Source organism: Bombus affinis, unplaced genomic scaffold (assembly GCF_024516045.1).
Source record: "Bombus affinis isolate iyBomAffi1 unplaced genomic scaffold, iyBomAffi1.2 ctg00000059.1, whole genome shotgun sequence".
Taxonomy (NCBI): domain Eukaryota; kingdom Metazoa; phylum Arthropoda; class Insecta; order Hymenoptera; family Apidae; genus Bombus; species Bombus affinis.
In genome coordinates, this window is record NW_026108820.1 from 23366 (window position 1) to 95454 (window position 72089).

The 72089-nt window shown below is 38.6% G+C and overlaps 2 protein-coding genes across 2 annotated transcripts; both read right to left on the reverse strand.

The window, feature by feature from the left end:
- Positions 1 to 30120: 30120 nt before the first annotated feature.
- On the reverse strand, positions 30121 to 34319 carry LOC126926777 (CREB-binding protein-like). The gene is made up of 7 exons (XM_050743116.1): positions 34140 to 34319; positions 33942 to 34061; positions 33559 to 33860; positions 32858 to 33268; positions 32458 to 32770; positions 31953 to 32367; positions 30121 to 31859 (listed from the first exon to the last, which is right to left on the reverse strand). Exons 1-7 carry the CDS (start codon positions 34302 to 34304, stop codon positions 31384 to 31386), a joined length of 2202 nt encoding a protein of 733 aa, XP_050599073.1. The 5' UTR covers positions 34305 to 34319; the 3' UTR covers positions 30121 to 31383.
- A 212-nt stretch (positions 34320 to 34531) lies between these two features.
- LOC126926823 (uncharacterized) lies at positions 34532 to 41082 on the reverse strand. The gene is made up of 3 exons (XM_050743212.1): positions 40080 to 41082; positions 34805 to 35053; positions 34532 to 34732 (listed from the first exon to the last, which is right to left on the reverse strand). Exons 1-3 carry the CDS (start codon positions 40206 to 40208, stop codon positions 34661 to 34663), a joined length of 450 nt encoding a protein of 149 aa, XP_050599169.1. The 5' UTR covers positions 40209 to 41082; the 3' UTR covers positions 34532 to 34660.
- Between the last annotated feature and the right edge of the window lie 31007 nt (positions 41083 to 72089).

Below are 72089 nucleotides of genomic sequence, written 5' to 3' on the forward strand. Positions count from 1 at the left end.
GAATATCACGTTCGACTCGACGACCGATTAATTATCGTATTTTACTTTTACCGATGGTGCATCATTTTCATGGAAAACGTTTAAATTTCCACGTGGTGCCACGTGGTGGAAAAAATGGCCACCGGTTGCTGCACGACGCTCCTTCGTCGCGTTTATTCCACCTCTTCGGCGAAACGTTCCATCCGGAACGTCGCGATCGACACGAGATCGAAATTAATTATATTCTACTTTCTCCGATGGTGGATCGTTCTTGCGCGAAAGAAAATTAAATTCATACGGCACGTGGTGAATAAATTGGCCACCAGTTGCTGCACGACGCTCCTTCGTCGCGTCTACTCCACTTTTTCGTCGAAACCTTCTGTCCGGGGGTATCGCGATCGACCCGAGATCCGATCGATCGTCTTATCCTTCCGTCCTTTTCGCGAAAGTCGTTCGAATTTCTGTGACGCGCGCGTGGAAAATACTGGCGCGAATCTTCGAGTTGGTGAGAATCTTTGGCTCGAATTTGATGATTCGTTCGTGTGGGAATCGCACGGCGAGGCGTGCGATTGTCGCGATCGCTCTTATCGCTCGCTCCACTTACGTTCCGCTTCGTTCTACCGACTACTAGTTTGCTGCATTCCCGGTTACTTTACTGGTGGTGAATCGTTAATCGACGCGAGTTACCGCCCACGAGTTGGTTACGATACGCAAGTACAGTGGAAAAAGGAGTTTAGCGAAACAGTTTCGTAAAGCTAAACGATTGGACGAATCGAAAGGAATTGGAAGTCGTTCTAAGAATTCTGTTCGAAGACAGCTTTGAGAAGGCGAACGGCGATTGAAAAAAGAAGAAATTGAAAGACGTCGAAGGAAATCGACGAACGTTCGAATTCAACGAGGCAGTTTCGAACGCCTAGAGACGATGATCGAAGGAAATTGAGAAAGATTCGTCTGTATTTTAAGATTCTGTATCAATTTGGTATAAATAGGTCGAGCAAATATTCACGGTTAATCTTTTCGATAAAGCACTACCTACAAAACCACTGCATTCTATGATTTCATTTCATCTCTGGTGTACCGTAGAATCGTTCCTTTCTCCATTATACGATCGATTAAACAACACCCTGTGTATTAAAACCAACGATTCACCTTCGTATTACTTCCGCGCGAGCTACGTGATAAAGCGCGAGACATTGAAAATGTTAGAACGCGAGAGTATCGTCGCATCCGCGTCTATATGACACGGCGTTTCGAAAGCGTTACGAACCGGCGAAATGAAATGAGAATATCGGGTCTGCGAATTAGCTGCTTTCATCGCGATAACTACGTCTGCGAGTGAACGAGCATGCCTGGCGAGTTCTGGGTAGCCAGAAAATCCTATTGAAATTTCGATCAAAGCGCGCGAGACATGACGCGATCGAAACTTCCCAGTTTTCTCCTCGCCACGTGGCTGCTCGGCACGATCGCTACTAAGTCGCGAATGAGCGACTTTCTGCAAAGCTTGCAGGAGTACGAGATCGTTTACCCTCGAGTGATCCCGAATGAGAGCGCGCGGAACAGAAGATCGACCCACGAAGACCGAGAAACTTGGCGCGAGTATCTCCACTAAGAGCCGGTGTTCCTCGAGATCAGCAACTGGACCTTAAGGACCATGGCCAACGATCGATTGATACTGTCGTCGAATTTCACCGTGAATTGGGTGCGTCAGGGTAAAACCAAGTCCGAGCGACGTAACGCCAAGGCGAACTGCGATCTTCGACAAGGCAGCTTGGAAGGAGACGCGAGTTCCTTCGTCGTCGTGACGATATGCGAAGAAGAAGTGTACGCCTTGATGTTGATCGGGCAGAGATCGTTCTTCGTTCAGCCGCTGACGAATGGCCAGCATGTGATGTTTCAGCCGAAAAACGAAAAGTGGTGGTCGATCAGGAATAATTCGAGCTTCGTGTCTGTGAATCCGGAAAATCCTGCAGGTGAGAAGGATCGTTATCGCGATGGCTTTTCATCTTTCGTTAGACGGTTGGATGTAGGTGATTGGTTGATCGATTTACCGACTTCCTTGCCAATTATGTTATAAGCTTCTTACTTTGCGATCCGCCGTTAATTGCTTCTTCTATTCTAAAATTGACTCTGATCGTGATACTGTAAGAACTGATAGCGTCGATATTATAATACCATACATAGAGTATGAGAGTAATCGTAGTACAAACGAATATATATATATATATATATATATATATATATATATATATTCGGTTTAATAAATTTAATTTAATAAATTTAAACCGTCAAACAGGGAGGGCTTAATCTGCAGGCAAAAAGGAGAAAAAGAAATAATCATTTACAAAGCGAACGACCATTAGCTAATTCCAATTTAAAAATATAGCTAAAGTCAAAGTCATTTTGAACAAATGTTTCCTGTACGCGTTACCGTTTGGCATGGACGAACGTCTCGGACGTTGATGTCCGTACATTTATATATATATATATATATGCAGTTCTGATAATCATTTTCAACTCGCACAGGGAAGAAACATCACTGAGGCTACCTCGAATTAAATTCGCGTATCAAGTAACAGGATAGATACGATTCATACGAAGCTTTGCGTCGTTATTCGAGGTAGGAAAAGCTTTAGCAGTGATATCGAGAAAAGCGAAACTACGAAATCATCGCTGTCGTCGAGACAGAAATTGCTGCGAATATCGCGGAAAGCAGAGCGACGGTAAAGAGTATTACAGGAAAAAGTTGTTCGGAATATTAGCCTTGGCAAACATATTTCAAAGCCGTTGAATATGGCGAGATTGTCCGCTTTGTAAATATTTACCGAAAAACATGTCGTACGAAGCTGGGCAATAAACGCGTTTTTCCACAGTTACAAACAAGTATCGTACGTATGAAACAAGTAACGACGAATTTTCCATTCCACGGCACGCGACAATTGACCGTATTATCAGCGTTTCGTCAGAGTTTCAAGAACTGCGCTTTCTTTTCTGTATTTATGGTTTCGCAACTGTAAAACGGAAGGTTTATTCTGGAGATGCGAGTTCGCGTGAACAACTAGCGCAACGAGTAAAAACACGCGGTTTTTGCAACTCGATCGAATTGTTAGCAACTGTGTGTACGAGATCGTATTACTCCCATCGTTGATCGATGTCAGGCTTCTATCCGAGCACGCGGACAACGTTCTCCAACGACCAATCAAACATACCAGATAATAATTTTTCATTGTATCATTATTGTAGCTATTAACGACACGGGCTTGTTGTCGCATGATGAAAAGCATGCAACTGCGCTGACACGATAATACAGCGAACTTTTGCACGCTGCGATGGAAAACGCGTCGTTACCTGTTTCGTACGAACGATACTCGTTTGTAATTCTGTAAAGAAACGTCCGTTGACGAACATTATATAAAGTTCTTCCTTCTTCTTCTTCTTGTCTGTAAATCAACTACTTACAATTTGACGGTTTAAATTTGGCACACCCCGTATATACAGGATGCAACGGAACAATGTCTGAAAGCGAGAACAACGCGAATCCTTGTGGAAAAATGAAGAAAAAGTATAGGATAAAACGTTCTCATTTTCGACTTGGAGAATCGAGTCTGAAAATTTATCAAGTATACTCGAACTGTATCTGAATATCGGTTCGAATAATAAATTTATTTAATTATATAATTAATTTATTACAAAGGAAATACAATCTGGATGTGAATGTTAAATGGAAACAAATTTTGCTAAGTTGAAAATCGATCGTATCGTAATTACCACGACTCGTTGTTTACAGATTAAAAATCTGTTTTACGAATACGAGGAGCTATATATCTACTATTATTAATCAATTTTTATGAAAAATTTCGTACGATGCGCGGATAAATTCTAATTTGATAAATTGTTGGAAACGTGGAAAATTGAATGCAATAAAATTACGTGGCACGGTTTACACGGTTGCAACTTTATGACCCACTCAGGTCAAGTAGCAATGAAATTTATTGCATATATCGGAAATTCAAGGCACGTAATTGGCAGTTTATAAACAAATTATTTGTTCTCTTAATTAAATTTCCCGCGTCGAAAGCTGTGAAACGTTTTTGTATCGAAATCGAAGAATCCAACATCGCGATCCTATGAATCGAAGAATGCGACGTAAATGTTCGAAGTATGGTTGAGAAACGATAGAAAATTCCAAGTGTTACGCTGTATTTCTCGTTCGATTTAAATCGAAATTTTAATGAGGAACAGCGCCGATTGATATTTAAAAGTGAAACGGTTAAGAGCAACGATACAGGTTTTGTTAAAAGCAATTGGTCTACTTACCTCGCTGTTTAAACGGGTTTGTTTGACGTTACTTTGATCAATTTCCATTGACACTTTTATAGATAGCATTCTTTTTTACGGATGGAAAGCCGTCTGATGGAAATTTGTCTGAAATGTCCGTCGTAAAATTGCATTTTCGCGGGCAACAGAAAACAATGGAATTTTGTACAAAAGCGCAATACTTTAATTAGCGCAAAATTCCATTTTCCCCGCTGGGAAATTGAATTTTCTATTAAAGCGTGATACGTTTAATCAGCGGTGGCGTAATTTCAACAAACTAACAACTGGAATATTGACTTGTCACAATTTTGTGACACCGTATATGTCGTTGATACGTTCCAGTCTGGTCGTATTTACAATTTCAGAAATTTTGCAACTATTTTTTCATTTTATCCGTAACGAGAATAGCGAAGATAAGACAGGCAAACGTGGTAAAACGTTGATAATTCGGTTACAGGGAAATCGAATAAATTTGAAGTTGAAGAAAGTAAGAGAAAGTCGAAACGAAGCAAACGCGATTCCTTAAGCCACGATGTTCAGGGATTTTATAATCTTTCCGGTGACGTCTTCGACGTGGAATACCCAGAAGCTGAGAAATTGATTCTGTACGATGAAAAAGACGATGTCTCCACAGAATACAACGATACAATAGTGGAAGAATTATCGATCGACGTAAATCCTGTTGAGAAATGCTCAGTTGGTATGACCGCTAGTTACTAAAAGGTTACTAGGGTTATGTTGGTACGACTCCTAACGACGCTCTTTTGCCATAGGAGTCGACCACGCCTTAATTGCTAAGACGCATTGGGAGAGTTTAGACGTTTGCTGTGTGATTTGGTGTTTTGTATAAGAGAGAAAATAAAAGGTGTGATAACCAATCCGAGTGGATCCGAGATTGATTATCAACCCCAACCTATATAAAATAACAAATCCCGAGGAAATTGGATACTTCTCTGGTCCTAAATGGCAAAGGAACAGATTATCAAGTAAGTCAAATATTTTTCCAAATGCCATTCTTGTACAATCGTTGCTTTTCTACTTACCACGTACAATATAGCGGTTAATAAATTAACGAATCATCGAATATTACTGAAAGAAAGAAATTGTACTGATATTCCAATCTATCGTGTACAAAAGTAATAATAACAGCATGTAATATAAGAATAGCTTATCTTCAGCCTTAAAAGGAACTCGGTTTACAATTATTCTCCCTATTGCGTTCCACTCTCGCTTGATCTTCTACACGTTCATCTATATTTCGCTGTTTTTAATTTATTTTATTATTCCCTGTCTATTACACATATGTATATTGTCCATTGCACGAATCTTTATCTATCTTGCCTAATTTAATGTAAAAAAATAGAAAAATAGAAAAATTTGCTGGAGGAATACGTTTACCAAAATTTGTCAAGAATTTTAAAGAAATTTGCAGGATGAAATTCACGGTGATACCGAATTGATATTTTTGAAATTATACTTTTGAAATAATTATTTATATCATAATAATTATTCCACGAATACTTGCTCGTAGATATTAATTTATGCTTTTAATAATCATGCGTTTAAGCTATCAAGTCGAGTCGAGTAGACTTTCTAATTTCGTGGAAGATAAGTCGATTTCTAAGATAAGTCATTTCATAGAGAAAAGACCAGCTGCTAAGGATTCGCCGCCACGATGGCTAGAGCTTGGAATAGCTGCTGATTACTCCGTTTTCATGGAATTCGAGTACAGCAATATATCTTGGCTCTTTTAAACATCGTAAGTAATACCAAACGAAATTCTGTTATTATACTTAGATATAGAATACCTCCTCCTACATATGTACGCAAGCAACCGGGAAACATAGGGCAGAGTTATGCGTATCTCTGTATTTTCAAGGTACGCTACTTGCTTTCAAACATCTCGATCGTATATTCGGACGGAAGCTCTGTATTTTCTGTTTACACTGTTCAAAGCTTGCACGTATCTTTTAAAAAGTTCAGCGAATAATTTATCCGTAATGGAATTTTGTAATCGATTAATTTCAGCCATTCGGTAATTGGTTTTCCAATGCTGTTGAGATTAATAACGTACATTTCCTAAGATAAATATAACGAATAAAATTAATTTTTTAGGAAAATTATATAAGATACGATGTATTTACGAGAGTTTTGAATAATAATTTATTTGTAAGGCTGTAATACTGTTTTAACGCCTGTTACATTTTCGTACGTATTTTAATCCTAGGTCAGTGCAATTTACATGGACCCATCGCTCGAATCCAACATGATTCTAGTGATCGTACGAATGATTTTATACGCGGAAAAACGAGACGTTATGGTAAGCGATTTCCATTAAATTAAATCATTTAACTAAAGTAGTAACTATCTGAGATACGCCTATGCGAGTGTCAATTATTTTATTTTCTACTTATCTGTACAGTGTATGGTATATAAATTATATAGGTCAAAATATCTGCGCATGACGTTTTAGATCGATAAAATGCAACGAGTTCCATTTTGTTAAATTGGACAACCGTGAACGATCCCTTGGAAACAAATTTCCAAACAAACAATTTTCACGGATCATTGACAAACCTCGCATTTATCGTGTATCCGAAATATCTGTATAATCGACTATTAAACCTTTTTCATCTCTTAGGAATCTTAATTTAATGTTATAGACCTATGATAATATCATTGATATACGACACTTGCGATTCCTTTTACTTTTCTTTTTCTGCTATTCTTCTCTGCTGTCGAATCAACATTTCAACATTTTTCAGGAAGATTAAAATACTAATAGCGTTACAAGTTACATTTGATTACAATCAACAACACGATTACTTGCACATATATTTATTATCATTGACGAATATTTATATATAGTATATAATGCATGATGTAATAATAAATATAATATATTCGTAATATTAGCTAGCTTTTATTAAGAAAATATTAAACGTTGTCGTAGGTCCGCCGTGGCGATGCCAGACGATCTCTCGAGAACGTGAACAAATGGAACAGAAAGATGCTGTCCTCGAAGGGCGTAAATCTCGATGTTGCTGTATGGTTGACGCGGTTAGATATAGGAGGTCCTTCCGGTTACGCACCTGTGTCAGGAGTATGCGATCCCGCGAGATCGTGCGCGTTAAATCGAGACGAAGGCTTGACCAGCGCCTTTATCATCGCTCACGAAGTAGCACACATGTGAGTGTCCCACATGTTGAGATATCGTTGGCAAACTGAAATATTTATAACTGGCCTGGGTATTTACGCAGAGACCGTGTGTTATTTATTTATGCAAACACGTACCTGTACGAGAATAATTTGAAAAATGAAATCTCCATAGGAGAACTTATTATCTTTACCGAATATCACAACGAGTACTGTACTTTGAATCTGCCATAGATTTTTGCGTATTATGTGCGTTCTTGCATTCCTCCTTTCACCTACGATGGCTCTTAAACAAGAAACGATATCGTAACGAGCAATACAACTTAGCTGAGCGTCCACTTTGGTTCCACTAGTGTTGTCCCATACGACTTTGTGTTTGACCTCGCTATTAGGGGACTTTTTACCCAACGTTTCCTTCACCGCCTTCACTACCTTCGATTTATCGAACTTGAGACTTAAACTGGCCGTTACTAAATCTTCCGGCTTCTTCGACATCGGTTGGTGTCTCTTCGTGAACCAATTCGACGGTGCCATAAAGGTCGAAATAGCGGCTTTCGAGGATCCGCTAAGCTTACTTTTAGCTCCGTGCAATGTCGACACGTCGAAGCTATTGGAACGGAAGCTCTTCGATCGTCTTCCTTTCTGTTCGGTCGTTTTTCCGGGCCAGTTTGATTTGCTATCGTCCCGGGAACTCGGCGCTTCCTCGCCGCATCGGTTGATTTCCGTCGCGGAAGACGCTAACGAGCTTAGGATCGATATCAGATCCGTATTAGAGCAGACAATGCCCGCAGCACCGGAAACGGATGCACTCGCGGCTCTTGGCAGTTCCGAGACGCGCTTTCGGAGAGAAGACGTCGGCGAAACCGACGGAGTAGGCATTTCAGAGAATCGTTGTTTCGGCTGTTGAGTGTAACGTTGAGCGGAACTGTTACCCTCCAGCGGCTGTATTTCGTACACTTGCTCCGTCGACGTCCTGTACATCCTTAAGCGCACCTGGCAAACGGATTGCTTTTATTCGAAAGACAGTTTCTTTTTTATCATAATTCGTGCGTTATGATACATGTTTCGATGATTGAGCCGTTAAGCGTGACAAAGCGATGGAATTGTTTTGCACAGAAATTCTGGTTACAAAATTATGTTAGGGATTCTAGGGCGTAATAACATCTTGGAACGCAAAGTTATCGATGTGTCGATGAAAGTTAAGCGAGCTTTATCGAAGCACACGTTCGAGTCTTTGGGCGATTGCTAGGAATACGCGTAATGTTCTTTTCTGTGAGCTGAAAAGTTGAACGACTATAAAAGGCGTTTGTAGAGGATTTCAAAGCGGAAGAAGAAGCGATACAAATGTTTAGAATCAGAAATTATCTGTTTATATAGAGATCTGTTTGATGCAAGATCTAAAATCAATCAAATCGGATTGTATGGATTGTGTATTTGACTGTGTTAATCCTTTGACGTCGATAGCAACGATGTATATAGCGAATGGCGGTTATCAGCCAAGATTATGAGTACGTAGGGAAGAACAGAACTGAACGCTTGCTGTTCCAATAATGACGATCCATAAAAGTCTGAACTCTAATAAAAAAAAACGCATGATAACGAATACAGCGCGTATTCTTTCGTATGTCTTCAATGAATATGTATAAGTTTCCTCGTAACAGAGTTGAAAAATGCCTGTAGCGTTCCAAGTTTGAACAACGTTTGTGTCGCGCGAAAATTGAACAATATCTGAACCGCTTGAACGTTAACAAGTATCTTTTTCTGTGTTCGAGGTGTGAATGCCGCGAGTGTCATGACCAACCTTTCACGTGCTCTTGGCGCGCCTTCTACTGGCAAAGATGGGACGCTACTTGAACTAACACGAGATGTTAGTTTTCCGAGAAGATCACGATATCTGTGCGGGTGAGGAAGTTCGGCAACTTGTACCGCTGTAATATAATTCCAAATTACCCTGCGGAGATACCTAGTTTACGACACGTCCCTGGCGATTGAGCGCGGGATGAAGCAAATTTCTATGTTATTGCTTAATAATTTATGATTCCAATTGAAAAATAAGCTTCTTCGCGACCATGCTATAAGCTTCACCGACGAAGACGTGCTTCCTTAGCGAGGCTCCTGACGAACAAGGAATGAAAACCATAGCGACTCGATTCGTCCGTAATTTTAACTGTTAATTCTCGCCTAATTAATAATTGTTCTAACTCCACCTAAAAAAGAAGAAAAAAAAGTAATTGATGAATCCACGTATGCGTACATTGTTATAAAGAACGATATGATGTGTAAATAATTATAAGTTACAAAGAATAAAATAATAAATAATACGATGAAAATTGTATACCTGGAGAGCAACGAATATTTGGTTCTTTCAAATCTTAACTTCGCACGATCGTATAGAAGTTCGTCAACTTTAAACTCGGTTCTTCTTAGTCTGCAAACTAGCGGAGATAGAGCGGCTAAAATTGTTGAGGTTATTCAGTATATAAAGAGAGAAAAACGCGTGGATAAAGTGTAAGATACAAAGTATATATTTGACTTAATAATGAAATACAGGAATACAATTTGAGCTGGTCCAGATCCGCACGCTAGCAGTGTTACTTTATGACTGAGAACCCCGAAGCCAACGTCGCCTGTCTACAGTTTATGGTCTGCCTCCCTGCTATTCTTTTGTCTATGTGCTGTCGATGGCTTCAGCGCTTGAGAAAGCTAAAAAGACCAAATGTGGAGTTTTCCTAGAAGTGGTGACCACTTCAACACCCTCCCTAAAACTCTACATCCCAACAAACAATTATATCTGAATATTTTCTAACTCTCGTCGTAAATATCTGAACCTTGATTTTGTCAATGTCTTCACAAATACATTTGCCAACTGCCTTTCTCTTTTCCATTCAAATTAATTTATTACTAAAAAAACTACGAGAAGACTAAACAGATCATGTAGAGTTTTTTTTTTTATATTAGAAGTGATAGTCACTTCGACACCCTCCCTAAAAACTCTACATCTCTATAAGCAATTACCTCTTAACATCTTTTTTATTTTTCAAACCTAACTTTTGTCTTAAATATTCAAATCTTGGTTTTGGCAACGCTTTTGTACATATATCTGCCAGTTGCTCTTCGCTTGTTACATATGTTACATCAATTTCGCCTCTATTGTATAAATCTCGCAAAAAGTGGTATCTTATATCAATATGCTTACTTCTTTGATGGAATTCAGGATTCTTAATTAATTTTACGACACTAGTATTATCTACACATAGCGTATACTTAAATATCTCTATTTTGCATTCGAGAAATATTTTCTTTAGCCACATAATTTCTTTCTTTTCGGATCTCATCGTTTCGTTAAAATCCACTGGTAATTTTTTCGCTACGTACGTTACTGGGTTACCATAAAAATCGGTTCGCTTGATCTTATCTCTATCTCTCAATTGTCTCACATTCTCGCTAGTTATAAAAGGTTGTTTTTCAGTTTCACTCTCTGCACTTTCATACGTACATACTCTCAGTTGACCGTAATCCTCCGAGCAGGTCGGACCTCTCGGCCCTAAGGGATAAACAGGCGTAGGCCCTAACAGTGAGCGCGGCAAGCTATACAGTGCACAGTAGACAGTGAGAGAGCAAAAAAAAAAAAAGAAAAACAAAAAGAGTGCTAAACAGTGAAAAAATAATGATAACATCAACCTCTCTACAAACAATTTAAAAATAGAAGAAGAAAGGAATGAAATCGAAACCAAGGAGGCAGAACCCGCCATAAGCTCGTCAAAAAAAGGAATCAAAAGAAAAATAGAAAAACAACAAATAATTAAAGATAGCAGCATAAGAACTGCTACACAAAAGACGCGGAAACTCAATCCGCCCCCAAACCTGGTAACCAGGAACAAAATAAACACAAAACAAGAAAATTTAAAAGGAGAAGAAAGCGACTCACAAGAAGAGCACGACGATAAAAACGAAAATATGAAACAAAAAAGAAGCCCACAACCTCAACCAATGGCAATCACATTAAAAAACAGATTCGAAGCCCTCCAAGCCCAAGACCCCTGCACACCGCAACCGCATGAAACCATTATCGAAAACATTAAAAAAAAAACGACGTATTAAGGGAAAAGGCAACCAGACAGCCCACTCCCCCGGACACGTCACCAATAACCACAAGCAAAAGCTATACCGTCCGGACAAGCACCCCCCCCCCCCGCCGCTCCGCCAAAAAAAAACAACACCACATCCTTCAACATTACTGAAAAACCAAACTCATAAGGGCCTGCCACCCAGCCACCCCGCTGAAGACCAGGCAGACCCCCCCACATCAGCAAATGGGGCCAGGCCACCCGCCATCAACATAACATTACAAGACCCAAAAGACACAATAGCACTCATGGAAAATTCCCTCAAAATCAAGAATTTCCATATCAAAAGAATCCATTCAGGTAAGCACGTGCTTTATCTTCAAAACATAAATGACTACGCGAATGCAAAAAAAATACTGACCGCAGCCAACACGGCCTATTTCACATATACCCCAAAATCTCAAAAACCCCACACGTACCTACTAAAAGGGCTAGGAAACAGCTACACAGAAGCGGAAATACTAGAAGACCTAAAAGCCCTGAAAATAGAAGAAGTTAATTTCACCAAAGTGACTCGATTCACAACAAGAAAATCAAGGGAGAACAACACATTGCTCCCAATCTATATAATTCAAGTCTCCCCCGATAGCAACATTGGGAACCTACTAAAAATAAACAGACTTAACTATCTAAAAATAGCATGGGAAAAAATTTAAAAAAACGATATCACGCAGTGCTACAAATGCCAGCGAATAGGCCACACAGCACAAAACTGTAATCTAAACTATCGCTGTGTAAAATGCACTGAACCGCACGGGCCAGGCGAGTGCAAAATAAAAAAAGAAGCAGCAATAAGCAAAGAAAAAATCTACTGCGTAAACTGCAAAAACTACGGACATCCTGCATCATACAAAGGATGCCCAAAACTCGTCGAATTACCCAAAAAGATTAATGAAAAAATCATCAAAGCAAAAACAGCAAAAGCCGAAAGAATCGCCAAAATAAGCCGTAAGTACGTCCCCGAGCTAAAATTCGCGGACATAGTAAAACAAAGAACAAGTATAAACGAGACAAGCCCACAAGTAACAAACATAGCGGCACAAGTCAAACAAAACCCCAACCCAACAATAGACTCACCCCGAATAAGCATAATAAATGTCATTGAAGACTTCAAAAAAAGCATTCTAAAAGCTCTAAGCGAACAACAAACACAACTAAACGAAATAAAAAAAGCACTAAATACACATGAAGAAAGAATCGATTCCATCTTCAACATCATCGAAAATATAGACGAAGATTAGCCAAAACCCACCCGTCCACCAATCACAGCAAAAAATAAACCAGATAAAAGTTAAACATCTGAAAATCATCTCAATAAACGCCAACTCACTAATCTCAAACCAAAAAAGATACAGCATGCTAACACTAATTAAGAAAGAAACCCCCGACATAGTACTTATCTCAGAAACCAAACTGAACTATAGACATAAAGTGCAATACAAAAACTACTCTATAATAAGACACGACAGACCAAACGCTACCCAAGGAGGAGGAACGGCAATCCTCATAAAAAACCCCCTGAAGTTCAAAACAATACAAAACGACAAAATAACAAAATTCAAAATCCTAGAGACGACGATCATAAAAATAAAAATAAACAATAAGGAAAACTTATTTATCTCCGCAGCCTACGCAGCCCACGGAAACCAGAATCAATTTAACGACGAATTCGACGATCTCTTCCAACTTTTACAGCTCGACAAACAGGAAAACTACTACATAATAGCCGGTGACCTTAACGCTAAACATACCAGCTGGAAAAGCGAAACAAACAACACGAGAGGAAACTCCGTCAGAACCTGGCTAGACAATAAAAGCATTTTCTACAAAACAAACCTCTATGGCTCCGAGCTACCCTCTTACCCAAAAGGACGCTCCTACCTAGACATATGCCTAGCAGACGCCCGAATAAAATTCCAAAACTTACGACCAAATAACACTCTCAAAACCATAGACTACGACAGCGACCATAACGCCATAGTATTTCAGATAAGCAAAAACACATCCGACTACCTAACACTCGAAACGCAGACCGAAACACCCAGGTTCAACTATAAAAAGACATACTGGAAAAAGTTCCAAAACCTGCTCGAACAGAACTGCGACCTAAAAATCTACAACAATGTCAACCTAACAGACAGACAAATCGACTCGTTCATAGACGAAATAGAAAAACATATACAAGAATCCGTACCGACATTTAAAAAAAAAGACTCCTGCGAGCCATATATAAACTATAAAATAAAAAAACTACAACGAGATAAAAGTTACATACTATCGAAATTAAACAACCTAAGACACAACTACTCTTACGACAAAAGAGAAGACATAGAATTCCTAAAGTACCTGCTACACGAAATAAAATCACAACTAAAACAAGAATTCGCAAACTCTATAAATCAATACTGGACAAATAAAATAAAAAATATCTCCAAAAAGACTCTGCTAGCAAGTTCCCGCAGATAAATCAAATTTTCAGACCAAAGGAACAAAACTCCATCCCGCCCCTCAAACTGCCTCCAGAAAAAGCCTCCCTCATCCAAGAAGCAGGCATCGAGATACACAACACCAACAAAGACACAGAGGGCAACTTCATAATATCAAAAACAACGGAAAAACTAGACATTATCGGCACCCACTTCGCCAAAACTCACACACAAAACGAACACATGGGCCGAGAACAATTAAACAGAATTATCATCGCCGAAACAAACATACTAAAAAATAAAATAAAACAAGACATAGCGCTAAACAAAACAGTCTGCACATTCTCAAACGAAAACACATCGGACGACCCCAAACAGCCCGACCCAGAAATAAACTACTTTACAAACTTCAATCAACTAAGTACAATCTTCTCCACGCTAAACAACAAAAAATCCGCCGGCTTCGATGGCATTCCAAACATCTCGCTCAAACGCCTACCAAACAAAATAAAATGGTACTACACAGTACTGTTTAATAACGCACTGAACAACACGTACTTCCCCCAAAAATGGAAAAAAGCCAAACTCATAGCCATTACAAAGAAAAAAATAAAGACGGCTCATCACCTGGAAACCTGCGACCCATAAGCCTCCTCCCCAACATAAGCAAAGTATACGAAATGATCATAAACAACCCCCTAGCAGCCTTCTGCTCAAAAAATAAGATAATCCCGGAAAACCAATTCGGCTTCCGCCACAAACACTCCACAATCCACGCAATAAACAAACTTACGTCGGATATCTGCTGGGCACTTAACGCAAATCAACGAGTAGCCGCCTGCCTAATAGACATCGAAAAAGCCTTCGACACCGTCTGGATCCCAGGGCTCATTTATAAAATAATTAAAAAGAACTTCCCCGAATACCTAATCAAAATAGTATGGGACATGATAACAAACAAAACGTTCATAATGACCGACGGCTCGCACACTTCAAGCAAAGAATTCTCCATAGAGAACGGCCTGCAACAAGGAACAGTAAATTCCCCGCTACTCTTCAGCATCTACAATAACGACTTACTAAACCTCTTTAACCTCAACGCATCCACACATAAACGCTCCATAGCCTTCGCGGATGACCTAATCATCTACGTAACAGGCCGCAAAACCAAAACGATAAGAACAGAACTGCAAGAACTCTTTAACAAAATCAGCGATTACTATCATACATGGAAACTAAAAATTAACGCAAGCAAATGCGAAACCATACTATTCAGACCCATGACAAGCAAAATCGGCCCAGCAGAAAGGGAACAAATCAGGAAATTCCGCCTAAAAGAAAAAGCAAACGAAGAGAACCTCATACCACACAAAAATTGCGTAAAATACCTAGGAATAAACATAGATGAAAAACTAAATTACAAGCAACATATCGAAATCCAACTCTCCAAAGCCAGCAAAGCTTTTTGGAATACAAAAAGGCTGTTTTATTCCAGACTTCTCGATAGCAAAGTAAAAATCATGTGCTACCAATCGCTAATAAGACCCATTATAACCTACGGCTGTCCAATATGGTACAACATACCAGCGTCAATAATGGAAAAAATTCGCATATTTGAAAGAAAATGCATCAGAGCTTGCCTGAGCATTTACAGATCTGAACACAGCGGATACAGAAAATACGTAAAAAACAAAAAAATATACGACTTAGCCAACATCCACCGCATCGACTGTCACATCCTAAAACTAACGAGAAATCACTTCTCGCAAGCCGCGAAGATCAAAGAAAACAGCCTAATCTTCGGCTGCTTATACCCAAACGACGCATACTTCAAAATCACTCTGTTAACAGGCTACATCCCCCCCGAAGCCTTTATATACCTAGACGAAAGAAACTGTCTCCAAGACCAAAACAACATACCCATAATTTATCATATGCAAAGGAAAATAGGAATGAAATCTATTCAATACGAGGAAAACCTAGATAGCCGTACTGCAGACACTAGGTGGAGATACAACATGGCCCTCCCCCAAAAGGATACAGAAGACAAACACAGAAAAAACACAAAAAAATATTGGTGGATACGGAACCCATAACAAAAAACAACAAGATAAAGAGCCACAAAACGGCAACGCCCACTGAATTAAGTGTAAATATGTAAATATGTAAATAGATATACGAATACTATACTAATCCCACAGAACACCCCTCCCCTCCCCTCCCAGTCCATCCCCTCCCATCCTGTAGTATAATATAATGTAATATTGTAATATCGTTACACGTGTATCACGTGTACCTGTATATGTGTGTACAATATGTATATAGAGTTCGTTCGTGAGCGCCGAGGCGTGCAGACGTGCCCGGCAAAGTCCACAAAATAGCAACTACCATCCAGTTGCTGCTGAGTGCCGAGACGTGCAGACGTGTGTCCAGTGCCCTGTGAAGTTCACAAAACTCCACGTGACGCCCAGCTGACGAAAGCAAATCCAACTAACCTAGCCAGGGGTTAACAGCCTCTCGACTAGTTCTTTCACACTGAACTAACTAGCTCGATGATGGCTCTATCATTTCCAACAGGCTCCCCGGAGCAAAATTATAACACCGCCATGTTTCCTCCCCCGTGGCAAGAGGGCAACGCAACTATCCTGGTAAATGACCACCACACGAAAAAACGAAAGCTCGAACCGACCAAGACAAATGTAAACAAGATTCAAACCAAACCATCAGCCAGCCAAGTGACTACCTACAATAGATTCTCAATTCTGGAGTCCACGGAAGACTCCATGATTACAACCGAAGAGGTAAATAATCTCCATACTCAAAGAATTCCCCCTCCCCCACCGATATTCATTAACGACGTAATCGACATACAGTCAATGATTAAAACTATCGAAAAAGACATCAGCAAAGAAGACTACAAGCTAAAGATTAACAACAACCAAGTGAAAATACTGCCGTCCCACCCAGACGCCTATAGAAAGTTAACCAAGCTATTAAAAACGTTAAACGCCAAATTCCACACATACCAGCTCAAACAAGAAAGACCATTTCGAGTGGTGCTACGCAATATCCATCACTCAGTCGATCTAGACGAACTAAAATGCGAACTGTCAAATCACGGCCACGAAGTAACTAACATCAGTAACATTAGGCATAGAATCACAAAAAACCCACTATCCTTATTTTTTATAGACCTAAAACAAAAAACAAACAATAAAGAAATCTACAATATCAATCGGCTGATGAACTCCATAGTTAAGTTCGAGCCACCTCTTGTAAAGAAAGAAATAATACAATGCAAGAGGTGCCAAAGGTACGGCCACACGCAGAAATACTGCAATCACAACTTCCGGTGCGTAAAATGTGCAGGTAATCACCCCACTGACCAATGCACTAAATCCCCGGAAACCCCCGCCAAGTGTATCCACTGTCAAGGAGAGCATCCTGCGAACTACAAAGGATGCTCAGCCTACAAATCGCTACATAATATAAAGTATCCAAAACTGAGACCCAAGGACATAAACATACAAGAACCTAAACCCCAAAAACTCACCACACCAACAGTATCCTATGCGCAGGCAACGCAAGGAAACGCATACAACTCGAAAACACACAGTGTACACACAGAAAATAGAATTCCCTCCCCACCAAGCACGGACAACTTTACCAGACTCGAAAAACTTATCGAGAAGCAAACTGAGCAAATTAACAACTTGCTGTCACTACTCACACGCTTCATGGACAAATTCATAAGCACAGAAGCAAAATAAAACCAATGCGAATAGCTCTGTGGAACGCCAACGGTCTAGCTCAGCACAAAGCCGAACTAGAACTATTCTTAAAACAACATCAAATCGATGTGATGCTCATATCCGAAACCCACTTCACCGACAAAAACTACCTCAAAATACACGGCTACAACTTCTACCACACCCAACACCCCAGCGGAAAGGCTCACGGCGGCACCGGAATCATAATCAAGTCAAACATCAAGCACTACGAACTTCAACCATTCCAGAAAGACTACCTCCAAGCAACAAACGTAGCAATAGAAGACTGTCATGGTACAATCACCACCTCAGCTGTATACTGCCCTCCCAGACACTCCATCGCCAAAGAAGACTTTGACCACTTCCTGGACACCCTGGCCAGCAAATTCATAGCCGGAGGAGACTACAACGCTAAACACACCCAATGGGGCAGCAGACTGGTTACAGTAAGAGGCAAAAACCTCCTCAACAGCATATTAACCAACAACCTCAACTACCTTACCACGTACGAACCCACACACTGGCCCACCGACACAAACAAAATACCCGATCTCCTTGATTTCTTCATAACTAAAAATATCTCGTCAAGACACGTCCAAATCAATTCCTCGGCTGATCTCTCCTCTGATCATTCCCCCGTGATAGTAACAGTCAGTTCAACTATCATCGAGAATACACCTAATGGCTCCATTCATAACCAACACACCAACTGGCAGCTCTTTAGAGAAGTCTTTACCCACACAACTTCAGCCTCAACCTCACTAAAAACCAATGATGAAATCGAAGCAGCCACGGAATACCTAAATGCGAGCATAATAAACGCTATCCGCGTCTCCACACCGGCAAAAACGTCCACCAGCAACCACGAATACCCCCAGTACATACTAAAAAAAATAGCAGAAAAACGTAGACTAAGAAGGATATGGCAGACCCATAGAACACCGGAGGACAAACGCAAACTAAACAACGCAACTAGAAAACTATCCAAAACCATAAAGAACTACAATAATGACCGTTTTCACAAATATCTCGCCAGCTTGTCCCCCACAGCCGACTCAAACTACTCACTATGGAAAGCCTCCAGGAAACTCACGCGCCCCCCACAAATAATACCTCCAATCCGCCGCCCGCAGGGTGGATGGGCGCGTAGCCCTATAGAAAAAGCCAACCTATTTGCCAAACATTTGACTGAAGTATTCCAACCCCATTCCTCCATAGCCGCAGCGGACGTCACCGAATACCTGCACACTCCCTTCCAAATGTCCCCTCCTATTCAACCTTTCACTTCTGCAGAGATCATAGAAGCAATCAGTCGCCTAAACCCCAAGAAAGCAGCAGGTCACGACCAAATAGGAAATAAAGCAATCAAGGAACTTCCCATAAAAGGGATTGCACTCATTGCATCAATCTTTAACGCCATCCTCCGCCTTGAACACTTTCCTAAGACGTGGAAAATCTCACTAATCACCCTCATCCCCAAACCCGGTAAACCAATATATGAAACCAGCTCCTATCGCCCAATCAGTCTCTTACCTACCCTGTCTAAACTATTCGAGAGGATGCTCACGAATCGTCTCCTTCCACTCCTAGAAGAATTGAAGACTCTCCCAGATCACCAATTCGGCTTCCGAAAACAACACTCAACAGTAGAGCAAATCCACCGCATAACCCACATAATCAGCCAAACCCTTGAAATGAAAAAATACTGCTCAGCCGTATTCCTAGACATCCAACAGGCATTCGATAAAGTATGGCATGAAGGGCTACTCTACAAGCTTAAAAAAATCCTACCCCACCCATACTACTCCATCTTAAAATCCTACCTAACCAACAGACAATTCATAGTTAAATGTCTAGGCGCCACTTCCGCAACATTCCCAATAAAATCCGGCATACCGCAAGGTAGTGTCCTCGGACCCCTACTATTCTCCATCTACACTGCCGACTTACCCATATCAAACGAGGTAACAATAGCAACATTTGCGGACGACACAGCACTATTAGCTACCCACGCAGACCCAGCAATTGCCTCATCCACTCTCCAGCGAAGTCTCGACTCCATGGAAAAGTTGTTCCAAAAATGGGGTTTTAAAATAAACGAAAAAAAATCCTCCCATGTAACCTTCACGCTCCGAAAACAAACCTGTCCCCAGGTCACCATTAACAACACAATAATCCCAAGCAAGGACTCCGTAAGATACCTGGGCATGACCCTGGACAGGAGGCTAACCTGGGAAAAACATATCTCCGAAAAAACAAAGCAACTAAAGGAAAAACTAAGAAAATTCTATTGGCTCACGGGCCGACGCTCCAAACTAAACATACAGAACAAAATAACCCTCTACAAGGCCGTAATAAAACCTGTCTGGACCTACGGAATCCAACTATGGGGAACAGCAAGTAACTCCACCATTGAAATACTCCAACGCTTCCAATCGAAAACGCTGAGATCCCTATTAAATGCACCCTGGTATGTTACCAACGAAACAATCCACCGCGACCTCAAGATACCTACAGTCAAAGATGAAATACACAAGTTCAGAAGCAGATATAGCACAAGAGTCAACAACCACCACAACCCACTAGTCACCCAACTACTGGACACGACGGACCAGATCCGCAGACTAAAAAGAAAATACCCACTAGATTAAACCATTTGTCCTACTAGAATCAACAATATAAAACTATTATAATCCATGTCATTGTATCACGCCAAACTAAGTTACTGAAAATTCTCAACGAGAATTGATTGTAAATATTCTAATAAATAAATAAAAAAAAAAAAAATATGTATATAGAATATGATATAATATATATATCACATACATATTTATATATTATATATATTTATATATATTATATATGTTTATATATAAGCGATAATATAAACATATCGTACGTGTAAACTTAGTACATATAGATCTGAATGGGGACTCTGAACTTCCTACTTTTGTTATCCGTCCAATGATATCGTTCAACAAGGATTCGTCGCTGAAAACGATAGATAAGGCGGAAGAACTGACGGGCAGCAATCACTTCGGACTTCGGTCAAACGAAGGGAACGGAAATCCTCACGAAATCGTACAAAAGCCTGTGTTCCGATTTGATTTAATTCGATGTGTTACCATCATACTGCCTTCATTACTGACTTTTAGAATATTGACGAATCCTCGCGAACAACTCTTTGCAAGAAATGTACATCTAAATACGTTTGTGTACACAAAGGACAACGAAACGAACGACATGTTATGTATAAATAAGACTGCGCTCGAACGGGAATCCACAGATCGTGACAGGATTCAGAAGTTGAAACGTGAAATGATCGCGAGAAAGGTGTCTGAGAGCACACAGGTACAATGTCCAGTATTCAAATAATTATACGTAAACTTTATTTCGTCAGATTTTTCATATTGTGTTAATGGTAAGTATGTATAAATATATACACGTATATGTATAATTCTTACGTGCCAGTTTCGTTTACGTTGTTACGTTATGCGCTGTAATCGGATAAATGATTAGTCCTTACACCTAAGGAAAGGAGATTCGGCGAACGCAAGAAGAATAAATAGGGTGAGAAAATAGAAGGAAAACACGCGTTGCGTTCGTTGCATACTTTAGTCCCATTTTAAGTTAAGACAGTGAAAACCTAGGAGTCCTTGAAAGCCAGAAGGTCGCACTGTACTTTGGTTCTTCCTTTTTCTTTATTTTTCTGCCATCCGATGGAACTAAAATATAAGTCCTCGTCTAATTGAAAATCCGTACAACTTGTCGACAGGTCGAGACAAGGGTACATACGCGTTTGAATGCTATATCTTGTTAATGAAATTCTATGTACAAATATCGTGTAAAATATACGAATGATACGTAAGAAGAGGCTAAGTTTCGAAAAAAGTTAGAAAGAGACCATATATCGTGCACGTGGTGAGAAACGAATAATTTTAAATAAATATACAAACATTAAAATCGAACGATTGTTCGAAGCGAAGTTGCTGAACAGACGAGTAGTAGCAAGTGAGAGCAAGTAAAGTGGCAAATATAACAGAGTTAACAGAAAAACTTTAGTTGTTCACATTGTGAGTATTGAAATATGTACTTTATTAAGGGATACACGCGCAATGTGACAAAGAATTCAAAGTGTTTCGATGTATACGGATAAGAAGATTCGTCTCTGTTCGGAAGATAAGATAAAAATAATTCGTTTCCTTCTTAGTAACTCTTTCGCGATTATATAAATACTATCGATAAGAAATACTTCTTAAGAAGGATTTTGGTCTTTCGATACTGTATTTTCGAGCTATCGCGGGGAGACGCGGTCGTTAGAATACGCGTCAACGGGAGTCGTAAATTCCCGTTACGATTAGAATGATCGACACCACGAATAGTTCGATCCCCGTATTTCGATTAAGATAATAGGGGTGATTCAGGTATGATAACACTGTGGCTCACAGAGTTAAAATATATATTTTCAACACTTAGTATACACGATTGAATAGACATAAACACTTAATAACTTATCACGCTGCACGGTATTAGACTTAATGTTAGAAGTTCGGCGTTAGATCTTTGACTAACTTGGCGCTCTAACGTTGAGACGGAAGAAAGTTCAATGTGGGTGTTCCCTTTTGCATGACGAACGCGGATTCGTTGTTTACACGTTTCGTTAAGAAAGTGAGGGTAATAATCCGCGATGTCGATTGGTTTTGCCCTACGCGGATGCTTGAAGGGATGGGGAGAATGTCTCCTACCATCGTGGTTGATAGATGACCTTGTTCATGGGGAAACCTGATTGTTTTCTTGGCTAGCTATTCGCTTTCTCCGTAATTCTTAGGAGCACGTAATAAACCCAAGGACCTTTCTAAAAAACCAGCTGAAAACACTTCTGGAATTAGAAAGTCTTTTTTGGCAAACAGATGTGCTTAGACCATGTGTGCGAACAATTTTTTTTTTTTTTTTATTTAGTAGAATATTTACAATCAATTCTCGTTGAGAATTTTCAGTAACTTAGTTTGGCGTGATACAATGACATGGATTATAATAGTTTTATATTGTTGATTTTAGTAGGACTAATGGTTTAATCTAGTGGGTATTTTCTTTTTAGTCTGCGGATCTGGTCCGTCGTGTCCAGTAGTTGGGTGACTAGTGGGTTGTGGTGGTTGTTGACTCTTGTGCTATATCTGCTTCTGAACTTGTGTATTTCATCTTTGACTGTAGGTATCTTGAGGTCTCGGTGGATTGTTTCGTTCGTAACATACCAGGGTGCATTTAATAGGGATCTTAGCGTTTTCGATTGGAAGCGTTGGAGTATTTCAATGTTGGAGTTACTTGCTGTTCCCCATAGTTGGATTCCGTAGGTCCAGACAGGTTTTATTACGGCCTTGTAGAGGGTTATTTTGTTCTGTATGTTTAGTTTGGAGCGTCGGCCCGTGAGCCAATAGAATTTTCTTAGTTTTTCCTTTAGTTGCTTTGTTTTTTCGGAGATATGTTTTTCCCAAGTTAGCCTCCTGTCCAGGGTCATGCCCAGGTATCTTACGGAGTCCTTGCTTGGGATTATTGTGTTGTTAATGGTGACCTGGGGACAGGTTTGTTTTCGGAGCGTGAAGGTTACATGGGAGGATTTTTTTTCGTTTATTTTAAAACCCCATTTTTGGAACCACTTTTCCATGGAGTCGAGACTTCGCTGGAGAGTGGATGAGGCAATTGCTGGGTCTGCGTGGGTAGCTAATAGTGCTGTGTCGTCGGCAAATGTTGCTATTGTTACCTCGTTTGATATGGGTAAGTCGGCAGTGTAGATGGAGAATAGTAGGGGTCCGAGGACACTACCTTGCGGTATGCCGGATTTTATTGGGAATGTTGCGGAAGTGGCGCCTAGACATTTAACTATGAATTGTCTGTTGGTTAGGTAGGATTTTAAGATGGAGTAGTATGGGTGGGGTAGGATTTTTTTAAGCTTGTAGAGTAGCCCTTCATGCCATACTTTATCGAATGCCTGTTGGATGTCTAGGAATACGGCTGAGCAGTATTTTTTCTTTTCAAGGGTTTGGCTGATTATGTGGGTTATGCGGTGGATTTGCTCTACTGTTGAGTGTTGTTTTCGGAAGCCGAATTGGTGATCTGGGAGAGTCTTCAATTCTTCTAAGAGTGGAAGGAGACGATTCGTGAGCATCCTCTCGAATAGTTTAGACAGGGTAGGTAAGAGACTGATTGGGCGATAGGAGCTGGTTTCATATATTGGTTTACCGGGTTTGGGGATGAGGGTGATTAGTGAGATTTTCCACGCCTTAGGAAAGTGTTCAAGGCGGAGGATGGCGTTAAAGATTGATGCGATGAGTGCAATCCCTTTTATGGGAAGTTCCTTGATTGCTTTATTTCCTATTTGGTCGTGACCTGCTGCTTTCTTGGGGTTTAGGCGACTGATTGCTTCTATGATCTCTGCAGAAGTGAAAGGTTGAATAGGAGGGGACATTTGGAAGGGAGTGTGCAGGTATTCGGTGACGTCCGCTGCGGCTATGGAGGAATGGGGTTGGAATACTTCAGTCAAATGTTTGGCAAATAGGTTGGCTTTTTCTATAGGGCTACGCGCCCATCCACCCTGCGGGCGGCGGATTGGAGGTATTATTTGTGGGGGGCGCGTGAGTTTCCTGGAGGCTTTCCATAGTGAGTAGTTTGAGTCGGCTGTGGGGGACAAGCTGGCGAGATATTTGTGAAAACGGTCATTATTGTAGTTCTTTATGGTTTTGGATAGTTTTCTAGTTGCGTTGTTTAGTTTGCGTTTGTCCTCCGGTGTTCTATGGGTCTGCCATATCCTTCTTAGTCTACGTTTTTCTGCTATTTTTTTTAGTATGTACTGGGGGTATTCGTGGTTGCTGGTGGACGTTTTTGCCGGTGTGGAGACGCGGATAGCGTTTATTATGCTCGCATTTAGGTATTCCGTGGCTGCTTCGATTTCATCATTGGTTTTTAGTGAGGTTGAGGCTGAAGTTGTGTGGGTAAAGACTTCTCTAAAGAGCTGCCAGTTGGTGTGTTCGTTATGAATGGAGCCATTAGGTGTATTCTCGATGATAGTTGAACTGACTGTTACTATCACGGGGGAATGATCAGAGGAGAGATCAGCCGAGGAATTGATTTGGACGTGTCTTGACGAGATATTTTTAGTTATGAAGAAATCAAGGAGATCGGGTATTTTGTTTGTGTCGGTGGGCCAGTGTGTGGGTTCGTACGTGGTAAGGTAGTTGAGGTTGTTGGTTAATATGCTGTTGAGGAGGTTTTTGCCTCTTACTGTAACCAGTCTGCTGCCCCATTGGGTGTGTTTAGCGTTGTAGTCTCCTCCGGCTATGAATTTGCTGCCCAGGGTGTCCAGGAAGTGGTCAAAGTCTTCTTTGGCGATGGAGTGTCTGGGAGGGCAGTATACAGCTGAGGTGGTGATTGTACCATGACAGTCTTCTATTGCTACGTTTGTTGCTTGGAGGTAGTCTTTCTGGAATGGTTGAAGTTCGTAGTGCTTGATGTTTGACTTGATTATGATTCCGGTGCCGCCGTGAGCCTTTCCGCTGGGGTGTTGGGTGTGGTAGAAGTTGTAGCCGTGTATTTTGAGGTAGTTTTTGTCGGTGAAGTGGGTTTCGGATATGAGCATCACATCGATTTGCTGTTGTTTTAAGAATAGTTCTAGTTCGGCTTTGTGCTGAGCTAGACCGTTGGCGTTCCACAGAGCTATTCGCATTGGTTTTATTTTGCTTCTGTGCTTATGAATTTGTCCATGAAGCGTGTGAGTAGTGACAGCAAGTTGTTAATTTGCTCAGTTTGCTTCTCGATAAGTTTTTCGAGTCTGGTAAAGTTGTCAGTGCTTGGTGGGGTGGGAATTCTATTTTCTGTGTGTACACTGTGTGTTTTCGAGTTGTATGCGTTTCCTTGCGTTGCCTGCGCATAGGATACTGTTGGTGTGGTGAGTTTTTGGGGTTTAGGTTCTTGTATGTTTATGTCCTTGGGTCTCAGTTTTGGATACTTTATATTATGTAGCGATTTGTAGGCTGAGCATCCTTTGTAGTTCGCAGGATGCTCTCCTTGACAGTGGATACACTTGGCGGGGGTTTCCGGGGATTTAGTGCATTGGTCAGTGGGGTGATTACCTGCACATTTTACGCACCGGAAGTTGTGATTGCAGTATTTCTGCGTGTGGCCGTACCTTTGGCACCTCTTGCATTGTATTATTTCTTTCTTTACAAGAGGTGGCTCGAACTTAACTATGGAGTTCATCAGCCGATTGATATTGTAGATTTCTTTATTGTTTGTTTTTTGTTTTAGGTCTATAAAAAATAAGGATAGTGGGTTTTTTGTGATTCTATGCCTAATGTTACTGATGTTAGTTACTTCGTGGCCGTGATTTGACAGTTCGCATTTTAGTTCGTCTAGATCGACTGAGTGATGGATATTGCGTAGCACCACTCGAAATGGTCTTTCTTGTTTGAGCTGGTATGTGTGGAATTTGGCGTTTAACGTTTTTAATAGCTTGGTTAACTTTCTATAGGCGTCTGGGTGGGACGGCAGTATTTTCACTTGGTTGTTGTTAATCTTTAGCTTGTAGTCTTCTTTGCTGATGTCTTTTTCGATAGTTTTAATCATTGACTGTATGTCGATTACGTCGTTAATGAATATCGGTGGGGGAGGGGGAATTCTTTGAGTATGGAGATTATTTACCTCTTCGGTTGTAATCATGGAGTCTTCCGTGGACTCCAGAATTGAGAATCTATTGTAGGTAGTCACTTGGCTGGCTGATGGTTTGGTTTGAATCTTGTTTACATTTGTCTTGGTCGGTTCGAGCTTTCGTTTTTTCGTGTGGTGGTCATTTACCAGGATAGTTGCGTTGCCCTCTTGCCACGGGGGAGGAAACATGGCGGTGTTATAATTTTGCTCCGGGGAGCCTGTTGGAAATGATAGAGCCATCATCGAGCTAGTTAGTTCAGTGTGAAAGAACTAGTCGAGAGGCTGTTAACCCCTGGCTAGGTTAGTTGGATTTGCTTTCGTCAGCTGGGCGTCACGTGGAGTTTTGTGAACTTCACAGGGCACTGGACACACGTCTGCACGTCTCGGCACTCAGCAGCAACTGGATGGTACTTGCTATTTTGTGGACTTTGCCGGGCACGTCTGCACGCCTCGGCGCTCACGAACGAACTTGTGTGTGCGAACAATGCGGCTAGAATTGCAACTTTATGGTGGGTACTTGGGCCTATGGAGTGTTCGAAGGACGACACGTAGACCGTTGGTTGGCAAGCCGCGCGGGATGGCGTGCAGATGTGTTGCGCGGCAGAACAGATACACGTATGTACATATATAACCTGAGCTGAGAGAAAAATAAAAATGGAATGTATTTTTAAAACTTCTTTTTTAATAATAATATAACAATATTCGGTTAAATATTCATGAACATCAACATACAGTATTCTTATCTACGTTACAAATACGTTATCTCTTATCTACGTTAAGAGAAAAACGAAGTCTTTTTTACGTCCAAGAGTACAAAACTGTAGCAAAAACCTAAATTCACTTTCCCCTCTCCGAGTGGATATCGTGAGGCTAACTTTCACACATCTAAACCGAACATATATATTTTACAAAACGCGTTTACAAAATGAATAGCGAACACGGGGGCAAACAAGACGTTAACTAAAGTTTTTCCGAAGTCACTCTGCGAACGGTCTTTACACCAGGGGATACAAAAAGGTATCTGAATGGCGACGGTGACAGTATCTTTTCATTCCATTTCCGTTTGTCTCGTTTAGCGAGAACGACGTGAATCCCACCGACAAAAATAAATAAAGGAAAGCGCATTATATTAAATATTGTACATTTATCGTGACCGATGCAGTGTTGGATCAGGATTCGAGGGGCTGTATCGAGAGAAAATTCTCATTGTCCCTCTCGAGACTTTTTTCCTTAGGAAAAGAAAAAGAGACTGGGATGAAGAACGGTGTGAGTTCTTTCTTTTTTTACCTGGGAGGAGCGAGGGGGATAAATGTTACACTTGCGTCTCATTAATCTTTAATCAGATAATCAATTCACTAGTTACGAAATGTCATAATAAAAAGTAGTACTCTATAGTTGGTATTTCAATAATAATAGCGTAATAATAATAATTATATTCCATAGTTTTGTTTGCAATTATCGTCTATCGAATAATTAATTAATTAATTAATTAATTAATTAACGTTTACTCCATCATGATATAACCGCGACCTATATTGTGTTTGATAATATAAAAAGAAAAACAAATCGTATAATACATATATAGTATATGTATTATATATATATAATACATATAGTATATATATATAATATATGTAATACATATATAGTATATATAGTACATATATAATATATATATAGTGTTGTATCGTTCACTTTTCGTTACAATAATAAATTGTCCACGAATGCTGACGTGCCAACAAATCCGACGTGCAAACCGCTTCCGTTTCATTCGTTTCTTTCTTTTTATTTTTTATCATCTACGGAAGTAATCTTTCGCGAATCTACAATCCATCTCTTTCTCGATGTTCGAACACACTAAGACCCATTTTTACACTCGCAATTATGTGCTCGAACTATCTTCAGAAAGAGAAAACTCATTTTTCTTTATATCTGTTGCACACACACACACACCCATCACATATCGTATTTTTACGATTCGTTCGCAAATGAACGCCGATTCTTAGCAATTGTGTCATCTTCGTTAGTAATTAATTATTAATAAAATCAAACGATAAAATGACTCGTGTAGATCGCGATCGTCGGATTGGTACACAATAGCGTTCGATTGTTCGCTCTTAAAGAGTTTACTACCAAAAAAGGTATACCACTTTCAGATTTACAACACTGCCCTAAACACAGCCATACTAAGCCAAATACTTTTGGGTCTTCGTCGTTACGTTTATTCTTTTTACTAGTAAAATCGTTTACTTAAATCTACAGTCGATAACCATCCGCATTTCGTAGATTGTTATTTTTTGTTCTTTGTATTACTCTGTTTCTTATCGTTTTCATCTCACTTTTAGAAATTTCAGACGCACGACAAGATTTGTTTCTCAACCGATTTATAGTTGACCCGCTCGATTTAACTGCTATCACATAATTCTACATAATTATCTTTTTTTCTCTTTCTTTTTGTCCTTTTATATGACGATCTTGGAAAGACGAATCTACGACGTTCTTTCTATAAAACTAGTCCGAGGGACGAAGGACGTAGAGAAAAACCGGTGGATGGAGGAAAGAAAGGGCGAGAAAGAGAATACATAACAAAAGGAATGTTTCGGAATCGATTGACGATTCACATTAACCGATTTATAAAAGAATTTAAAATAGTCTAAAAATAACAAAAAGCGATCTTTCGAATTTGGAACTTAATTGAGTGAAAGAAAACCGGTTATCTTAAACGAACCATTCTCGTTAAACTTACCCCCGTCCAACCCCGCGATTAAAATTTTCAAGGCAAAAAACATTCGCCAATCGTTCGTTAGATTCTTTCTTTATTTTTATAAAAAAAAAAGAAAAATGCTTTTTGCCTTCTTTTATAACGAATTCAAAGGGTACCGATGTATATAAGACAAATGGAAATGTACGATGTTATATGTATATAGATATATCTGATGATAAATGTATCAGAATGAGTCAAATACATTTTTCAAGAGGTAACGTGTCTCTCAAACGGGTCATGATTTCTCTGGCTTTTTGTTTCGAATCGGACCGCGCTTTCGTCGACGGAAACGCCACGTTTAAATATGAATCTTACACCGGTTGCATGTGCCATTAATGATTCTGATTATGATTAAATCGGTTATAGCTTGGTTACATGGTGGCTACATTGTACATCGTGTATTTAAAAAATATCCGACGAAACGGACTTCAGAAGTACACCTTCACGCATCATTCGTTACCAACTAGTCATTTAAATAGGTATCGAAGAAAAAAGAGAGAGGAAAAGTTACACTTACAGTTTACTATGATACAGCACTGGCATAGTCACATACTTCGGTATGTATGTGTACTTGTATCTGTATTTGTATTTCCTTTTCTCGGGTTTATCGTGCACAGAGATATCCTATTATAATTATAACGCGTGTGTGTGGATCCCTTTCTCGCTTTTTTCCCGAATATTAACACTATACTTATATGTTTTGAATTTTTCTTTCGTGATAATATTAATAGTAATAATGGTAATAATAAGAAGAAGAATAATAATAAAAATAATATTATTAATAATAATAGTAGTAGTAGTAGAGTAATAATAGTAATTATAATAATTAAGAATCAATAAGAATTATATATAATAGCAATAATAATAATAATAATAAATTCATAATAGACAGGGAAATTAATAATAATCGTTATTATTATCGTAATAATAGTATAGTATGTACAGAACGATTTTCATGCGAGGGTCCTTTTCGATTACGCTTCGTAGCTACATATTTTGATTGAACTGTACATGTTGGACCCTCGGTTTGAAAAACTTTTGTTGTCAAAATTAACACGATTTATAAATCCTCCCATTAGTAAGCTTGTGAATTTCTACTTTTTGGTTGCGACACCGTTAATCCGCGTTGTCTCGCCTGTCCTGTTATTAGGTTTCTTTCCCATAGGACAATTTAGCAGATTACTTTGAAGGTTAATTTCAGAATGATCCATAAAATTTAATGGTGCTAAGGTTTCGGCACAACCTTCGGCAACCGTTGCGATCTCTTAATAACAAATTAACCTAAGTTGACATTACTTAACTTTCCACTAAATTCTTTTCTCCCTTCCTTACATACAATGTTGTTGATTTCTTTTTCAATATCTTTCCATTTTCATACAGTTCGTTTTTTTTTTCTTGTTATATACTTTGCATCTTGTCACGATAATAATAATAGTGGTATATAATAACTGCATATAATCGCTACGCTAATAATATTTGAACTATTAATTATTAATTAACGTTAAGTATACACAACACATTTGTACGATTTCACTCAGCCTGCACGAGCAGCAGCGAGGGAAGGTGATATAGATGAAAAAGTCATGTGTAAGGGGAATAAAAGTTTGGGCAGAGACATAGTGTGTGTTTCTTTTGTATATGTATGTGTATTAGGGGATAAAGTATTAATAGTCTCTCTTGATTTCATGTGTGTATAGTTTCAAATTAATTGTTTCTCGTCGTTCCACTGGTTCGCAATTGGGGAGCCGAGGTTGAGATACGAGAATACAATAACGTAAGTTCAAGTGTCCATTGAGCCAGCTGTAGAATCTTCGCGGAGCATCTAAGTAGCACCACAACACGCTGTATCGCTCCTGCACCTTAACTCGGAGATAGAAAAAGGAAACGCGTCATCCGGGATTAATTTGGTCGCACCAGTGGTACTCTGACCCGTCTCTGAACATCAGCACTTGGTCAGTGTACCGGACGTAAGTAGTTGTACCTGATCTCCACGAAGCTAGGAACGCAGAACGGATGGAAGTTACTCTCTCTGTTCTCATGACAGAGAGGTGGAACAGCGACCGTTCTTTCTAAACGGTTGACATACGATGCAAGATCATCGTTCGCCCACTAACATAGTCACTCGTGTTAACCGACTTCACTAATAGTCACTACAATCCTTCGACAAATTTTGAAAGTTGATCTTGTGGCGTCATGGGCGTCACTTCACTCGAGTCTGTGCCACTAGTGGGTGGTGGAGCTGGAGATGGATGATGTGGCATGGTACCCGGGTGACCAGTCGGTGCACCAGTTCCACCACTCAGCTGCGAAAGCATCATTTCACTTGGCCCACCGAGTTCATGAGCCGGTGAATGTGTTGGTGTACCATGAGGTGGATGATGATGAGGCGATGGCACCGGCCCTGATCGAGGAGAAGGAACTGGCTGATTACGTGGAGAAGGAACCGGTCGTGGGGAAGGATTTGGTTGAGGAGAACGAATTGGCGGTGGAGATCGAACGGACTGCATTAATTGTTGCTGTACAGAAATCCCTGGAGGCCCCATCACACCTTGCGGAGAAGGTACCGGAGGTGGTGTTGGTTTTAAGCCAGGTTGACCGTATCCTTGTTCGCTAAAGCCACCATAACCTGGAGAAGAATACGCGGAATCGTGGCAAGCGTTAGACCACGAACCAAGCGGCTCGACGAATCTCGTTTTCTCCAGAATTAAATAATTCTTACCGAGAAGGGGCGGCCTTATAGGTCGCTGTTGACCGTAAGGCGGTGCTGGTGGTTGTGTAAATTGTTGTTGTTGTTGTTGCTGCTGCTGTTGCTGCTGCTGCGGGTGTTGTTGCTGCTGTGACGGGTGCTGGTGCCTTTGCAATACTAGCATTTGCTGTTTATACCATTGTGGTGGTTGCTGTTGAACAGGTTGCTGCTGTTGCTGCTGTTGTTGCTGCTGTTGATTTAGCATTGCCTGTATTTGCATTCTGCCTTGCTGTTGTTGTTGTTGTTGGTGGTGGTGGTGGTGGTGCTGCTGCTGCTGCTGAGACATTATATGCTGCAGAGCAGGTTGTTGCTGCGGCTGATTAGGACCCAAAGGTCCGCCCACTCCTCCACCGTATTGACCACTTTGTTGTTGATTTAGAGCGAGTGCCTATTAATTTAAAAAATTATATGGTAATAGAAATTATTAAAATCGAAAATGTCAGCAGACAAATAATATAGAAGAAATTAATCGTCATACCCGTTGTTTGATAAAAGCAGCCATAATCGGTGGATTGCTTTTGAGTATTTGAAGTATTTGGTTTTGTTGTTCAGGAGTATGGGGATTCTTTAGAGTTTGCATAAGTTGCTGCAATACATGCTTGTGCATGTTGCTTTGAGTTTGAGGACCAACTTGATTAACCGGACCACCGAGAACTCCAGCTTGCCTAGGCATCTGTCCTCCCATAGCTATTGCTGGCAGCCCTTGATGTTGTTGCTGCTGTTGCATTAACTGTTGCGGCGTTTGCTGTCTCAAACCAGGATTCTGTTGCATCAGTGCACTTGGCTGATACCTACTGTAAATAAAGGTGTAGCTTTAATACCTCTTTTTATATACATATATGTGTACGGTATTTTAATTATTATATTCAATAACTCACCTTGCTGTCCATTGATCCATTGGAATAAGATGTGTACCGCCAGGATTTGGCATTTGTACAGGCATTGGACGTTGCATAGGAGGTGGTGGCATTACGCCACCTGTTTGTCCTCCTACGCCAACTCCAGCACCAACTCCACCACCTGGCGTTACTTTACCATAACCATGCGGTACTTGTTGCCGTGCAGCTTCTTCTTGTACTTGCTTAACAACTTGGAGAACGTGAGCAGGTGGCGTTTGAGTTTCAGGTTTCAATCCTATTCCAGGTTGATGTGGCGAAGGTAAATTGGTAGGACTGACACCTGGTTTCATAGCAACACCTGTGGTCATAGTAACATTTGAACTCTGTTGTCCGGATTGCATCGCTCCCACTGGACCTGTGGGTCTGCTATTCATTGCAGCCATTCGTCTCCTGAAACACATTAAAAAGAAAGATATACACCTAACTTATATACATAGGATATACATACACCTAGTTATCTTTGGAAATTATTATTCTAACGTTGCTGCTGTTGTTATTATTATTATTATTATTATTATTATTATTATTATTATTATTATTATTATTATTATTATTATTACTATTACTACTAATACTACTATTACTACTACTACTACTACTACTACTACTACTACTACTGCTACTGCTACTACTACTACTACTACTACTACTACCACTACCACTACTACTGACGTATTTACCTTAACAACTGCGCTTGCTGTAGCCGCTGTTGAAGCTGTTGTTGTTTCAGCTTATGTTTGATGTTCGAACAGAATGGAACAAGACATTTAGTCTCTTGGCAGTGTTTAGCATGATAACAGCACAACGCTATTAATTGTTTACAGATTGGACAGCCACCGTTCGTTTTTCGTTTGCAAACTTTAGTATGCGTTACTACTCTCTTCATCTTTTGACAACTTGTTAAACGACAGTTAGCATCTCTACATTGGCACGCGTGCACCAACGATTGAATACATCTTTGAATTGAAAGTTTACGCGCCTCCTATTATAAAATAAAAATATTTATTATAAATATTCATAGCAAAATTATTAATATATTCAGTTAATAAAAATATATTTTTACCTGTGGATTAGCTTGTTTAGCATCGGCCGGCGATGAACCATCATCCAAATCTAAACCAAGTTTTTCCATATGATGAGGATGACCGTCTTTTTCTTTACAGCTTATACACAGATCAAAATCCTAGCATAATAAATAATAACATTAGATTGTTTGAAAATTGGATGATACATGTTTACAGATGATTGTTTTAATACTTACATCACAAACCGTACAATGATATCTTGTTTCTACATGGCTCTTACAATTATTGCAAGTATAGACAAACTTGTCTTGACCTTGATTGTGCAATTCGTATAGCATAGACATAGAACTAAATTTCGCGCGCCTTAAGGAAAAGAATTCATAATGTCTTTCTCTAGCCATTGTAAGGAAAGCATCGCGGCCATCCATAAGGTCACAATTAATAACTGGATCAGGATCTTGAATAGGCTAAAACGTGCATTATTTTCAAACGTAAGAATACGATTCGATTATTAAAAAAAATAATAAATATAAATTAATCCTAAATACTTACTGCTAATATTACATCCCATTATATTATATATGGCCCTGGGCCCATAACCTGTTGAGAAGAGAGAAAAACGTGTGGATAAAGTGTAAGATACAAAGTATATATTTGACTTAATAATGAAATACAGGAATACAATTTGAGCTGGTCCAGATCCGCACGCTAGCAGTGTTACTTTATGACTGAGAACCCCGAAGCCAACGTCGCCTGTCTACCGTATTGGGTCTGCCTCCCTGCTATTCCTTTGTCTATATGCTGTCGATGGCTTCAGCGCTTGAGAAAGCTAAAAAGACCAGATGTGGAGTTTTCCTAGAAGTGGTGATCACTTCAACAAAAATAAACGAAAGATCCTTACCTCCCTCGCTCTTAGGTATGCGATGTCGTCCATAATGTCCAACCGAAGATAGTGCGTATTTCTTCTACCGCTCGGTGGTGCGGACATTCTGGACGCTGGGTCTCGCCGAGTTGGTAATATTCTAGTCACGCCTCCAAAAGGAAAACAGGCGACTGATTCGCGACGGCGAAACAAAGTCGGTAGCTCTGCTTCCATCGTAACGACCGAATGTCCCGATCCTTCTCCGCCACGATCGCTCATTCGTCTCACCTGTCCACACAAACATCAAGATAGTTTCGATACGCGAGAACTGTCGTAGTGACGATCGAGCCTGGCGAAAGTCAAATTGACCAACTTCATCTTTGGACAATCTCACAATTTCGCAATTTCATCGTCCAAGTACACGATTGATTCTCACAAAACCTCTAGTTCCTTAGAGCTTAATGCCACGCTCATCTTTTCATTTTTATCGCATATTGTCTCACCACTTGCGATACTTGTAATTACTTTTCTCTACTTTTCAATTTTGGAGTTGGTCAATGTGATTTCCGAATGGCTCGATTGACTATGCGAGTCTTGGATAAAGATGACAATTAAACTATTCAGATTAGTCATGTTGCTTCGTCAAACGATTTGAATTCAAGCAATTCGAAACCATTTTGTCAATGTGAACCTATTATTTTACCAATGTGAATCTGTAATTTTGCTTGAAATATCCTTCCAAGTTTTTATGATGATTCAGATTGGTCAAGTTACCTGAATCAAGCAACTATTTTCAAGTTACTTGAAACTATTTTGTTAACGCGTACAGTTGCTTGAATCAAGCAACTATTTTTAAGTAACTCGAAACTATTTTGTCAGTGTGAAACTATATAGACACTAGTTAATTCCCATACACATGTATAATGTATAATGTATAAACAGAGCTATTTTTTCAGATCAGAAAGTACGATCAATCTTTTTCTTTAAATATATTATGCAAACGTTGAACAACGTTATGTTTTGTTAAGCTAACAGGATACACTAAAAATACATTATCACATACATTATCCGGTTCGTTCGTGAGTGCCGAGGCGTGCAGACGTGTGTCCAGTGCCCGGCAATGTTCACAAAACAGCACGTGACCATCCAGTTGCTGCTGAGTGCCGAGACGTGCAGACGTGTGTCCAGTGCCCTGTGAAGTTCACAAAATTCCACGTGACGCCCATCTGTCGAAAGCGAATCCAACTAACCTAGCCAGGGGTTAACAGCCTCTCGACTAGTTCTTTCACACTGAATTAACTAGCTCGATGATGGCTCTATCATTCCCAACAGGCTCCCCGGAGCTAAATTATAACACCGCCATTTTTCCTCCCCCGTGGCAAGAGGGCAACACATCTATCCTGGTAAACGACCATCACACGAAAAAACGAAAGCTCGAACCAACCAAGACAAATGTAAACAAGAGTCAAACTAAACCATCAGCCAGCCAGGTGACCACCTACAATAGATTTTCAATACTGGAATCCACGGAAGACTCCATGATTACAACCGAAAAGGTAAATAATCTCCATACTCAAAGAATTCCCCCTCCCCCACCGATATTCATTAACGACGTAATCGACATACAGTCAATGATTAAGACTATCGAAAAAGACATCAGCAAAGAGGACTACAAGTTAAAGATTAACAACAACCACGTGAAAATACTGCCGACCCACCCAGACGCCTATAGAAAGTTAACCAAGCTATTAAAAACGTTAAACGCTAAATTCCACACATACCAGCTCAAACAAGAAAGACCATTTCGAGTGGTGCTACGCAATATCCATCACTCAGTCGATCTAGACGAACTAAAATGCGAATTGTCAAATCACGGCCACGAAGTAACTAACATCAGTAACATTAGGCATAGAATCACAAAAAACCCACTATCCTTATTTTTTATAGACCTAAAACAAAAAACAAACAATAAAGAAATCTACAATATCAATCGGCTGATGAACTCCATAGTTAAGTTCGAGCCACCTCTTGTAAAGAAAGAAATAATACAATGCAAGAGGTGCCAAAGGTACGGCCACACGCAGAAATACTGCAATCACAACTTCCGGTGCGTAAAATGTGCAGGTAATCACCCCACTGACCAATGCACTAAATCCCCGGAAACCCCCGCCAAGTGTATCCACTGTCAAGGAGAGCATCCTGCGAACTACAAAGGATGCTCAGCCTACAAACACTACATAATATAGTGTATCCAAAACTGAGACCCAAGGACATAACCATACAAGAACCTAAACCCCAAAAACTCACTACACCAACAGTATCCTATGCGCAGGCAACGCAAGGAAACGTAAACAACTCGAAAACACACATTGTACACACAGAAAATAGAATTCCCACCCCACAAAACACAGACAACTTTACCAGACTCGAAAAACTTATCGAGAAGCAAACTGAGCAAATTAACAACTTGCTGTCACTACTCACACTCTTCATGGACAAATTCATACGCACAGAAGCAAAATAAAACCAATGCGAATAGCTCTGTGGAACGCCAACGGTCTAGCTCAGCACAAATTTGAACTAGAACTATTCTTAAAACAACAGCAAATCGATGTGATGCTCATATCCGAAACCCACTTCACCGACAAAAACTACCTCAAAATACACGGCTACAACTTCTACCACACCCAACACCCCAGCGGAAAGGCTCACGGCGGCACCGGAATCATAATCAGGTCAAACATCAAGCACTACGAACTTCAACCATTCCAGAAAGACTACCTCCAAGCAACAAACGTAGCAATAGAAGACTGTCATGGTACAATCACCACCTCAGCTGTATACTGCCTTCCCAGACACTCCATCGCCAAAGAAGACTTTGACCACTTCCTGGACACCCTGGCCAGCAAATTCATAGCCGGAGGAGACTACAACGCTAAACACACCCAATGGGGCAGCAGACTGGTTACAGTAAGAGGCAAAAACCTCCTCAACAGCATATTAACCAACAACCTCAACTACCTTACCACGTACGAACCCACACACTGGCCCACCGACACAAACAAAATACCCGATCTCCTTGATTTCTTCATAACTAAAAATATCTCGTCAAGACACGTCCAAATCAATTCCTCGGCTGATCTCTCCTCTGATCATTCCCCCGTGATAGTAACAGTCAGTTCAACTATCATCGAGAATACACCTAATGGCTCCATTCATAACCAACACACCAACTGGCAGCTCTTTAGAGAAGTCTTTACCCACACAACTTCAGCCTCAACCTCACTAAAAACCAATGATGAAATCGAAGCAGCCACGGAATACCTAAATGCGAGCATAATAAACGCTATCCGCGTCTCCACACCGGCAAAAACGTCCACCAGCAACCACGAATACCCCCAGTACATACTAAAAAAAATAGCAGAAAAACGTAGACTAAGAAGAGTATGGCAGACCCATAGAACACCGGAGGACAAACGCAAACTAAACAACGCAACTAGAAAACTATCCAAAACCATAAAAAACTACAATAATGACTGTTTTCACAAATATCTCGCCAGCTTGTCCCCCACAGCCGACTCCAACTACTCACTATGGAAGGCCTCCAGGAAACTCACGCGCCCCCCACAAATAATACCTCCAATCCGCCGCCCGCAAGGCGGATGGGCGCGTAGCCTTATAGAAAAAGCCAACCTATTTGCCAAACACTTGTCTGAAGTATTCAAACTCCATTCCTCCGTAGCTGCTGCAGACGTTACCGAATACCTGCACACTCCCTTCCAAATGTCCCCTCCTATTGAGCCCATCACTTCTGCAGAGATTATACAAGCAATCAGTCGGCCAAACCCCAAGAAAGCAGCAGGTCACGACCTAATAGGAAATAAAGCAATCAAGGAACTTCCCATAAAAGGGATTGCACTCGTCGCATCAATCTTTAACGCTATCCTCCGCCTTCAACACTTTTCCAAGGCTTGGAAAATCTCACTAATCACCCTCATCCCTAAACCCGGTAAACCAAAATATGAAACCACCTCCTATCGCCCAATCAGTCTTTTACCTACCCTGTCTAAACTATTCGAGAGAATGCTCAGGAATCGTCTCCTCCCACTCCTAGAAGAATTGAAAACACTCCCAGACCACCAAATCGGCTTCCGAAAACAACACTCAACAGTAGAGCAAATCCACTGCATAATCCACATGATCAGCCAAACCCTTGAAAAGAAAAAATACTGTTCAGCGGTATTCTTAGACATCCAACAGGCATTCGACAAAGTATGGCATGTGGGGCTACTCTACAAGATCAAAAAGATCCTACCCCATCCATACTACTCCATCTTAAAATCCTACCTAACCAACAGACAATTCATAGTTAAATGCCTAGGCGCCTCTTCCGTAACATTCCCAATAGAATCCGGCATACCCCAAGGTAGTGTCCTCGGACCCCTACTGTTCTCCATCTACACTGCCGACTTACCTATATCAAACGAGGTAACAATAGCAACATTTGCCGACGATACAGCACTATTAGCTACCCACGCAGACCCGACAATTGCCTCATCCACTCTCCAGCGAAGTCTCGACACCATGGAAAAGTGGTTCCAAAAATGGGGCTTCAAAATAAACGAAAAAAAATCCTCTCATGTAACCTTCACGCTCCGAAAACAAACCTGCCCCCAGGTCACCATTAACAACACAATAATCCCAAGCAAGGACTCCGTAAAATACCTGGGCATGACCCTGGACAGGAGGCTAACTTGGAAAAAACATATCTCAGAGAAATCAAAGCAATTAAAGGAAAAACTAAGAAAATTCTATTGGCTCACGGGCCGACGCTCCAAACTAAACATACAGAACAAAATAACCCTCTACAAGGCCGTAATAAAACCTGTCTGGACCTACGGAATCCAACTATGGGGAACAGCAAGTAATTCCAACATTGAAATACTCCAACGCTTCCAATCGAAAACGCTGAGATCCCTATTAAATGCACCCTGGTATGTTACCAACGAAACAATCCACCGCGACCTCAAGATACCTACAGTCAAAGATGAAATACACAAGTTCAGAAGCAGATATAACACAAGAGTCAACAACCACCACAACCCACTAGTCACCCAACTACTGGACACGACGGACCAGATCCGCAGACTAAAAAGAAAATACCCTCTAGATTAAATCCTTAGTTTCTACTAGAACCAACAATATAAAACTATTATAATCCATGTCATTGTATCACGCCAAACTAAGTTACTGAAAATTCTCAACGAGAATTGATTGTAAATATTCTAATAAATAAAAAGAAAAAAAAACATACATTATCCATGCCACGCGGAGGCGACTCGTTCCTTCGCCCTTCCTCTTCCTCTTCGCCCGATGTGCTTTCCTCTATGACGATTTGAAGCTCGCCATAGTTTGCCGTCACATTCACATTCGGGCTTCTCATCTTGATTTAGGTAAATTCTCACTTGAACATAAATAAAACGTTTCTTCGTTGAAACCGTATCATAGTGGAGAACGATCGAACAGTACAAAAGAATGAATAAAAATAAGTCACATTTTTATTAATTTTCTTTTGTATCTAAAAACAAATCTGATAGATTCAAAGATACAAGATCTTTGAAAATATCGTATGGAATTTAATACTAATTTAGTGTGCAATTAAAAAATTACTATACTATTTTATTTCTCCTATATACATGTTGGAGATAAAAGGACATCGGGGCCTTTCTTTTGGAATTTTTGGGAAGACCCCCAATACTTTAGTCTAGACTTTTTATTATAGCTGCACTTAAATAATAAAACTCAGAAGTAGTTGTTTATGATTTAATCCGACTATGTTTACCCGAGATTTATGACAGTAGGCTTGGGCTCGAAGTGACACAACTGGTCGCTAAACGTAGCCACGGTCATGGCATGGACGTTTTTACCTAACAAAGCTATGGAGTAATTGTATAGATCTCCTTAAAAATATAGTTGACCCGAGGGGTACAGAGACGAGTATATAAGTGCAGTTCCATTTGGACTGAGGGAGTTCTACTTATACTGTAGACAAGTAAGTTGAGTTCTACTTATATCGTAGACAAGTAAGTTGAGTTACACTTGAATTGTGGACAAGTAAGCTCAGTACGACTTAGACTTTGGAAGAAGACGTATTTGTTATCCCTTTGACCGTGGATTCGTTATTGAACCTAAGATCATTGTCATTGGCATCTCGAGTATCTAATTGCCACGGTTACTTGTCAAACTCTGTACCATATCGGTACTGTAATCATATCGGTACCAGTAAATATCATGCATATCGTATAACAACAATGGTTAATCTAAATGAAGATTCGTTACACGCCCCTAATCCCAATGAGAACTCGAGATATATGTATTTTTTTTTTCTTTTTGCTTAAAAGATTTCCTGTTTATTGTCACATTAGAATGTCAGATTCTTTTGGCACACGAAGGCTTCGTAAATATCAGAAGGAATATAACGTGGAAAAATGTTGTTTTATTTTTAAAGTTCTACGCTTCGCTACTTTTTTCCTAGTACGTTCGTTTTAGCAATAACACTGACTTTTTCGCCCGTTAAAAACGGATTACGCAGACGCGCTCACGCAGCACGTGCCCAGAACGAATGTTGCGAGTCGATATTTTCTTTTGCGAATCGCTCTCGTTATTTCGTTGGAAATGTTACCGTGCGGATATCAGACAGCCATTGGAAGTTATTAGACGTTAAAATCGAACCTACAAATTGCTTCCGTATCTCGCCAACAGCTAGTCCTCGTATCTTACGCAGACGTCGATTAGAAGTAGAATTTTCGATAAAATTTAAATTTCCCTCTTCAGTTCGTACTTCGATTTATGGACTCGTACATACGTTTTTCTCTTATATATTACGTGCATTTGCATATATATCTGTTTCTCTATCCCATGCGTCGTAGTTTTTGGATGAAACCAACAGCTTGTACACACGTGCAAGATTTTATTTTTCGTGATAAATCGAACAAGAATATATTCTTTCGTGCTTCTTAATAGAGTGACATTACACCAGGTGAATAATGTACTCGAATAAACGATTTTTCTTAATACTTATAAATTACGCGACGCGTTAACATTCAATTAATTCATAAAAGAAAGCATGATAATTATATGAATCAACTTTAAGAAAATAAGTGTAATTTTTAATATTAAATAACGAATAATAGAAAAGATGGAATAAATAAGTTAACAATAAAATGATAAACAATACGCGTTTGCTTATTTTCAAAAATCAAAATATAAGCAGCTTAAGTAACTCAATATTTTATGGAACGTTCTTCAAAATCAATAACTACATTGTGTTCTTTCCATTCGAAAAAATTCTGTAACGTAATTTCCGCACTAAAGGACCTTCTATCGTATCATTTTCGTCAGAGAATTTCAAATAATCTAGTTCTGCTTCGAAATCTTTTTATTACCTTTTTTTATTACGCCTTTGAATCCATCGAAAGATTTACATTAAAATTTTTACTTTGCCACAACTTTCTTTATTTCGCTGCATATCAATTATTTATTGAAGCTACTTCGTTCTAACGTGGCAATCATTCACCAGCTCAGCACAGGCTAGCGCACATTTTGCGAGACGGATTTTCCATGCGTCGAAGTCGCAAATGTCGTTACACGTGTACCGGGCTGTATCGACAAATATCAAAGTCATACGAGTAGCATTGAATCGGTGGAAATATCGAATTTCGAAAGTTTGATTCGACGTGTCCAAGATACGAGATTCCAAAGAGAAAGTTCGCCCTCAGGTCGACGATATCGATTTAATATTACATGCGATTTATTTTCGTTCGCTGAATCAGTGAACTTCTACATTTCACGCGGTTCATCGGGTCGAATGATTTTTCTGCATACAAAGGGCTGGAAATTTGAAACATACTGTAGCCTAAACCGGTCGCCGGATTAAACTCGACGAAGCTTCGAATCGAGAAAAACGTGCAATCGTAATCTGGCTTTTACGAAAATGGACACAACGACGTTACCGGACAAATAACGAAATTCTTGTCCATTATTGAAATTCTATTGAAATTCTATTAAATCGCCAACTACGTTCTTATTGAAATTTTCATTTATTTCTTTTTAAACGCACGATCGAATTTATCGCACGCGTACTCTTCTGATTATATTCTATCGTTGATATTATTACGACGAACATTGTACATAAAAATTTAGAAAGTTACTATGCACAATATTTGATTTTTCCTCAATTTTACTTTAACGAATTTCGAGTTTTAGTTTACGTTACTTAGAAAGTTCGAATTTTCTCCGTTTATGGCAATACGAAACTATTAGGTAGTCCGAAAAGTTTCTTTCGTTCCATAAGGAAATAATGGATGCACATTTTCCGTTTTATATTATTTTATCGAATTACCTATGATCCGTTTTGTTTTATCAAACTAAAGATCACAATGTTCGACAGATTAGGTTTTATGTTTGTATAAAGATGCGTCGTTGAAAAAGACGTCTCTTTGAAAGAAAGACACTTTCCGGACAACCCAACATACAGGGTGGTTGGTAACTGGTGGTACAAGCGGGAAGGGGGTGATTCTACGCGAAAAAAGAAGTCGAAAATATAGAATAAAAATTTTTCGTTCGAGGTTTTATTTTCGAGCAATTGAAAGAAAAGATTATTGTAGCCTTTCATACTTTAAAACAAACGAATGCGTTAGAAAGTGTTCATAGAAATTTAATTAGAAGAGCAGAAGTATGTGTTGGACAGAATGGGCAACACTTTCAGCAATTTTTGTAACAATAAACTTTATGATTACTTCATGTTATTTCATTATGTATTCCTAATTTTCCGTTACGGCAAAAACAAACTTAAACTGCGATAATATCCATCGAGACAACGATGTACAGTGAGGTCCGTTATAACGAGACGTGATAAAGTGCACGCGTACCGAGCGAAAATTCAAAGTCGATTTTCTCGAAAACGAAGCCTCAAACGAAAAATTTTTATTCTATATTTTCGACTTCTTTTTCGCGTAGAATCACCCCCTTTCCGTTTGTACCACCAGTTACCAACCAACCTGTATAATATTACTGGAAACATTGTACTCGGACACAAGGTTTAATACGATGCTTTAAATAATAGAAGTTTCAGATGGAACGATAATATTGGGTTGGCAACTAAGTGATTGCGGATTTTGTCAGTGCCACCTAATGATAAAATCCGCAACCACTTAGTTGCCAACCCAATATAAAATATTAGGAGGAAAAAGTCCGAAATAGTAAAAGTTCGTGGTCGACTAAGTGCAGACCAGCATTTTCATGGCGATAAATTAAGTTGAAGCACAATATCATTAATTCTCGATGCTGCAGCGCTCGCCAAGTTTTATACCCCAATTTCGTCCTCGTTTCGACAAATGAAAATACTCCTGATGCTTGAAGAAAATTTCGAACTTTTAACGTTCGAAGAAGGAAACTTGCATATAAAGTAACGGTTCTCTCATATTTTCCTCAAACTCGAGAAAGTTTGTTAACGAAAGGAAGATACGACCGAGTGGAAACTGTGGACAGAATGAAAAATATCTAAACACCCAGAATAACAATCAATTACGAAATTACGAAGAAAAAGTCACACAAATATAAGTCGTGTAATAAATAAATTTCGTAAAACATCGATAAACATTGCTTTGTTTGCTGTTAGTTTGTTATCAACTAAACTGTACATGTAAATGATACTATATCGCGTTAATTTGAATCCAAATTTTCAAAGTTTGAAGAGAAATCGTAAGAAATTTCTACGTGCAACATATTTTTCAGTTTTTACTTTTCCACCTTTTTATTTCTTTTTGCAATGCTTTGTTACGTTACGCGAGATTATAAAAGTTGAGAATCGCGCGGAATAAAACGAACAATAGTACATTTTACTTTCTCGTATAATCTCTATGAGAAAAACAAAATTGTAGCGTATATCGAAAAACAAATTTTCGTTCTGCGTAAAATCTCGAGAAATTCTTCCTTTCTTCGTCCGTGTCAGATGATAGACGAATGACGCATCAGATGACTCGTGCGATTCCTTAGCATAGAAGAGTGAATTGAAATATTCACGAAGCGCGATGTACTGTTAACCAGTTAACCGTGGAATTTAGTTTTAGAAATCAACGTGAATAAAATGCAAATAAAAATAAGCGACGACGAGTATACACGTCGAACACAAAGAAAATGTGTTACGTGTTCCTGTTATAAGTTTTACGACGACGTTAAACCAAAATGACGATGGCTTACATTTTTCTTCGAAAAAATGAATTATTTCCCACATAAAATGTTAAAATTGTAACAAAATAACAAAATTCGTAAACAAGAAAAATGTGAAAAGATAGAAGAAATTCAGTGGATCCTCCCAGTGTGGTATTTCTCGAAACAGAATATCGCACAAAGTGGCACTTGGCAAATCTAACACCAGCAACGTGAAGTGGATCCGATCAATGATATAACTGGTATAAAATTGGGGAAATGTTTTTTGATAGGAAGCGTAGGTTTTACGGTTGAACTCGTAGATGGTGGAGCAACTTTCGAAGCTCGTGTTCGTGGAATTGCATATTCGATAATTTATTCAACACACATTCGACCAAAAAACTGAATCGCATTATATTTTCTGTATTATATTTCGATCGTTATCGGGGAATACCGGACACACGCAGTAAAACATCCACTCAATTTGCAAGCAGACAAAATTGCGTAAACAATTCGGGCATTGCCGATATATCGGTGAAAATAATCAACTGAGTTTATAAAAAGGAATACGTTGTACAGGGAATAACCGATATAACAAAGGAACAAATCAAATTTTTCAGTTTTACTGACAAAGCGAACGTACCACTAAATAACATTCTTAGCGCTTCTTACTAAAATTTGGAATTTTTATGGTAAATGGTAATGTTTTATATTATACGACAGATGAAACACACCGAGATTAACATTTTTCTCGACCTGTTTAATTCATGAAACGCGGTTAACTGTTTAAAAACGCTATCGACGATAGCTTTTCGAAAGATGTATAAATAAAACGAGGAGATAGAGCGAAATGAAATAACAACGAGTCGTTCGATTTCTCGTTATGTCGTGTTGTTAAGAAGCAACAGAAATGAAATTTCAATTTTCCATTAGAATCGACGGAAGGATCAAACGACGATACGGTAAGAGAAATCGCATGATTCCACTCAAGTGGCACCGTTTTGTCAACGCAGGCTAACGCGTGACCTTTCGTCGTTTCGATCAACATGGTTCAACATGGGTCATACCGCCTGTGCTGTCAGATGTTCAGCCCAATGGTTTTTTTTTTTTTTTTATTTATTTATTAAAATTCACAATTTGTCCAATTTGCATTCGATGCATTTTTGACGTCACGTGTTGTTTGCAGTATCGAGAACAGCGTGGTCTGAACGATCGTCGCGATGTTGCACGAACGAGACCTGTCGACTATTTTACTTCCACATCGTCGTTTATCAATTTCCCCAATGAAAAACAACACGACCCATTTAGGACTCGAGCAAGTTTCTTACTAATAAGTACTCGATATTAAACGCCAAGTACAACGTAGCGACGTTATCGACTTTCGTAATAAAAATTATCTCTATTTCTTGTTTCAAAGGAAACTCGAAAAGACGAAAAAGAAGTTGTCTCAGCGTAGTTTTAATATGTAGATAGATATGAGAAAGACAAAAATAGCGGAGATAGTTCAACGTGCGAGTTTGATGTACGGAGCCCGAGCCGAGTGATACGAAGAAGCAAGCACCGCGTGATTCTTCGTGGAAATATAAATGAAATATATATAGCATAAAAATTTTTGCATTCTCGACGTGGTTGTCGAGAAAATTGAGTTTGAAAATTTATCAAGCATACCGGAACGTGGGTAATTCCGGACTGGACGGGACTGAATAATCGACATGGAGGTCATTTTACGTGTGAAAACAAGTCGAAAATGTGGAGTAACATGTTCCCGTTTAAGGCTTCATTTTCGAGATAATAAATGTTAACGAATAAATGAGAAATTTTCAAATTTATTTTTCTGGGAAACAAAGCGTTCTACGAAGAAATGTTATTTTACGTTTTCGACTTATTTTCACACGTGAAACCACCTCCTGTCGATTATCTAGTCCTACTTATTCCGGAACATACCGTCGTTTAAGTATACTTGATAAATTTGCAAATTCGATTTTTTCGCGAACTAAGTCGAGTTAAAACTAGCAAAATGTTATTTTTAAAATAAAAATTAGATAATAGAAAGTAGATAGAAAATAACATTTTGTCAGTATATATATAATTATATATATAATTTATTAAATTTCATCTGTCGGCTACAAAATGAAATTCATTTACGCACGTAGAGTTCTCATTCACATTTGTCGGAGTTATCATTCAACCTCAATGCACAGATTAAACATAGATTATTATATAGATATATAGTACACTCTATACAGCATAAACATTGTATTAATTATCGGTTTATTATTATTATTATTATTACCTATTTATCGCTGCAAGGTTTAAAGGATAGTGCTGTCTGTGTTACGAAACACGCGCGTTCCATGTTAATTGGTGAAGTAACTTTACATGTGAGAACGACGAATGTAATTTCTCTTTAATAGACAGAACATTGTCGAAATTTTCGACAAATACAAACCCGTAACACGTAAGTAGGAAAGCGATAAAAGTCAACGATTCGTTTATCGCAATTTCCAATTTTAACAACGTCTCAAACGTTATTCCAGCGTATATTGCTCGAAATTGAATAGAAATTTGTGCAAGTTCTCAGTTAATAACGTTAGAGAAACGAATAGCGCGTTAATAATTTGCAACTCGTATTAGTTGGTGAAAGTTTGCGTATTACGTGTTCCGGTCGAAAAGTTTATCGACTTGATAAATTAACATAGCATTGCGACAGCGTAGCAAAGAATACGTGCTTAACATTCGATTAATATTACCATTCGCTTGAAATTAACTTCTTCGTGAAAATTTAATATCGATAGAATAAAGAGGATGTCACGCGGATTATCTCGAGATCAGAAATTAAATTACCAAGTAATTTGATGTTAAAATTTCTTATTATACACAATGTGTTTCAATAATTGAATATACGCGAAATTAACTTACGATATTATTCATCGAATTATAATGAAACAATTAGCTAGCAATTCGTTTATTCTATTATTTTATTATGTGTATGTTGAACAGATTTTTATACGTTTCTCGTACCTACTACGTGGTAGACATAATTTATTATTATGGTTTATCATCGTTTATAATTTAATAATCATTTAATATTGAAATTCGATATAATATTCCGGCGGAATTATTCTTTCACTATCATAATGAATTTAATAGCAGCAAATTTTATATATAAACGTAATAATGAATGCAACGAAAGTAAAGGTATTATATTCACTTTCGTTAAAGTAATCGGTTAATCATTAGAATACAATCTAACGATTATCAATATTAAAGAGCATCGCTTGTTTACTTCTTATAGCTTCGCCGCCTTCCGCATATTTTATATCTTCGTTCAACGTTTTAATTTTAGTACACGAACAACTTTCATAAATCGTCAGAGCTAATCTGTTGCAATGTAATCAGGAATGATAATTAAAAACAGAGCAGGTTAATTAGCCTAGTTCCATAAAGGACCAAATTAAAAATCCAATCAACAACGTACTTGAGCCAAGCTTAAATTCGATGCATGTGTTAAAATAACATTTCAACTTATTAATAATTCAACGATACTCTCCGCTGCATTGATCCTTTTTTTTTTTTTTTTAATTTAGAACGAAATACAATAGCCTGCTATTTTATTTATTGCCGTTACACGCTGTCGCTATTGTATCAGTTGTTTCGGAAAACTAGAAATAACAGGGAATTAAATTTCTATATATCCGTCGCTCGTTACATTACATTGACGTTTCATAGATATTTATAACGACGGTCTCTGACATTTACGTTGTCGATCGATGTAAGATAAATGAATTTCAGGAAGGAAGAGAATTGACATTTGATCATTTCAATTGCACTTACACGTAATCGCAAACCATTTCGATAAAGGGAAATTTAATTTTACAAATACGAAATAAACCGAACAGATCGTCAACATATTTTTAACCATTCAATAAATAGAGACAGTAGAGGCCATTCGATTCTGAAATTAAAATCTGAATTTTCATTTCGGTTATCACGGTATAACGGAGAACTTTAGAATCTTTAACGTTCATGTACGTCCGTAACGTTCATTAACGTCACGTACGTTCATGTATGTAATGAAAGGAAAAACTTAACGTGTAAACGCACGTTAGATTGATTTTTATGAAACAGAAATTACAATAAATGAAATTATCACTCAGAAACATTCACTCAGCGTTTCGTCTATCCTTGGTTCGTACGAATACCGAAAAATTCAATTTTATCATATCATTTATCTAGTAATCCTGATCAATTATTTTCTAATGTTATAGAAAACCAGCAGGTGTTGCAACGTTCATTAACGAGCATGTACATATGTTAGCCATGAGATGTAAATTATACCTTTTAGTAAACAATTTCATTTGCCGTGGAAATTGAAGTTAGGACGTTTTAACGCTTTTTATTCCCCTTTTTTGCCTCTTATGACGCTATAACCATAACGCACTGGCAATGGTAATAATGTTTTTAAACTTTCTTTCTTTTGTTCATATTATGTTGCACATAAATATACGTGAAATAAGGTAATAATAATAATAGTAATAATAGTAACAATAATAGAAACAATAATAGAAACAATAATAGTAACAATAATAGAAACAAAAATAGAAACAATAATAGAAACAAAAATAGAAACAATAATAGAAACAAAAATAGAAATTCAAATTTTCAAATTTTCAAATTTTTAAAAATTCGAATATTCAAATTTTTAAAAATTTTAAAAATTTGAAATTTTAAAAATTTTCAAGAAACAATAATTGAGACAATAATAGTAACAATAATAGTAACAGTAATAGTAATAATAATAATAACAGTAATAATAATAATAATAATAACAATAACAATAACAATAACAATAACAATAACAATAACAATAACAATAATAATAACAATAACAATAACAATAACAATAACAATAACAATAATAATAACAATAACAATAACAATAATAATAATGATAGTAATAACAATAATAATAATAATAACAATAACAATAATAATAATAATAATAATAATAATAATAGTCGCTTATAAGTTTCCACTTACAGGGAAATGTTGTTACATTAGGCTGTTGCAATCTGTTTGAAACGACAAGTATATTCGTCAAACACAAAGTGACTGCTGCAATACAGAATTAAATTGTAATAAAACGACCGTTTCATTTTTTAATGTTATTACCAACAGGGCTCGTCGTGAGGCAAAATATTGCCACTTCTTCGTGACGACTATACTCGTCGAAGACGGCTAACTGGTTAAGTCTATCCGTTTAATGTTCTTATCATTTTCCACAGCTGCCTGCTGTCTTCCTATGAAATGTTCTACTTTCCTCTTATAAAATTTCTACGGAGACGAGTTCCATTGTCGCAAATTTCGCTCCTCGATCAATCGAATTATTTATGGGATGCTCCGACAACCATAATAGATAGAGCAACGCGATGAAAATAATATAATACGTTGATATAACGTATAAATTAATTATATCACGTATCATGGAATGATATATCATCGATAATGTCATTACCAAAGCGTCGATCTGAATAGTTTCGTTTAAGTTTGATAGCTAATCGCTAGCAAACTGCGTCGTAATAAATTGTCCTGGCTGATAGGAAGCAATTATACAAATTGAACGCGCGAATAGTCCGAGGAATTGTCTGAAGAAAGCATTATCTCTTGGAAATTTCATTAGAAGGTAAACTCTGCGTGGGTGGAACCCTATCTGTAAATTTGCAGTTATTTCTTATTGTGTGATCTCCTCATTAATTTTACAGGGGGTGCTAACAAGCAGACTGACGAACGAGGGTAACATTCCCTTTTGAACGCTTCTGCGAATTCTCCGTTGCCTTTGCCAGCTTTCTGTCCGATTATAAAAAATCTATCAAACGAGAATTTGTCAATAAACCGCAGATTGTCGTACAAATTAATATAATTGTATATATTAATATAATTGTAAATATTATTGGCGGAACGGAGCTTAAATAAAGTACCTTGCCTCTGATAATTCACATATTTTCGCCGTGCTACGCACAAATTTTCTAACAAACGTATAAATATTAGCGGCATACTTGAAAACCACAAATACGATAAGTTCGTGTTTGTTCATTCGATGACCTTCGTGTCGCTTGTTGACTACAAAGAAATATTTTGATAAATAAGACATAATCGATAAATAATAATTATAAAAATAAACGAATAAGTAAATCTAGAATATTTTGCAAAGGAACAGTAATACTGGAGCAACTCTTTTGTTGGTCCAACTTAATAAACTTGATTGCAGAAGATAAAATTCTCGATCGTTGATCAAAGCAAAGTCGAAGATGCAAAGACACCTCTCTACACGCTGGAAGCATAAAACTTCACAAGATAAAATAAAAGATCGAAATTATAAATTTGAAGGGATAAAGTCGCTGTTCCGATGTAAGCGAGATATCATTAACTTTCACTCTCACCTACGAATGGTCATAAATGTCTCAAAGCGTACAGAAGACACCAGGGAGAAACGATATAGCATCGATAAAACTTTTATTATTAAAAAAAAATTACCACATTCGAAGTTTTTATTTGGGGACTTTGAAACGCTCCCTGCTAAAAACCTTTAACGCCCCCCCCCCCTATATCTTCTTCTTTTTATACCTCGGAAGCAGTTTCACAAGTTTCCTGCCCTTTTCATTATTTTAGACCTAATAAGAAGATATTTTTAAGGTGAAAAAGACAGTACGTTTATCATCGATGTCAGCCCGCTTAGATTCTATGGTAAATTCATACAGAATATCTTAATCAGTTAATTGTCTTTGACGAGTATACTCGTCGTGCGTAAAAAATAGTTAAAACTTGCTGTTTTCAATTGCGATAAATTTCGGCAATAAAGTTGAAAAATAAAAAAGTCGTTTCGTTACAACTTAACGCTAGAACTACCGATAGTTAACACGAAGCTATTTCTACTAAAACCAGCGAAAATGACTGGTCTTTAAAAAATACGTAACAATGGAATATTTTTATATTTAGTGATTTATTACTTTCTTACAGAAGGAATTCCATGTTATGTAGTGCATTTTTGGGATTATTAATACATCTGGGACCATCATCCCTGAACTAGGATTGATACACTTATAATAGGATTGATACACTTCCTGATAAATGTTATCATTATATCGAATGACACGCAATAAACATTTTAAGAACGCGTGGCAAGTTGTACAAAACGAGGAAACTGGTTAATTGGGATTCAGATTGTGGGAAACAGATTGTGGGACCCTTTTACCCTTTTACACCTTGACAAGTACCGGGTATTTTAATTGATATTGGTATAGGTAGCCTTGATACATTATTTTGAGTTTGAATACATAAAAAACAAAACAAGATTCGTTATATTATTCTTTTAGTTATCGTTGCAAAAGTCATTACATCATTGCGGAAAAGAATATAACATGAAGTAGGAATTTTAAAATAAAATTGTAAAACCAGTCAATTTCACTAGTTATTCTGGTTTAGTTTATTTGACAACTTAATTCCATACTACACAGTTGCACATACCCTGTGTTTGAATATACTCGTCATCGCTTTTTAGGAAAACGTTTTCCAAACAGGTGGCAACAGTCGACTGGCCAAGTAGATTATTAGCAACTTCGTCAAGAAAGTTTCTAATTTTATGAAGGAAACGTAAAATGTAGAAATTGGTAATTTTAAACACGAAAAAAAATGTAAAGATTGTATAGCTTCAGTGTAGGTTCAGTCGCTATCTCCCTTTCAGAACATTTTAGAAATCATCTACAAGAATCATATTGACCATTAATTCTCAATCTTTTCGTCCCCTTCGTGTCTCTTATGTCAGATGGAAGGGAGTGTAGGAAGGGAATGTCAACGATAATTTACCTTCTACCCTTGGTGAACAACTTTCAGATAGAAATGGCGGAACCTTCAAGATATATCGAATGATATTTATTAAGCCGTCCCATTAGAGTGAACGAGAACGGAATGTAGCATTAACTTGGTACATAAAATCCCACCCCACTTTGTCTCCAGCATATTGCTTGTACGGTTCTGCAACCATGTAACATTTGCCCCTAATGCGATACAAGTATGAGAAGAGCTTCGGTATGTTGCAGCCTAAGTATCGTGAATTACGAGCGCAATAAAAATGTTAATGCTACAACAAGGAAAACAACGTTCCGATTTGTTTAATTCTTTTAATTCGAATCACGAAAAAAGCACATGTTCATTCAAAATGATAGTAATCCGTGTTATGAAAGAAGCAAGGACGAGCATATAAATTGATTTGAATTTTTCAAAATATTTGTTCAGATGGCGAATCGAAGAGATGAAAGGCGAATCGAAAGTTGAAAGATTTCGAAATAAATTATTTTTTTAACGTTCTGTACGTGTGCGAATCTTCGAAACACGTTCCAATTTCCGTTGCTCTAAACCCAGATAAAGAAAGCTTGAAAAATAAACCTCTACCTTGTTCATCGCAAAAACTCAAGTCGTTTGATCTGACCTTACGAAGAAATTATTCAATTGCGAAGGATGTTGCGATAGTATCGCCGTTCACTGTACATGACCATTCTATGGCAAATCGATCATTCTTTCGCGTCGCGATGTCAGGGATTCTTTTTTTTCCAACTTGCCAACTCGAGAAAGCGAAAAAACTTTCGACAGATCTAACTCACGAAGATGGAAGAGATCGATTTACGTAAATGGAAAGATGCGTAGCTATCTTTAAATAAATAAAAAACTTACATATTATTTAAACGAAAAAGGTCGTTTCAACAAAGATCCATTTTGAGATCAAAACAAAGATCCAAAATTTCTCCCTATCGCGCTCTCTTTTCTCTCATCTTTACACACTCATTGTGTAACATCATGGTCATATAGCAGTTTCAACAATGTTTCGACCATGTAACGAGCTATCCTAATCACATCGAACTACCACGGAAAATGCAGTCGAACAAGCAGACTAACGCCAATGATTCATAGACTCGTGGCAAACGAAAATTAATCGCTGCGAGTCTTTTTCCTGTCGTTGCTATATACTATGTATGTATGTATGTATGTATGTATGTATATGTCGGATTAGGGTCAGGATTATGGAGAGGGGCGTTTGATGAGTTCTCATTACAATTAGCCATTGCCGTGATACAATAAAGAGTTTACTAACACAGGCTTATCAACAAGATTAGGCACTCGTAGCACTAGTGATAATGACCTTAGGTTCGAAACGAATCCGCGGTCACGGGATGATAAACGTATGTTCTCGCACAGTTCAAGTCTAACTCTCTGTTAACTAGACGTGAGGTATTCACTGGTTGTAAGGTGGTACTGTCATTCGTCGATGAGATCGTACGAAAGAATGAATCTCCGTCTCGACGATGCCGTCGAGGAGAACTATAATGGGTGTGTCTAAGGACATGAGATCCTCGGATTCGTCAACGAAAGCTTTCGTTCCAAAGGTGAGGGAAATTAGCGCTGTTGCTAATTGGTCGATCTCCATATCGGCGTTTTGAAAGAGATGCTGGCCGCCCTTGAGGGGAGGTTGTTGACGGGGGGCAACGTTCGTGGAAGATAGGTTTCTCCTATCTTCCCGTAGTTGCAACAAAGACTATTTGACGGACTTCGCTTGACTAAATCTTAAGATCTATAGCGGGTCCTCACGTTAGCTAAACATACACCACAAAGGCATGCCGACACCCAGCGATCATCTTACCCGAAGGACAAAATCTGCGTGTGGCGGGCCGCGGGATAGAAACTATTGAAGTATTTGCTGCCACGTATCGCTACGACTATTTCTTTTAAGGAGAGGTATAGAGTTACTCTGTGCCTTTCTTAGATAAAACGTTCATCCCTTTGACCGCGGCTACGTTCGGCGACGGATTGTCGCCTCGAGCCCAAGCTCATGATCATAAAACTCGAATAATCGGTGCGGCATTTGTTTAATCTAAGTTACAGAGTTGCGGTATTCCCGCGATTCCAGGGAGGGGTTCCGGTGTTCTTTCATCTCCGACATATATATGTACGTACATTTATATATGTAGCTTGCTCCGGACATACAGACTAACAGATAATAACCGAAGAGAAATATCCAGGCTGTGTCACGCGACAAAAGCCACTAGCATGATTTAGGATGCCACCAGTGATAAAGGATATGCATCTATTATTTATAGTGATAAAAATTCTATTACTTTCTTCTCACAGTACTGTGTCTAACTAGACTGTGAATATTTATTGCGCGCTCATATTTCCACGAAAATAATTAAGAGAGACACTTGAACCGGAAGTTGCCGTTATTTGTTAAATATTATATTAGATCGTGGCAAAAGTTTCTTTCGTTCTATAAGGAAATCATAGACGCGCAACATTTTTCTGTTTTCTATTATTTTATCGAATTACGTACGATCCATTTTGTCCTATTAAGATGAAGATCGCATTGTTTGACTGAATTTTCGTGTTTGTATAAAGATGCGTTGTCGTAAAAGATATGTTTGTAAAACAAAGACGATTAGGGGACAACCTGCTGTTGTTACAAGCAACAGGTACTCTACTTTAGATATTGTATACGTTTACGTATACGACATCCGATACGTTTTTACACGTTATGAGCACGTTGTATCCATTTCTGCATGATTTCAGATTTCTCTTGAACGTATAAAACGACCACGATATACATATTCCAACGAAAATAAATAAAAACGCGCTTCATTAAGCAGGCACACGTCAACGCGTAAATTCAACAAATTGTGGAACTTTGAAATTGCACGCAGACAATACGTGGATGCGTATGGCGCAATTTTTATTTTCTGCCACAATTCACCCTCGGAGAGTGAAATCTACCTCTGACAATTTCCCGCTATTGCTGTAACATTGACGGATACTTTTATCGAACGATAGGCGCTGATCGAAAGATGTAACTCTCGTCCGAAAAGTTTCTTTCTATGTATACTTGTGGCTTGAAAGCTATAACGGAAAATCGGAAAGTAGGCCGATTCTCGGAGGTGAATTTCATCCCCTTAGAGCAACTTTGGACAGCGAAAGAATGTCCTGTACGCGTCTCGGAAGTTTCATAATCTTTCGAAACTTGTCTTGTAAGTAGAAAATTTGCTTATATCTGTTTTGAATATTTTATACGCTTCTGCATTATTTCGTACACTCTGTGTACTCGTTTTCGAATTTCTCATAAACGCAGAGAAAACGTACGCGACGACTGTTCTATGCATCTCGTTTTTTGAAAATGAACGATAATCGCAAGAACTTGTAACGTTGAAGAACGAGCCACTGACTGTCGTCGTTGATCTTTCAGATTATCCTCGCTTTTATTTAATTACAGCTAAGTGGAAAACATCGGTAGCGAACACAACGTCGTCGATATCCCGTACAATACGTCGTGTTACGATATTACGATGAACATCATTTGTCAGCATCGGTTTCCCGTTGCCTTCGGCTTGCGATCTGATCTTTACAATTCTTGCGAATACGCCTTTCAACGACGCTTTAAACTCGTGGCCGTTTTCCAGGACAACGCACACCGCGCCCGATAGAAATATCGAAAGCGAAAGCTTTCTCTTGTTGGCGGATAAATGCCCGTGAAAGCTCCGGATCGATAAGGGACACGGTATGTTAAATTCTTTTTCTTCGAAACAGGTCTGATGCAGCTTTCGATATCTCGGAGAAGCGATTCACGCGATAATCGTTTCCCTTTGCGACGATTCTGTGAAAAGCTTCACACGCTTTTCCGCTACACACGACAGATCGTCACTCTTTCTATCGAATAATCCAAGCCGAATCCAAGTTCGACAAGACCAATTCCGCAAAATTCCTGTCTCTCGCTATTCCTCGTGTAGAAGATTTACTAAGTTGAAATTTCACAGATCGTAGCTGCTAAGCTACTCGTAAGTTACTCGCAAATCCTTTCGTAACTTGTATCTCGTCCTTGCATCATGTTTCTGCATATTCTTCCCAATAAATTCTAATTAAACCGCGGATCCTTATTTGGAGAATGTAAAAAGGTAGAATCTCGGTTGAAAATTGCCTTACCAACCAATTGCTGTAGAAAACGCTACTTTATATATTTTATATATTTTTTCGTGTTCCATTTCGAATTTCCTATGAATGGAATTCAGGAATCCTAGGAATGGAATAAATGGAGTATTAAAATCTTTCCGTTTAATTACAAGGTGGTCACAAAGCGAAAAGGTCAATGAAAATATTCTTGTCGCGCTTTTTCTCCTCTGCGATCTTCCGAGACGTTAAGAAAATCGAAATTGTAGGATTTTAAAAACGAACGTAAGACTTTGACGTTATTGAGAAAAATATTTTGACGTGAAACGATATCGCGATAAAGCCCGCTTAAGCTCGGTATTATCTTCGACGTAGAACAAACTTCTGCCCTTTTTTTAACTCGTCGAAGTTGCCCTAAGTTGTTTTAGCTGTCATCCTGCGCTACTTTCACTATCACTAAAAATTTCTCTCAGAAATTCCAACGAGAAGCAAAATTAAATAAATCTGCGTGCATAGTAATTGCGTTTTGTTATCACGACAAGAATCGCGTTAGTAGGAACGTAGTTTCAGCTTTTTTATTCGCCGCCAAAACGTTCATTTTTGATACTGTCAGTTTCGTTTGGATAGAAAAAGGGAAAAAAGAAAGGGAGATAATTCGGACGTCTTACTCGGCAACTTTGCCTTCTTAATTAGCAGCGAGTCAACGACTTGTACGAAATTCTCCACATTAGTCGGCGGCAGCTAATCGCGACAAATGGCGTGCAACGATGTGCAACTAGTCGTACAGCTGCGAAAAAGGCTATTCAGCTTGTTCGAGCAGGTTCAGTAATTTTAACGGCATAAGACATGTCCAACGTTTCGTGGAAAATTTTATCTGCGCTCTGTTTTTCTTTTATCGTTTTATTTCCATGACTTGGAGATCACTTCCAGGCTGAGCAAAGGGAATATTTTAATACCAGATCAAAAAGGGAAACAGCCTATCAAATCGAACGATGGAAGGTTTTTTAAAATAGATGACAAATCTGCCAAGTTCTGGGTCCCGTTAAGAGCATAACTAACTTACAACTGCGTGATAACTAGATCGCTGGTGTTCACGCGTAAATTCATTCGTACCTTCATCGAAGCGATAAAAAATATTTTTTAATAAAATTTCGGATCGATGGAATTACGAATTTCCATAAAAATATGCGAGCCAAATTAAAATTTGTTTCGTCCACTATCGATATTGCCACATCTACAATGTGTTTTCCGCTTCTCACGTTTCGCGTATATTTTTTTTTTTTTTCATGCTACGCGAATTTCCATAAATATATAAACATCGGCAGTCTAATTGAAACCCTGAAACCCTCGAACCGATGTATTTCGTTCGAAAATCAATTAAAGCGATGTTTTTCGATAATTCGAGAAATTAGTTAACAACGAATTCGATTTGATATGTTTTCATTGGACGCGTTCGCTTTAATTGCCCTTTCATCGAACGCTTTGCCTCGGTCCCCTGTCTTAAACATTTCCTCGGAGGATGAACTTCTTAACGGACTTGATGAACGGTGTGGACTTAACGAAGGTAATTTTTTATACTCGCGGAATGATCTTTTTCAGAGAATCTTAACGATGGTCGAGCTGATAGAAGGAGCAATGCATGTCTTTTAAACGTCTTCGTTTAAATCATTACGAGATATTCGAATGAGTTGTAATCGACCATAAGCGTATCGTAATTGAATTATTAATTATTTATTAGAACAAACGATAATTAATATATATTTCTCGATGATACGTTTCTACGTGATATATCTCTTTTTCGTGAAAATTATCTCCTTTTCCACGAATTTTCCACCGTTTTGTACACCATGGTAAATATGTTCGTGAAATAGCTTTCACGATAAAAGTCTCTCGTACCTGCACGATAATAAAACTGTTTTTATTAAATCTCTTTCATTGTTTTCGAACAGAAGATCTATTCTCTGTTGTTTCTTATACGACGCGAAATACGTTCTACGACAGTGCGTTACCGTATAAAGGTTAAACTGTGTACCGTAAAAGGTCAGGCTACAAATGTTGAGAAAGTTGTTTTGAAAATAATGGAAAACGTCAAGATAAAATCAGCATTTCTATCGGTTTAATATCTTTGCATGGAATACAAATTTTATTAATTTTAAAACAATTGACGTTATTTTCAGCAAGTTATTCGGTAAAAAATTCAATCGATATTTCACAAACTGGTTGTTCAACGGATATTCCTTTCTCCGTGGTTGCACAGAATACACATTATTTTTTCATTTTTTTCTTTTTTTCCTTATCGAACCTCTGAATTCGTATCACAGTTGCGCATAAATATGCACGACGTAAAATTGCGTTAGACGCTTAATTTGCAATTCTTTCGAAGAATAAAAACACGCGACTAATCTCTGCAGTAAATTAATAAATTTACTTGAAGGGTACTTGCGCGAAGAAAACATTGTAAATTGCAAAATTGAATAATTTTGATGTTTTACCGGAGAACGTTCTACGTACCGATAAAAATACCGTATTATGAAATTTAACTGTGATTTCACTTACCGAATAAGCTACCACTAACACTGGAAGATTGTGTCGCAACGTCGTTTCTCTGAAAAAAGAATATAAATTTCAATAAACATTGGTCGATCGTTTCTTAGCTTTCGTCTATGCCATCGATCTCGACGAATAGAATTTCCTTTGCAAGTAACAGCCGACACACACACACGCCTCTCTACCCGTACGCTTCCCTCGTTCGTGAATCTGGAATATGTTAAGGCTGAACTACATCAAGTTTTCTCCTGCTGGCGAAAAAACTTGTTTCGTGGCACTCGAGGTGATTTCTACGAGAACTCTTAGCATGGTACGTTAAGAGCTGTACAGGCTACGCCGCCAAACTATACGTCGCTTGATAACTCGAATCACTTTGAATCGCAAACAACTGCAACAACACGAGCCAGAGAAGCGTTAATGGATTGCCGATCCCCGAACCGAGTGCCAAAACGCACTCTACGCGCACTGTTTTTACTCTGCTCAAACCGAGGAGGAAAAAAAAAAAGAAATAAAGGCACCTCATCCTCGTTGATCGATAGAATCGTTCTGTTTTGTGTCTGTTGGGGTAAACGAAGTAGCACAAGGTACGTTCCATCACGTTGCGAAACTCGTTCGCACATCGAAGGTAAATGAAGATACGTTTGAAGGAATGAATCCAATTAATTCCGCGAATTGGATGTGAATTCGAACAAAGCCAATAGGAAGCTGCGTCGATTCTCGAATTCTTCCAATAATTGGACAATAATGCCGGCCGCGGGTCAAAGATTGCCGCGCCGGGTTGAACGATAATCGATACTCGGCAATTTTATCAACGAACAATACGCAAACTGTTGTTTCGCGACGGACGCTATCGATAGAGCTGACGGTCGATGACGCCGCTCGAGAATCGTGCAAGGGACAGCAGTTATTTCTTTGCTATTTTTCGGATTAAAGGTTTCCATGCACTTCACCACATTCGAATTGTTAAATTGCACCGCTGTTGACGTACTTGCGTCCTCTGCTCCCATTGCCACGCGCTCGAGCGTCGCATCGAATTTTTGTTGTTCGCTGTTATTCAAAGTCACGTCAATCACAAAGGCTTTCGGCTGCTATTTCGCGTTAATTCAATTCGAGGATCAAAAAGCGGAATAACCGCGTACCAATGGCGACATTGACGCGAACGAGGCGAGTTATTGTTCCCTCGAGTTTGCCAGCAACCTATATGTTTGTTTTATATTCGCTTCTCATCATCCTCGTTCTCCTGGGTAGCACAGAATTTCAGTTACGTTTCTCCTTGGTTTACGTCCATGGTCTACTCTTTCAACCAACGACCTTCGCGTCTCTCCTACTGAACATCTACGCTCGAAGCTTGAAACTTGAACTTCACCTTCGAACATACCTCTAACTACTTGTACTATCGCTGCGCCTAAACTTTGACAACGTACAGACGTACAAGATGTGAAACTCAGTGTGAGAATATGCAAAAGCCGTATCAACACGACGGACCACGGACAGGCCACGGAGGTCTATTACGAAACTTCAAGACACAAACGGAAGTTGTGTAATTAAAAGAAAATAGTTCGACGTATTACTACGAAGTAGCTCAATTTCCTTAACACTTTGACTGACACGCCGAAATCACATGTTTCACTCAGCACGCCACGGGAATATTTTTATTGTTCCAAGCATATAATGGCAAAATAATAATAAAATGACGATGTAAGACAACATTCTTCCCCAATGGACCATTTATCTTATTGGTGGTCAGGGGAGGCCACTGTGGCGCAATTGATAGCGACGCATTATAACATGGCTTCGTTTATTTCAACAAACCAGTCGCATTCGTTGTTTCGTCGCAAGCAAAACGTCCAGAATATATCGTTGAAACGTGTAGAAGATATTAGTAAACAGTATTTGCTCATTCTATATATGATAGTAAGGTATGTGCACACTTCTAACTTGAATTATATGATTATAAAGCAGCATTTACGATTATTTTCTAGTAATCTTAACTTAATGAAGAACGAAAAAGATTTCAATTTGAACGTTGAATCGCGAAAATTTTAAATATAATATAAATTAATATAAATTTTAAATCGCGAATTTTAAAAAGCAGGGAGGGCAGGGACACGGCGCAGCACGCGCTGGAGCTTTGTCCGGCGTGGGAGCTACACAGCTGCTCCCTGCGGCACGTCATAGGTGAAAGATTGACACACCCTCGGCGATTCTAGAAACGATGTTGAGAGCGAACCATAGGAATACGAGGCTGTCCGCCTCTTTAGCGAGCGAGCAGAAAGGGAGAGAAAGAAGAACTCTCACCCTTGTAGGATAACGCATGCAGGGGGATGGCGGTCAGGCGGCCCTAGAACCGCTTCATCGCCGTCCTAACGGACCCACGACTAAAACAGGGGATAACGCTAGGGGCAATGCCCCCCCCCCCTCCCTAGCATCAAATTCAACAGTCGGAGAATTATTAGGATTGGCTCGAACAAGAGGACGACGGAAAAGGGTGCAACTGAAGACAATTCATGAGAGGTTCCTGGAGCACTCCTGTCGTACTCTGCTGTTACCGATTATTAGCAGCAGCGGAGTGTTCATGAGGATTTCTTCATGTACAAAAAAAAAAAAAGGTGGAAGAGTAATAAATAGCAAGAAGAGAAGTACCGACTAAACAGTCGCAAATTCTTTTCATAGTTGCAACGTGAATCCCATAGAATTGGATAAAGTAAATTGATCGAAAAAATGACGAATGTTAATGTTACGCATCAACGCAACTATCCTGTTATCGGGTTCAAGAATGCGCATGGGTCGTGGCTTATTAACGCGTATATCGTCAGGCACATAGCTGTGCTGTGGTACTCCGGGGCACAAGGACCTCTGTTTTCGTGTTACCTAAGGGTAGTTACGGTACAAACACAAATTGCGTAGATTGGTAAAACCTCGGTTCGGTAATAAATAGAGTTCGCTTAAAAATAAAGAAACCTCGTTTCAAACGAATCAATGTGCACAGTGCACGACGTCGTAGTAATGATCAATGGCTTCTTCTTTGCAACTTGTAGCGAGTTAGACAATGAGTTTCCACTATATCTCGTTTATCTCACGAGTAACCCGCGCATCTCGCGAATTAGAAACGTAGTTTAAAGTTTCGATATCCAGTAAACCACTCGTGGCCATCAGCGACGTGTTTTTAACATTTTAGATCTTGTTTAGCAGATTCGCTTGTTTATGAGACTCTGTTGTCCTCTTTGATTTGTTCGCGCAGTATCGCCCGACGGAACGGAAATTGCAAGCTGCAAGCTACTCTTGGCTTTATTTGCAAATTTATTCGTGCGCACATATTTCTAATTACGATTAACATCACCAAGCAAGAGCAACGCAATCGATTGTCACACGAATCTCTTGACACGTGCGATTTATGGCGAGAAAGAGGCAAAACCGTGTCGGCGGATTTGGCACGACTTGCAAATTGTCAGCGTTACACGGTCAAGTGAATAAATATTCGCGTGTCTATTTCGTTCGTCGATGGAAAAATTTTATCAGCTCTGTAACTGATACATTTTACGGCACGACGAACGATTTATAGCAAATTCTTAATGCTTACGATATAATTTGCCAAGAGTTTATACCATCGAGTTTATAGCAGCTTGATCACAGGTCGAATATCCTGTCAAGGTATTTGATATTTCGAATTTACGTCTATATCGATAAAATCAGCAACACGGTAAAATGATACAGCAGTTGCCCTACGCGTTATTTTATATATTTTTATCAACTGCGTAGCATCGTTTTAGAAAATTACTGTAAGAAACTACTAGAATTATTTTCTGTTTATTATTTTACGTTTTTCTCTAATTTCAAACACCACGATCAAGTTGGAATAAAGTTAAATTGAAATATATCGATAAGGAGTGAAATTGCATGGCATATGTGAAAAAATAGACGAAATAGATTTTCATGATCTTGATGGCGTAAAGCGTCAAGCGTAATACTAGCAATGTCAATACTAATGTCGATACCGGCAGTAAATTGATCTTGGTGGTTTAATGCACGGACAATCAAGTGCAACCGTGCAACATGCGGATTTAATCAAATTACATTAGAAAATTATGTATGTACACGAACGATACATGGCATATTTAACCCTTTGTATTCCTGTGTGGAGTGTGACTCGACATCAGTTTTTACCTCAGGAACTCCTTTGTCGAGTCCCACTAGACATTCTTTCAGACCCACCTTTTTTTGTGAAACGCGCGAAAAAAATCCAGGATTGCATCCTGGAAGTTGTTCCAAGATATACCATACACTTAAAAATTACAAGGTACGACAATAGTGTGAATAAAACTGGTATTTAAATGAATTTGTTTCTTCCTTTGTTTATTTAAATTGTCTTCTTTTTTAGTTAAAGTAAATTTCAAATTGAATTTAAAAGCGTTGCGAGCTGCTGGTAACGAAATTGAAATAAAATTCAGAGTGGAAAGGGTTAATATCAAAGTCACCTAAAGAAATCGAAGTACCCGATATGATTGAAACTTAAAGACAGCCTCTCGTTTGACAAAACAATATTTTACCACCAAGTTCTTTTCTATCAGGTAAAAGCTAATTCTCGGATTATCGAAATCCACGATTACAAATATTAATTTCGACAAACGTTCTCGAGATCGAGCCTCCGTTCATCGATTAAAATATAAACTGTGTTTATCTGAAATTGCTCGTACATGCTGCGACGTAGAATTTTTTTTCAACGATGCTCGACAATTTCACTTTCAATTGTAAAAAATGTTACGCATCGAGCGGAAACACCTGACTCGAAACGATAACTGTAAACGATAACTTCATCAGAAAAATCGGAATGTTTCTATTTTTCTATGTTTCGTAGAACTGGCGTTTCTCGTTCGTCGTTTAATTCGTGTTTTGAATGATGTTGAATTTGACGTTGACTGATCGAATAACGAATGGATGAATTTGTAATAGAAAAGTATACTGAAATGATTAAAGGTATAAATATAAGGTATAAATTAAAGGTATAAATATAATATAATACTGATTCAGATCCTTAATCTTTTAGTATTACTAGAAAATGGAACGATAGGGAGCACGTTCATAAATTTATGGCAAAAGAATATTACCAAAAAAGGTAAGCTTCTGGCTTTGGCTAGAGGCTTCAGGGAACATAAAGAGAAATCTGTTTATTAGTTTCTTTGTTCCTAGACCTTGCAACCCAGAATATAATATACATTCAAGGGTAGGATAATATGCGCCGCTCCTTATTTGCAATATATCTGCGTAATAGCAATCTCCAGGCCATGGATATACATAAATAAAGATGTAGAATTTTTCATGAAGTTACTTCAACAGATGAAATATACGATAAATCGCAAGTTAATCACTTCTAAAACAGCGTCTTTTTGTGATTTTTTTTTTAGAAGGAAAAGAAAGAAACGAAGTTATTGAATTTTGAGGTATGTTTTTATATATATTTAACGAATACAAAAAATTTCTTTTTATTTCTTTTAAAGTAAAAGAAAAATTATAACAGCGTAAAATTATTTCTAAGCCTATTTCATGGGCTGCATTTTTCAATCGGCGTGATCCTCCACTGAAACGAAGAACCAATAAAGGATTAAATTATTATATATTTTTCTTCTCGATGGACTAAAAAAAAAAGAAGGCGGAAAATAAAAAAATGTGTTTTTTAAGAAGAAAGAATAAACTTCAAGGTGCTATAACAATTATTTAAATCAACTTTTTGACAAACTTTTTTAGTTCATCGAGAAGAAAAATATATAATAATTTAATCCTTTCTAGTTTTTCCGTTTCAGTCAAGAATTACGAGGTGAATCTTTCACGCCGATTGAAAACGATTAGAAATCTGATATAATTTTTTTGTTAACATTAAAAAAAATTTGTTGTATTCGTTAAATATATATAAAGCCACACCTCAAAATTCAATAACTTTGTTTCTTTCTTTCCCTTCTAAAAAAAATCACAAAAAGACGCTGTTTTAGAACATTCTAATTCAGGACACCCCGTTAAATAATCATATCGTCGAAGTACGTAAGAATTTAAAGCGAGGATCAGCTTCGTGACAGAGCTCGTCTCTGCGTACGAGCGATGATAAGTCAGGAAAACGTTGATATTTAACTAAAAGTTATTACCGTATACGCGTAAACGTGTTCCTGTCGCATCTACTTCACGCGCTGCAACGCTAGGCGTTCTGACGCGTCATAATCTTTTAGTCGGCTAAATGTAATATCAATCGTTAGCAGAGACACGTGAAAGCATTTCGGAGTATTTCTATGTACGAGGATTTATCGAGAAAGATATTAAAAATACATTTATCAAACAGCTTACAGCTTAAACAACTGCACACGCCTCTCTGCCTGCGTCTTTACGTAGAAAATATTTTTTCTATCCAAGAGATGTACGCAGATTTTTCCAACTGGCCGTATTTTCACTGTATTAAAAGGCTCTATACTACGAAACACGTAATACTTTCTACGAAACCATTTAATAACAAAAGCGACGTAGAAACGTTCGTTCTGTTGCACAGGCGAACGATCAAAATGCGTTTCTTTCATTTCACAGTTTTTACGGGATTCAGAGAGACCGCTGCGGATGTTAAACCGCGTTCGACAAATATGGCGGAAGACGATTTATCTAAAGTTGTCAGGAAACGAGAACAGTTTATATAATTGGAGTTCGTATAATGGAAGCTTACCAATTTTTCTCGCTACGTATCGCTCTTTGCTCGAATAATACCAGCAAACGTTCCGTTAATTGGGCGTTAATTAAAGTTTTGTTTCAATAAACGCATTTCTACTCTACTTGTATTTTTCTCGATAAATCCCGTGTACGCAGCGAACGCTGAAATGCTTCTACGTTTCCATGCTAACGGTCCATGTTACCATTTAGCCGACTAATTGTCAGTGATTAATAAATTGTGATAATTGCTCGATAAAAAGCGAGTGATAAGTGAATTTATGATACGATTAATCAGCTCTTCCAGATCTCTTTGAAAGCGTGTGCCTAGAATGTGTCGCAAAAGGTAAACGGTGACGAGTATACTCGTCAAACACGGAGTACGTGTGGCTGTTATAACGTAGAATGAAATTGCAACGAAACGACTGTTTTATCTTGTAATTTTATTAATGTCGGCCTAAAATTTTTCAATGGCGTAACTCGTATGATGTAACTGAGTGAGAAAACGTTGTTTATAAAGCTTAAAGTGTCGTGTATGGTAATACCCCATACAAAATGTTTTATGGAAACATCGATGGATCTCGAAGAGGAGTTTCGCGTTTTATACCTTTCGCTGAAAAGGCGGATGCTAAAATAACGTTATAATCCACATTATATGCAGGTGAGAGATCAGTGATAAAAGATAAAATGTGAAGACACGATGGATCTGCTATATTCTACGTTCCATCGAACCACGAAATATCTTGGAGCCTTTAAAGCGTACGGAACAGAAAATTTCGTTATCGAAGCAGATGAGAATGTAACAATGTAATGGTGCAAAATTACAATACATATATGCGATATAAAAGAATAAATCTGTTCGTTTCTCACTTGTCTTTTCAACAAAATCCATTATCTTTTAATATCGTAAGTCAGCAGCTAGAATATACGATTAATTCTAAAAATAGTGCAAGTGATTTAAGCATTTAAGAGGCACATTTTCGAACAAACTGCTCGTAAAATTGTACGACGCGTAAATCTCACTTTAGAAGATCGTATATTTTACGAAACGTTTTATTGCGTGTCGGAAAAATACTTTTTAACGCGCTCGAACGCCGAACGTCGAACGTCGAAACGCGTCTAAAAACGAGATACAGCGGCGATCGAAGGGAAGTTTAAAATTCACAAAACAGTGTACGATAACTGCACCTTACGTACTAATTGCGACTTTCATCACCAACAACGTTGAAGACAGTCATCCGTATCAAGCTTGTTCGCAATCCAATTCTTCTTATCAATTACAACTTTTCTTTTTTTCTAAAACTGTCGCGTTTCTTTTATCCTTTTTTTTTTTTTTAAACTTCCTCTCGTCCTCCATCGTATACGACTTGCTGCAATTTCACAGCCACCGGCACGTACGTGCCACAGAATAGACGACTATCGTCGACGATTTTGAACAAATTTTAGAAAGAAGAAAACTTAATAAAATTCGTGATGTATCAATTTGAAGCTGCCTCACCTTATCCGCCAACGTAGATGAAGCAGTAAATACACCGACGTACGGATACTGTTTGCAACCACTGGGCGTCTACATTTCTTTTCCACCCCTGTCTTTCCCATTCGCCCACACATTTTTTCCCCCGTCACGTATCTCGCACACACGCGTGCGCTATACGCACATACGGAGAATTACAGCACGCGAACCACACAAATCAGTCTCAATTACGAATTAATAAAGAAAGTCGATGTTTCCCGCGAAGATGGTCCGCGAACTATATCTTCCGGGTATTCGGACGTGATTTCCATTTCGAGATACGATTTGGAATGCCAAAATGAAATTAGCGTGGAGATTGCCTTGAAATTAGAGTTGATTGTGGAACAGATTGGAGTTTGTTACTGGCGACGGTTAGCAAACTGTGAGACGGATCGTAAAAAGGATTTCGTGCGGCGTATCCTCTGATTAATAGTCTTTTGAACTGTTCATTAAGACGAAACGCTGCTGGATAATGGGCGGAGAAAATTTTCTTGAAATCTGTTTTGCTCCGCAGGGGGTAGACGATCCAGGGATATTTTTGACTTGGACGAATTCTACCGACATCTATGGAGGCGTCTCCTAGCGAGCGATTCGTCGTAAGGTTGTTGGGGGCAGACCAATCGGATTCAAAAACCCGAGTACGACGAATTGAAAAATTTCGAAAGCGGAACAAAACCAATTTTCATATCAATGACTGAATCTTTCTGACGATTGGAAAATTGGACGGTTTCCCGAGAATTTCGTGAAACCACGTGTATATATGTCCGCGAATCTTTTCGTCGAGTCTGAAGAATAAATGCACGAATAGAAAATTAGATGAGAAACATTAGATCGAGGAAAGGCGTGGGAAACATTAAATATCTTTGCATAGACAATTTTTATCGGATTGTCGGGACGTTTTTATCGAAGTTTCAGTCCTTTTCTATTGCGATTATCTGTGTCGCGGAATGATTTACATAAAAATGAATTGAACAAAGGTGAATGTAGAATACGAATACTTTTGAATGTAGAATACGAATGTAGAATACTTTTCCCCAACTTTCAAGCTTTCCCTGCAGTAATATAAAGATTCACGTTCCCTTCGTACATAAGATCGAATGTAAAACTTCTAAATAAGAAAACCAAGCCATCTCTTTGAAATCAGAAATGGTCGATCACTTGAATCTGAATCTTAACAAATAAACATAGATGGTGGCTTCAAAGGTTATTCGATATAAAGAATCTTCGAGTTCGTCATCGAATCTACATGCAATCGCGAAAGGTTAATCGCTGTTCCACGGAGTCTTTCTCGCCCGAAACATTTTACCCGTATTTTATTATGCATCGCTTCTAATTTGACCGACTTATCGAAACAAACGAAATTTACCTATTGCGTAAACTCTCTCGAATAGGACGATGAAAAATAATTTCCAAGCCGCAGGTAGGTAACTCATTGTCGGCGCATTGAAATTCAAATTCTACGAGACACCCGTACACTGCACAGATCGTGGACAGATGAAACATTGGAGGAGACAGAAACGCGAAATTATCGGTAGCGGAGAAAGGAGAAACGAGGTTAAAATGGAAATATAGAAAAAATGTATGAAAGAAGAATGAGTCTAAATATCACATGGCAGAATTGAACTCTTCAGGTAGGTTTCTCCTTTCGATAGACCAGAGGTTACGTGCACCGCATTTAAATGAAAATTGAATTTCCTGTATACGTACTACAAAGTATAGAGTAATTTGCCCATGCGAGATAAAATTTCAAAAGGAAATTCACCTTCATTCGCTTTCTCTTTAGTTCATTAGTTTCGGGAATAAATAATACAGACAGGTAATTCTATTTTACTTTCCGATCATTCTTTCGATCTTTACGTATTAAGCTCTTTATGTTGCCTGAATTTTCAATACTTGGGAAAATTATTCCCACAATCACGCAATCCAGAATTTCGATTAGTTTTTATTTATTTATTTATTTGAGACGTTAAATATTTCCAACTCTAATTTACTGTCGTTCGAGAAGAAGGCGCGAAAAAGTCGGGTTTAAATCGAATAGACGAGAAGAAGAAGGAATTTTATAACGTTTAAAGACATCCACGTTTAACATCCACGTTTTATTTAATTCTATGGAATAGGTTCGCGGAATATTTTCAATTATTCGATAAACTTAGTTTCTCGTTCGAGCATAAACATGCACTTGCACGTTTCGTCCACGCATTTCCTGCGATACCACGCTCAACGATTAACTAATTATATCATTGTAGAGTATATAGGCTTATTAATTAATATAATAAATTATTATATACTTCAGGTGAACGTACAAGCGCGCGTGTGTGTGATGACTTTATTCGAAAAAAAGAATTTGTTCTTGTCGTTGCGTTGTTCGTTCATTCATTATTCATCTGATTAGTAACATCTGGTTCTTAATACTCGGTCCTAATAGTAATCAGTAAGCTGGCTTAATTTTCCTCTAATTTTTAAAATAGTTTTAATATTCAACGCTGTTTAACATTTCATCCTTGGAACACTCTCAGTACGTATGTATAAATAGTGTGTACGTGTGTATTTTTTATCGTAGTTTAGGGTATCTTCCACCTCAATTTCCAAATAGTTTCTTTTAAATTCATTTTTATGAAACAATACTGACACGCAAGAAGGGTGCATCAAACAGTCTTCGACTGTTACTTCCTCGTCGATTATTCCACATCACATGGAAATATTATTTGAAATTTTTATATTTACATTGTGGATATACGAATATTTATATTTTTACGGTCACACTAAAGTGTTAAAACCCGGACAGATATTTGTCGTACTTTTTAAATATCCTAACGAAGATTATACTTTGAATGTCCTATATATCGTTGCATATTCTGTGAATTCTATGCATCCTTAAATTCTATTACTCGCTTCTTTTATCTTCCGAATCTTTAAACATTTCCCACACGTATACGTGTCACAATCTGATTGTTTCGCACAGAACATGAAACCGGTATACCTGGTCGTTAAAACGTCACCAAATTAATAGTGAAACGAACGAATGATGATATTCGTCACATCGTTATTGCTACTTCAACCAACAACCAATCTCGTTCTTTCTGCTCGAGTAAAAAGTCTCGTTAAAAATACCAGTTTTTATTTTATATAAAAAGGAAAAAAATTCCGACCTTACGATATTAATTCTATGCTAATTGAACGTAATTATCTTCGAAGAAATTGGCTCGCGCGCTTCTTATGCATAAATGCAGCATTTCCGCGTAAGCTGATTCGTTGTTTGCTAGGTCGCGATTTAGCGAGCTATCGAGAGTCAAAAAGCAATTTCGCTTCCGTTCTTCGACCCTTGTTCCAATTGGACCGAAACTACGCTCGTTACATCGACGGAAAAAGTACGAAAGATTTCGCAAATTGGAGGAGACGACGCTGGGAACAACGGAAAAGTTCCTCGAAACGTTTATCCGTGGTCGTATCTCGTGCGAGTAATTCCAATCGATGCCCGGGATAAGCGTGACCCGTATTCCATACCGCCGGGTGTTCATCGATGTCACTGAAATTTTCTCTCGCTTTCAACTTCTCTACGCTAGTTAATAAAGCGCGGCAATCGTTGCAGGGTATCTCTCCCACGCGTTTACGCCGAATCGCCTACAACATGAACCGATATCGCGCCTTTTTTCCTTTACTATTGCGCAGCTTCAACTACGACCTTTCCGCGACACGTATTTCAATGCTAGCGGCTGCGACAAAAGCCGCATGAAGCACGGCGAATTAAAAGCGCGTCAGAGTAACGCGGAAAACATTGTTCGTAGTTTTCGTTAAAAAATGATTTGCAAAGGAATTTTACCGTTGCAAAAACGGTGTATGTAAATGGTGGAGATAGGAACAAATGGATAATAGATTTTTTCTTTTGTAGCGCGGGCGATAATATTTAACTTTATCAGGTAAATAGAATACCCGCTCGTTCGGCGAATTTTGTTTTACGATCGAGCCCCTATGACTTCAAAAACCTGCACGAGGCTGTAACAATTTTCTTTGATTCCTTTCGTTTCGCTGCCTCCTATAAGTGAAAATAATGCTTGCTTTAACTCGAATCATCTACACGTCCGGATACGTTATTTTAACTCTGTAACTCGAGTTTAGAACACGATCTAACCCAGCCCAGACTTCTACATGGCCAAGTTTACCTGTGCGAGTACAACTTCCATATTGCCGCTACTCTAACAAGTTGCTCTCTGCAGCTCCAACTTTTCCAGCTATACGTTACGAGCCGTCAGCAACCAATCTTTCTTTCTATTGTTGACATTGTCTGGAATAACCATAAAGATATAGAAATACAGAGTACGAGGGTCGTACGTTACCGTGTAAATGGATGCGATATGAGAATGGGAAGAGAATGCCCTGTTAGACGGATAAAGGCGCCTT

What these genes read in the sequence shown, in the direction of transcription:
- LOC126926823 (XM_050743212.1), bottom strand. Translation starts at nt 40,208, where the DNA reads ATGAGAAGCCCGAATGTGAATGTGACGGCAAACTATGGCGAGCTTCAA. An exon ending in CTCCGCGTGGCATGGATAAT is followed by an intron (nt 35,054 to 40,079) that starts GTATGTTTTTTT and finishes TTGTGTGGACAG; the next exon opens with GTGAGACGAATGAGCGATCG. An exon ending in CATACCTAAGAGCGAGGGAG is followed by an intron (nt 34,733 to 34,804) that starts GTAAGGATCTTT and finishes TGGTCTTTTTAG; the next exon opens with CTTTCTCAAGCGCTGAAGCC.
- LOC126926777 (XM_050743116.1), bottom strand. Translation starts at nt 34,304, where the DNA reads ATGGCTAGAGAAAGACATTATGAATTCTTTTCCTTAAGGCGCGCGAAA. An exon ending in ATCATTGTACGGTTTGTGAT is followed by an intron (nt 34,062 to 34,139) that starts GTAAGTATTAAA and finishes TTATTATGCTAG; the next exon opens with GATTTTGATCTGTGTATAAG. An exon ending in CTAAACAAGCTAATCCACAG is followed by an intron (nt 33,861 to 33,941) that starts GTAAAAATATAT and finishes ATTTTATAATAG; the next exon opens with GAGGCGCGTAAACTTTCAAT.